Here is a 70,817-nt window from a genome sequence, read left to right as displayed (position 1 = left end):
TGCTAAGGCTAGCATATTAGGAAGTCCTTTATCCTTACTAGGTGCTTCTTCATGAAAGATGTAATATGTATGAAAAGACAATAGTTGGTTTCTAAGAATTTGAAAACCTTGTTTTTTAGTTGGTATTTCTAAATACCTTACATCTTAAGAAATTTTTCTCTTATTTTTTTGGCCATATTGAGGTTGATCTATATTTAATGAAATAAATCCTTTTGATATATTTAGATCCAAAGAAGAGTGTTAGATTTGAAGATTATTATTATAATCATAAAATAAATTAAAAGGTCTTAAAGTATTGTCTGAATTTGGATTTCTTGCTCCTTTCAATTGGTCTTGCACTTATGGTTGATAATTTTCTTATAGAAATTTTAAAGGGATCACCTTATCAAGTTACCTACATATGCTTGTAGGTTGGTTTCTCCTACAATTTCTACAAAGTATCCTATTTTTTATCCAACAACTACCTAATAGATGTCTATTCTAATAAATGTGGTGCACTTCATGTTGTTGTTGTTGTTGTTGTTATAGGTTCTTAAATCTTTGGGTGGAATTTTATCGAGGTTGGAATTAGAAATTGGAACTTGTCATACTATGATTTTTATGAGATAGAACATACAATTGTGGCCCTCTCTAGTTTTACTAGTAATTTTGTTGGTTCGAACAGAATTAACTTATATGTCGTGATTGGCCGCATTGAGTGCACCAAAGCCCTGAAGTGTGTCTATTAGATTCTATAAGAGATGGGACTTGGTTTGAATTTTGACTCTTAATTAAAAGAGACATTTTTTCTTGCATAGCCTATATTTGTTGTGCAAGTTCATTTTCAAATTCTTGTTGGCTTTGAAGAACTTCATTCCTAAAGTTTTCTTTCCATCTATTTTTATCTTCTAGATATATCAACTTAAAAAGGACGAGAGGTAGTCTAACCTCTAAGGATGCTAGATAGTGGTTTATGAAATGAAATTGAAGTTCTACAATCCTATACATATATCCTTCAAAATCATCTATATTTTAGGCATGTATAGGAATAAAATTAGGAATTCTATGGTCTTTTTTCTTCTACATTTGCTCTTACTTCTTGGTAATGTCTTCTACTATCCGAGCTATTTTCTTGGCCTCTTCTAAATTATCTAGCCTTTTTTTAAGAATCTTTCAAATTATTTTCTTATTATTAAAGCCTTGAATAAAAAAGTGGCTGAAGATATCATCTATTAGAAGAATTTGTACAAATCGGGTCACTACCAACTCAAATCATCAAATGTATTTGTGATTTCTTTCTCTTTTCTTTGTCTTAAAGAAGAAAGAGCTGTGAAGCATTACTTTTCTCTACTTTTGGTCTAAATTTTTCTAAAAATACTCTCATGAGCATGTCCCAATTCTTAAAGGTTTGAAGGGGAGTAGTTTCTATATTACTCGTAAGCCTCATTCTTTAGGGTACTTAAAAACCATACCAAACAAGAATCCGGATTAGTAATTAAATATATTGTGAGAAGTTTTATGAAATTCTCTATATGAGCAGACAAGTCATCATCTCGAGTCTCTTTAAATATTAGGAAGTTGTGGGGCATAGAAGTTGCTTGTAAATCCTTAAGAATTATAATTAGCAATTCTTTCATTGAACCAAGGAATTGATGGATATAAAAGTAGGTGAGGTTTATCTTTCATGTTCCATTAGAAAAGAAAGAAGTATTGACCGTTCTCTCTCTTGATTTACCTCTACAACTAAGTTAAGAGAAATAGGATCCAACCCTTTTCTTCCTACTTCCTTGCTCAGACTTGATTCAATTGGATTTGAAACAAGAACATCTTCTAATGTTGGAGGTAAAGATTCCTTATCTAACTATTGAATCTCTATTTGTTTAAGCTTTGGTTTATTTTTCTAGCTGATAGATTCAATAAGATAATTAGGAAATTACCTACTATAATAGTTAACAACAAAGGTCATATTACAAAAATATTTCTTTGTAAAAATTTCACACCACATTGAAAAAAAAAAAAAAAAAAAAAAAAAAAAAAAAAAAAAACTCACTTAGTTGCATATCTAGCCAACCTATCACTTGTTAACAAACTTCCAAAATACGTGACTCCTCTTCTAGCTGATCTCAAACTAAATATTCTAAGTAAGGATTTAAGGTTTAAAGATAATGGATTAAAATTTCTATCTTCTTTCTCCCATCCACATCTATAAGAGAGATTAGAAAGTTATCTTTCATGTGTCTTCTTTCTAGATTCTTCCCTCCAATTCTTAGCTCCTGCTTCTTATATTCAAGCAATTTTCTAAAATTTCAAAGAAAGAATAATTAATAAGGTTCAAGGACTTACTTGATTGTATATTCAAGCAATTTTCTAAAATTTCAAAGAAAGAATAATTAATAAGGTTCAAGGACTTACTTGATTGCAAGCTATTAATACTTTATTTCTTTCTTCTTGTGCTCTTTTGCCTCAATAACAATCTGTGTTAGCAAAATAAATTTAAATTCAATGAATTTTATTGAAAAGATATTCATTTTAGATTATGATTTGAACTTCTTGGTCTTCTCTTTTCTTCTTTTTTTCTTTTTTCATTATTTTTTCCAAATTCCTTCTAGCTAACTTTTCAATATATCTCTTCTTCTTTTGTTGATGAAGAATTCTCTTGAGGTTCTTATTAAGTTTGTTCTACACTACTTTCTATGAATTGAAGAGATACAAGAGATAAGAAGAGTGTTTAAATCTTCCTACCACTAAAGAAAAGTCTTTAACTAGAAATTCACAAGGATGAAAAGAAATGATACAAGGAGAAGAAAGAGTGATTAAATCTCCCTACCACTAGACAAAGGCCCTCAACTAGAAAAATTACAAGGAAGAGGAGTGATGAAATCTTGAAGACGAGCTCCACCCTTTATGCTTGCAAGTGACAACTATCTAAAGAGAACAACCAAACAATGCTAATACTAACATTTAATTACTCAAATTCTACTTAAGATTAGAAATAACATTATTGCAAAGAAATAAATTAATAAATAAATAAATAAAAATATATTAATTTACTTCAATACATAAAACTATCATGCATATAAAAAAAAATTAAATAAAATAAAATTAATAATAAATTAATAATAAATTAATAATATTATTAAATAAAAGTAAGAATAAGAATTAAAAAAGAAAGTAAACATAAAAAGACAATTGAAAGTCAAAATAAAAGTCAAAGTAAAATAGAATAGAAGTAAAAATAAAGTAAAAATTAAAATTAAAGGTAAATTAAAAGTAAAAAATAAAAATAAAATTAAGAGTTAAAAACAAAAGAATATTAAATTAAAAATAAATATGAAATTAAAAGTTAAAAATAAAATTAAATATTAATAGAGTTTTTTTTATTATCAAAATTATTTATTTATTTTAATATTATTATTTTAACTTTTAATTTCAATTAATTTCAATATTTTTTATTTTTAGTTTTATTTATTTTTAGTTTTATTTTTATTTTTATTATTCATTTTATTTTTATTTTTAATTTAAGATTAAAAATATATAATTTAATATAAATTAGAAAAAAAATTTAAAACACAAAGTTTACAAGTATAATATAAAATAAATAATGTAAATGAGTAAAAAAATAGAAATCACTAACCTCAATTGTATTCCGCTTAAGGTAGCAATCCCTTTCCACTCCAAAAATCGCCACAATTTTAATTTTGATTTATTAACATAAAATTTTACACCACTACAATTTCAACTCAAAGATTCTTGTACTTAGAATTTTCCAATAGTAAATTGTCACCAAGCACTAAGACATGCCTTTCTAAACATGAGGTACATGAAACTGCCAAGGTAGTGAACCCATTTCCAATTTAAAACTCACTATATATTTGTATCAATTCCAATTTGAATATACATTAGCTTTTTAGAAAGTTCACATGAAGATATACAACTTCAATAAGTTTTATTTTTAAATATACGACAAATAAAAAATGATTGATGAAAACGAGAGAGCAACTTGGAGTACACAAAATTGCCAAGGCAGTGAACCCCCTTCTAAACAAAAATCCACTAAAAATTCAATTTTATTCCAATTTAATTGTGTAATAGCTTTCTAAAAATTTCTCATCAAGATTCACAACCTAATAAATTCTGAATTTGAAACACACAATAAGTAAAAACTGATTGATGAAAACTAGAGAATAAATCAACAATCAACTCAACAATGAAATTTTTACTATCTTATAAAGTAAAAAATAGAAATGCATTGTTTCCACTAATAAAGAAGAGATGTACAATACTTAGCAATGATGAAGAGCTACTTGAATTGCTCACTCAAAAAAACCAAGCACAATCGATTACAACAAGCAACTTCACATTCACACACATCCATTAGAAGCACCATCTTTCGCCACATGCACCAAACTGTGAGTGTAAATTTTCACTCCTCAACCCAAGTTATAAGATGGCCTCAATTAAGAGTTTCTTATAATTGGCCATGTGAAGTGAAGTAAGCAAATAATAAGAACAAAAGAAGAACAACTACAAAGCAATTGAAATAGATGACATAAAGCAATTACAACACCCAAAACTAAGTGATAGTCTATTCATTGTGTTTTCATCCAATAAAAATTAGAAGTAAAAATTTAAAAGTATATTTTTACATAGATAATTTTATAATCTTTCCAATAACATAAGAAACATATAAATTTGAATTACTATGAATAAGTTATGAAGTTTTAAAAATATGAAGTAAATAATTAAAAAGTAAAGTAAAAATATTTTATATCAAAGGTACCTTGCTTATAGATCAAGGGTTCGAGCCTCACCAAGGCTTACATGTAGTGTGTATAGGTTTCTAAAAGAGGCCACAATGCCTTAGTCTTATCTTCTTAACTAACTTCAAGGTGCTACAACCCATATAGGACTTGTGCACTCTCCTTCCTACAAGGACTACACTAACTGCTGGTCTTCCTATTTTCTACTAGAAGGACCAATATTTTTGCAATTTTAATCTCACCATGGTGTTCAAAAACACCCAATTAGCTTAAGAACCTTGTATGGCCTTCAAATCTTGCTCCATTTCTTCATAAAGGCTTCCAAAGTGATGAAACTCATTTTTACTAAGATCTTAAAAATTGTTCTAAAAATTCCTAATAAATTCTAAGTAAATTCTGAAAATTTTTATAATATTTCTATAATATTCATATATATTGAAGGCTATATCTTATTACCTTGATTATTTTTGATAATAATAAAAATAAATTCAAATCCACTATAAATCCTATTTTTTATATCAATAACTAAAATGACATGAGATTCTTTTTCATGCTTCTTCTAACTACTAACATTTATAGTTTTTATAAGTATTACATATAGATAGAAGACCAATATAAATATTGGTCTTAATAAAAAATCCTTAATATTCAAAAATAAACTAAAAATACTAAATCAATGAAGATAATTGCCTCCAATGCTTATTAAGTCTCTATTTTCACCACTAACATTTTAATTTTTTATTTTTCTTAAGATTTCTACACTATTTACTATATATTATGATTTAAAGCATTTTAAATACATATTTTTATCTTAAAATAATAAGTAAGTCAATTTGATGACTAATAAAAAAATTTCCATAGAAGTAATTATTAATGGTTATAATAGCTTTGTGATATTTAACATCATTAGATCTCTCTCTAATTCAATTATTTTAGATTTATTGTAGTTAGAAAAATAAAATCCTCAAATAGATTGGATTTCTTGAATTCTTGACTTTTCTAAAATTATAACTAAGAGTATAATAAATCAAGTAGAAAATCACAAGTCTAATACAATTAAACCTATATTTGTAGTTACAAGAGCTTTCTTGTATGTTACAAAAGTAGGATCACCTTGTGTCATTTATGCCACATCTGATTCTAATGATGCAAAGACTTCAAGTAGTATTCCAAGTCAATATCAAGATTTTCAAGATGTATTTGAAAAAAAAAAATATAGATACTCTTTCAAAACTTCATCCCTATGATTGTTTAATTGACCTTCAAGAAGGAGTACAACCGCCATTTGGATCAATCTATAATTTATCACAAAATGAATTAGCCAAACTTAAGGAGTATATTGAAAAAAATCTAATCAAGAACTTTATATACCATTTCAAATCTCTGGCAGGAGCTCCAATTCTATTTGTGAAGAAAAAAGATAAATCTTTATTTATGTATGTTGATTATCGAGAAGTCAACAAGATCACCATCAACAACAAGTATCCAATACCTTTAATATCTGGACTTCTTGATTAATTGAATCAAGCTAAGATCTATACAATAATAGATCTACAAGTAACATACAATCTGGTACACACCAAAGAAGGAGATGAATGGAAGACTGCATTTCGAGCCAAGTATGGACATTTTGAATATAACGTCATGCCTTTTGGACTTACAAATGCACCAGCAGCTTTTTAACATCTTATGAATGATGTTTTTTGAGAATTCTTGGACGATTTTGTTATTTATTATTTAAATAATATCTTGACTTATTCTAAGAATATAAAAGAATATAAACTTCATATTTATTCTGTCTTACAAAAATTAAGAGATGCAAGACTCTATACCAAAATAGAAAAATGTGTATTCCATACTACTCAAGTTGACTTCTTAGATTACATCATTTTAAACGATAAACTTATGATAGATCCTAAGAAAATTTAAACTATTATGGATTGGAAGATTCGAAAAATAGTCTGAGATATCGAATGTTTTTTGGGATTTGCCAATTATTAATAGATCTTCATCAAAGACTTCTCTCAAATTGCACCTCCACTTACACATTTGACTTATAAAGACAAACTTCAATAGAATCAAGAAACAAAAGCAACATTTGAAGTTTTAAAAATAACCTTTGTTTTTGTACCAATCTTGTATCGCGTTGACTTTTCTAAGACATTTTTTATAGAAAAAAATGCATTGGACTTTGCTTTAAATGCTGTATTATTACAAATAGGAATAGATGATAAATTTCATCCAGTAGCTTTTTAGGAAATTTTTAATAGCCAAGATTAATTATGAGATCTATGACAAAGAGCTTTTTACAATTATGGATTATTTTCAAGAATGGCATCATTATCTAGAAGGTGCTTTCAGTCTAGTCATCGTATATACAAATCACAAGAATCTTAAGTATTTCATATCAGCTCGTATTTTAAATTATCGCCAAGCTTGTTGGAGCATGTCTTTATTAAGATTTAAGTTCAATATCACTTATCAACCAAGAAAACAACAAGATTTATTTGATGTCCTTTTCAAATATTCTTATCTTATATCTAAAGAAGAAAACATCTTTAAATCAATAAAAGACAATTTTATTAAAGCTAGAGTAATTTCATCTTTGAGTAGTGAAATCAACATTAACTGTTGATTCAAATTTTTTTTTAAAAATTCAATCAAGTATGTCCTCTGATCTTCTTATTCATGATATCAAAAATACTTCTTCTAAGTCTCATGATACTTTTAAGTTTGAGTTCAAGAACAACCTATTTTATTTGAAAAAATACCTATATGTGGCAAAAAAAGAAGCACGTTGTCGTATTATGTGTTGTCTTGTTCGGGAATACACTGGATATCTGGTTGTGGAAGGTATAGTTATTTTTGCAAATAACAAAGAAATCCTAATAGATTTTATCCATGTATGAAGAATATAATTGAAATATCAATTTCCAAGTATTTAAAAACACTCCTCATAGTCATTTTAACCATACAATATTCCAATTGCTTTATTTCTTTTATAATTAAGTTGTTTTTGTTTTTCTTAACAAGCCCTAATCCTAGCCAGTGAGCTTTGACAAGCTGTAACTTTTGATTCAACCGTCCACTTAGTGTGAAATTTTGCACACAAATACCAGTATAAGCCTTCTATATGCTCAAAAAATTTCAGTCCAACCTAACTTACAGATTGCAAGAAAACGCCCAAAAACCGCACTAATGACACTCGGCCGCAACCTTGAAATTTGATGTAGAAACTCCAGAAGTGATTTCTCCTTTGTCAACCGTTAACTCTAGCTCAAAATTGAATAGCTGCTTGATCTCCAAATCTTCTATTACCAAGCCAAAAATTACGCCGATCCAACTAGTAGATCTTCAGATATCACAGAAACCCTATCCAACCCTAGACTGCCAACTTCCGACAACCCTTTGTACTAAAATCTAGATATCTCTTGATTGCATCATTAGATTAATACAAATTTTTGTATACACTTAGCACACCCAACTATCCAGACAATATCAAATTTTGATCTATAGATGCTACACGACTTGCACAAACCGATTGAGAATGCAAACCATCAATGTTTTATATAAAATCTGAAACACCAAAATAAACATTGACTTTGATCAGTGATTGCTCTCCCCTCACAAATCCTAATGAAATCAAACTAGTGACCTTGAAAAGAGCTTGAAGCTAGCTTTTCGATCCAAAAACCCGATCTGAAAAAAAAAACCCCTCCCTTTACTTCTTAACCTTCCTCTCCTTTAACCCTAATTCTCCTCTCTTTCAAACCCTAGCCTCTGAATTTCTTCAATCTTCCGTCTTGGATCCGGAATTGGCTCCTTCCGTCTTGGATCTGAAATTGGCTCCGTCGTCAGAGCTTTCTCCTCCGTTTTTACCTTTAAGAGATCCTTTTACCGAAAGGACGTTCCCGGAACGCCACAAAGGACGGAACAGCCTGAAACGGAATCGGAGCCCCGTAATCGGGACAACATTGAGTTGCCCGACCAATTCAGGTCTCATATTGGATAAGAGGCTCGTAGTAAGACCTGGATATTCCCGCAATTGGACCGCATTGGGCTGCCCAACCAATTCAGGTCTCATATTGGGTAAGAGGACCCAGATTAGATGTCTTGAAATTGGATCCAATTGGCTCTTCAAACCAAGCTCACCCGTCGTTGAATTGGTCCTTTCCCTTTCTGCTGACTCCCGTTATTGGAATCGAACGGAGCATTTCAGTAAGCCCCGGCTGACTGTAATGGGGTGACTGAACCTAGCCTCTCAGTATTTGCACTGGAATTGGTCGTTGCTCCCAATATTCGAGGTAACTGAACATTAATAAAAGTCCTCTTTCTTTATATTTTCATAGTATACTCATGTTACAACACGACAATGTTTACTTGTTCTTCAAGCATATCATGACTTTTCAGCAACATGACATTTTGAATACAATAAGACTTTGAAGCTAATATCTAATGATTTTTGGTGGCCGCAAATGTCAAAGGCTATAAAAGGCTTTGTTAAATTGTGTGACATTTGTTCAAGGTCAAAAACTCCTTAGCATCAATCTTATAGACTTCTTCAACCATTACCAATTCCAGAACAACTATGGTCTTTTATTTCTATGGATTTTATTATGAATCTTCCAGTCTTAAGATTGTATGATTCTATATTTTTGATAGTAGATCGTTTTACCAAAATAGCATATTTTGTATCATGCACAAAATCTATCATAGGTGAAGAAACTATCAAGCTTTTCCTTGATAATATCTATCAATATCATTGATTGCCAAAAGATATTATATTGTATAGGAAGATTCAATTTGTATTAAGATTTTAGAGAACTCTTTTTAAGATTTTAAAGGTGGACATAAAGCTTTTTTCGACCTTTCATCATCAAATTCATAGATAGATAGATAGAGCACGTAAACTAAGATTTGGAGTAATACTTAAGGTGTATCATTAATTATCAACAAGATGATTAGAAAACCCTTCTACCATTGGCAAGGTTTGCTTATAATAATACAATACATTCTTCTATGCAACAAATACCTTTCTTTGCCAATTATAGTTATCATCTATGACTTGATACTTTTGACTTTTCAAAAGTTGATAATCTTGCGGCAGAAGGTTTGATAAATTTTTTGTCAAAGCTACATGTAATAATGAAGGTGCAATTAAAGGAAGCTCAAAAATGATAAAAGATCAATACGGATGCCTATCAAAAGAAACAACTACAATTTAATGTAGGTGACAAGATATGATTGCTTTGTTGTATCAAGACTACTCGTCCTTGTGATAAGTTGGACTATCGCAAGCTTGAACCTTTTTCCTATTTGTGGACAAATGAATCTAATTATTTATTGATTACATCTATCAAAGGCAATGAAGATCCATCATGTCTTCCACATGTCTCTTTTTGAACCATATAAGACTATGAATATAATAAAAAGAAGACAAGCTCCACCTTCTCCTATAGAAGTAGACAATGATAAAGAGTTTGAAGTAGAAGAAGTTTTAGACTGAAGGCGGTGTTGAAATAAATTAGAATATCTTATCTATTAGCACGGACATGATATTAGTGAACGCACATGGGAGCAAATAAAGAATCTTGGAAATACAGCAAAGCTGGTAGAGGCTTTTCATTGACAACATCTATATATATCAAGATGAAGAATAGTAAGTCTTTGCTATAAAAGAAACAAGATCCAATGAAGATTGCATTCTACCTTTTATCTTTTTTTATAACTTTTGTATATTTGTAAAGCTGAGGAGATGAAAAATCAACAACCACTAGATTCAACTGAAGAACTTTTATTTGTGGATTTATTAGATGAAACATTACAATTGTCACAACCTTTAAGATAACAAAATCGAGATTGTTCCTTATGGAACTTATCTCTAGAAGGAAGAATAATATCATGGACATATACATGTAAACCAATAATTACTCATATGATTTAAATATTACTAGGTAAAAGTAGGTCAATTCTATAATATCTTTTGTAGAAGCTTCATAGAAGCTTTATAGACACTGCTTTGACTTTATATGTGTCTTTAATTGACTTTTTAAGTTAGAAACGTGGTCAACAAGTTGGCCATGTGCCACACATGTTGATAGCTTGAAGAATAAACTAACTCTATGGCCCATACATAGAAAATTTGCCTTGTAAGGTAAGGCATGTTTTCTACAAAGTCAACACAAATTAGAGATCCTATAGAACATTGCCATATAGCTCCTAGTTAGATAGTATATATAGAGGCAAGAATGAAGCCCTCTTCACTCTTATCAACTCCTTCCTTATTTTTAGTGTGGATTTAAGAGTCTTTAGTTTCTTTGTCATTTGGCAATAGCCATCCCAATTTCTTTTTAATATACATACTACTTTATATCTATTTTTCTACTTTTCTTTTGATACAAATTTTTCAAGTTTATGCATTTTTTTCCAGTTCATGTCCTTGATATTTAGTCACCTCCAAGGATTTATTACATTGCCAATGATAGATCAATGCCTATGGTATTTTAAAAAGAAAACTTCTCTCATCTTTGATTAGGTTCATATACATTTAAAAAACAATGGTTTTTATAATACATTTATAGATGATCTATTATACTCTAAATTAAATCAAAATTCTAAAATCTATTTTTACCTATTTGAAAGCAATTGTGAGTACTATGGCTATGCCACTTCTATATCAATTAATTGTCTAATTTAGAATTGCATAATTTTTAAAAATTGGCTTTTTTGTTGATCAAAGAGATCAATCTTTTGTATAATAATAGCAATAATTTATATTTTTATTGAAAGATCATATTAAAGGAAGAATGTATATTTTTTAAATATATTTGGAAGTAGCAATATTTAATTGCTCCCATCTTCAAGCTAGATATGTCTTACATATTTCAAAATGTGATATTGTTTGGTAGATCAATCATAAGAAGAGCTCGGCTTTCGATATGTCTCTTGCTCAATTATCTCCTAAGTAGAAGAGAGCAACATATTGTAAGTCAGTAATTATGAGCAATAAATTTTAGACCTTCATTCTAATTTATTATGTAATTTAGAAATAAATGAAAGATATATATATATATATATATATATATATATATCATCATCATCATCATCATTGTATGATGGTCTCCAATCTTTATCATATTGTTGATTGTGAGGTGGGAGATTTTTAGTAATGAGAGATTTGTAGCATCTGGACTAGATAACCATTGTACTATCACTTCTATGAGTACAATTTTCAGTACTGAGGGTGTAAATCAGCTAGTTTTAGGAATATTTATTTATTTATATATATATATATATATATATATATATATATTAGATTCTTATCACTATTAAGAATAAAAATATATTCTATTATAAAATATAGAATTATAAATATGATCATGGTGACAATCATTGTCTCTAAAGAAGGTCGTGAAGATGTAAAGGATAAAAAATGTGAAACCTTGACTAACTAGTAATATTGTGCTTGACTTAGTTAATTGGAATGAAGGAAATTAAAGTGCATTTTTTTTTGGTCTAAGAAAAATTCTTTAATGTTATTTTTTGTAATTTCTTTGAATATTAGCTATCATTGATTCTTTACTTTTGTTTCTTTTTTTTAGTTGGTGGTCATAAGAGAGAGACTTCTCCTATGCATAGAAGTTTTAGACATGATGCTTTCATTAATATGTTGTTGATGGCTTCTCTATATTCAACAGGTTTAATGGTAACATCCCAATATGAAGCAAGCATTATCAAAGGGTATCTATCTTTAAGAGACATCTGTCATTTGGGATGAATCCACACTTTTACGTCCTCTATATTGGTCCATTGGAAATAGCATTTATCAAATGTTTGTCCATGTATTGTAATTGTTCTATCTTGCAATGTTATCTTACATGAAGTCTTGCTTGAAAATGCATCAAGTACCTAGTTGTGGAAAGTAGAAGGAAAATTACAACAAGAAGATCCTAACAACTCTAATAGAATCTTAAATAAATTCTAATTAAACCTTAATAATATTAATTAAGCTTTAATTAAATTCAAAAGAAATATTAAAGAAATTATAAAAGAAATATAAAAAATCCTAATGAAATATTAAATAAATATTAAATAAATATTAAATAAATCTTAATCAAATCCTACTTTAATCCTGATTGAAATCCTAATAGTCCTTGATTAAATCTTAGAACAAATCCTAACTCTAAATCAAATCCTAGATAAATCCTAAATCGTAAATCAAATCCTAAAAAAATCCTAAATCCTAAATCAAACCCTAGACAAACCCTAAATCCTAAATCAAATCCTAAAAGAACTCTAATTCCTAAATCAAATCTTAGATAAATCCTAATGTAGCTTAGAACTCCAATATCTATTGATTAAATTATTGATCTTATTTAAAAATTTATATACCTCTAAACCTCTTAGTTAAAAATGAGTACAACAAATTTGAAGATAATTGCACTTATCAAATGGAAGAAAAATCCTAAAATCTGCTTGGATGTTGGTCGGCCTCCTACTCCAATCTAAATGTTAAACTTCCAATGTCAATATCTTCCATTTGAACTATTTATTTTCTCCCAAACTTCACTTCAATTGTTAGAAATCAAATATAGTCTTTAAGATAAAAAAAATACTTCAATTCAATCAATAAATTGCTAAAGATCTTAAAAATACTCCTTGACATTTAAACTCCAATTTTTCACACCTCAATCCACAAAAACTTTTATGCTTTTTGATCTAATTGTTTGATTGATCTTAAACTTATAATATACATTAAGCACAACTATATCCACGAACCTATGAAATTACACCTAAAGATCTGCTATAAAACTTCCAAAATCGCTCAAAATATCAATCCTATTTTATTTCACAAAAATCAAAGTCATCTAAAACAACGTTGACTTTATAAAACTCTTAAAAAGTCATTACAAAAATAAATCATACAAAATCAATGTTTATAGAAACCTTATTAAGTTTTCTCTTACATCCCGCTCTTTGATCTTCCAAAGAATCCTAGAATCACTATAGGTGCATGGTTTTGTGCCTTAGGATTTGATTTTGACCTAAGGTGACAATTGGTCCTCTCTGGATATCAATTCTTGTCTTCTTGAGGTAATGTTTCCTAAGATCTATTCTTAATTCTCTTCTACATATGTCTATATTATTTTATATTCCAATCTACTTTGTTTTGCCTCATTTATGATCCTACATAGTAAATAGAAGCCTATTTTGTAAAAAGGCAGCAATAGTACCATTTAGTTTTACTATCTTTTCTACTATTATTTATTTTTTAAGATATTTGCTATAATATTTTAAAATAAGATCTTCTATAATATAATGTTTTTTTTTCTCTTTCATTTATTAGCTATATTAAATCATGACACCAAGTTGTCATCTATCTCAATTAGAGTATTTGGTATTATTTCTTAATAAAAAGTTATATTGTGGCCTTTGATGTCATATTAGTATTGTGGTTATTAGATTTATGATAGAGCTTCTTTCGATAGAGCATAGCTTTGTGCTCAATTTCAAGACAATGATTATATTGTTTGGATATGTCTTCATATTCAACCTTGATTTTTATTTTTTTGGTGGTAAATAGCACTGGTAGTATGATGGAGGATGGAATCACCTTGACATCCATGATGCGGATGAATAGCTTGGAAGTAGATTTTTTTAAATAGTTGTCTTGTAAATCCATCCAAATCACCTCTTTGATCTAAGAGCATACAAAATAGGGCTTGATAGAAAATATTATCAAGCTTAAGAAATCTGATCCATAATTGAATTTTGATCTCTTTTGGCTTGAGTGGATCAAACTATGGCTGCCATGGTTGTATGTAGAAGAAGTATTTGCCAAAGTAAAGGGGATTCTAGATGAGGGCCTCTTTTGCCCCAATTTTGAAACAAAGATCAGTACAAAGCAACCACATTGGAGTATTTGTATTCTTGAAACTACCATCAAAGGTTCTAAAAGATTCACATTGATCTAATTTTAGGATTTAGATCTTGAAGGATGTTTTGTTGTAGATGAAGCCAATGAGAGCCACCTTTGGCATGGCATGGGCATCTTCATCAATGAGTGCAATGGTGTCTGGTGAGAACATAGGTCAAAGCTTAGGTCCGAAAGGATATTATAAGCCTTTGACCACCTGAGCCATTTTTATCAAGGATTAGGTCATGCAAGTACAGTAGTATCGTCAAAGAGTTCTCCCCACCATCATCAAAGTAGTATCTTCAAGAGTTCCCACCACCATCATCAAAGTTAACAACCTGGCTTCTTCGACAACAAAGCTCTACCTTGGGAGAGCGTGAGAGATGCTCTCAAAGGTTCGATACCTTCCAAACGCTTGTCATTCTGCCACAAGCAGACGCCAGCCGCAGCTTGAAATAATCTTCTATGGAATCTGTCTCCGACTGCAGGAACATGTTGTGTGGGACGAGGTTCATGTAGTTGTGGGTGATTCTAATCTCCTTTTGTTGTCTGCATAGTGGCGCCAAGCGCCTACGTTTCGCAGCGTATGGTTCTTGCTAGTGCATGTGAACCCAATGTGGCCACACGATCGTTACCACATGGAACATTAAGTTAACTTACGCATTCAAGACAGAATACGAGAAGTTGAGATCGGACCAGAATCAGTAATGAAGGCGTCAGTTTTTCATTTCTCGACTGCAACCGGTCGGAAAAGGCATTACTTTACTGGTAAATTCGTTTCCATTTTCAGTCTTCGTAGTTGCGATTGGAATGAATCTCTGAGTTGCAGCTGAATGTTTAAAAAACTTCTCTGACTTTTGTACTCGTTTCAAATCAACCGCACAGGCTTCTTCTAAGATCTGATCACGCGGGTCGTGCTCTCTACGCCCACTTTGATTACCACATGACAGCTTTGTTCGCTTAAAAAAGATTTCTCTTTCACGAGTCCACGCAAAGTCCGTCCCCACGAAAAAGTGATATACTGATGGAGTGGATGCGTCGCGTGCCCCCACCTCACAAGCGTGGGAGCATTCTTAGGCAATTCGATTCAAGGTTGAGATCGCTCCATCGTATAGCAGTTCATGTGTATTGTCTGCGTGATGATTCAGAAATCCTCATGTTTGTAAAGGTTTGACTGCTAACCCTGGCCGACAGTAAACCGTCATTTCTTGTCCGGACGCTTCTGCCCCTTATGCTCCAGTTCCAAGCACTTATTTGAAGTATATACATTGTGTGTCCAGTTACCAGCAGCCTTCTGGGTTGCAAAGTCACTGACAGACACTCCACATGCGTCTTCACAGCAGTGACAATCTCTGCAATCTACGATTAAATTACATGTTACTAACCATAGAAATGTGAAGGCGTTGATTAGATATGGAACTCATGAGAGCTGGCTCCATTCTATGACATCGCTTGAATATCTTGAGCAAGCTTTCATCAAAAGATTTCCCGGAAGCAATTCGACTGTGTCGCTCTGCAGCTCACGACATTTAATCAGTTTCATGTTTAAAGTTACTGCAGTGTTTTGAATTTATGCCGGGTGTGGCAACTGTGGTGGGTGCTGAATGTTGCTCTCATCGCCCAAGTTCACTTGGACAACTTTGTTACATACAAACAGGAATCTTAAAGCAATTTCCCACCTGTAGCTAATATGACAGGGTGGTGACCGGTCTGCAATGTTTTCCGATCACCGATTGTTCTACTGATGCCTCCGACAAATTCAAACCACGAATTAGGTTGCACATGGCTGGGGGCAAATCGGCCACGTTTATTAAACACACCACAGTTTTGTACTACATTAGTACTATCAAATCCACTCTTAAAACTCTATCCTATTTTTGGTGGCTAGCAGCACCAAATGCACATTCCTTTCTATTTCTTCTTGAAATAAACTTTTAAGAATGTTGACATTTTTGTCAAACCCCTCTATTAACAGTTTTTGAAAGGATTTCAACAATATACATTCGCTATTCAAGGGAGTATTCCATATATATACCAATATGTAGTAAAACAAATTGGTCCCTGTAACCTTTCAAGTATACGTTCTGTAGGAATTCAGAGATGATCCCAAGGCACCATGCATGCCTTGGGGTCTTTGTACCAGACAGATAGTTCGGACCTACCGCAGGGGCCCATAATCCGAGCTGAATAGTGCATTTATGTCGGAGTCCCCAAAACGCGGATGCATTTGGAAAATAAGTTACCTCATGCAAAAATACAAATCCAAGAGCTTTCAGACACGTAACTAGAAATATGCATACTAAGAGCAAGCAGAAAATCCTGATTTTATAAAGAACAGAATACCTCAACAAGCGTGTCAGAAAATCGAATGTACAGGCACACATGCTTGGGTACAAGCCATGCCCATGCTTTTAAAACACAGTATTAGATCCTACAAGAACCATAGAATTATTTTTAAGACCTAACTGAACTAGAAGCTAATAGACCTCCAGGATTATTTGCATCTTAATCTAGAATGACAAACTCACCTCTTTCTGTAAATTAACTCAGAAGTTCCAATAAATAATCCATCTCGAGTGCTAATGTTTGCAGTTTTACAAATGGAGTACATAAATAACTCCTAGTAAGGCAGGCAAATAGAATTTAGTGTTCACTGTAAAGAGCTGCTTGCTCGGCTAGCGTTGCATGCCTCACGTCCTTCGGTAACTCGTTACCCTGAAGTACAGGGTCCATAGGCAGTATCTGACATTGTGCATAATGCTGCAGCAATGCATCTGCAAGCACCAAAGCAACCATGGCCTCCACCATCGGTACCGCTGCATAAATATGCGAAACAATGTGTCGATTAGCCACTGGCATCATGCCTGAAGTGCTTGTAAGAGATAAAAATATATTTCTAAGAACTGCTATAGCAGACAAGCTGAATAGATCAGCATTTCTTTCTCCAATCAACGAAGAGAACAGAATATATGGTGGGAACTCTGAATTGCTCTCACTATTATTGTAGGATCACCGTTGATACTGTTAGTGTAACTGGTTTTTTCATCTTCAAAGTCAAGCACAGTTTCCCGATCCAAGCTGAGGACAAACAAGAGCCAATTATAAGAACCAGAAAATTTACCTCGTGGGACAACACACGGATCGTGACGCCCACGCGCCCGCAGCTCTGTCTCCTGCTTGTCGCGGGTGACAGTTTTCTGCTTTTGCTGCATGAGAGTGAAGCCATACAGACATCAGCGTAGATGCTTAAATGATAAGGAACAAGACATCTTGTAGGCGTATTAGCTTTTCACAGTGCTAAACACTACCCTTAAACAACGTGTATCATCAACCTTTTCTTTTGGGCTCTTAATCGGAATAATATCTACAACAAGCTCAACCTTGCACCAATCTTACTAGTAAGTAAAATAAGCCCAAAGGCCATGCACATAAAACTTAAGATAAGTCATCGGTTAGTGCAACTACAAGTGATAGGCATTGAGATTTAATTACACAACTTACGTGCCCTAAAAACAAGGCGACAGAGTGACATACCGTGATGGTAGAAGTGGGCTTGAATGCAATCCGAAGCACTATCATCTCCCCGTTGGAGATCCCCCCTTGAACTCCTCCAGATCTGTTGGTGCGAGTTCGCACATTATTATGTTCGTCAACATAGAACTCATCGTTGTGCTCCGAACCACGCTGGAGTGATCCTACACACCACGTTCAACCATAGTTAGATTCAAGCAGTATCGTTCACTCTCTTTCAAATTGCCTAAAACTAATGTGATTTGCTGAAGAAAAGGTAATCAATTTAAGACTACGTTCCATCAAATAAATACATCAAAATCGAGTCATTTAAGAATGTCATTATCAGAGATCCGAGAAGCATAGTACCAGCAAAACCGCTTCCAATCTCGAATCCTTTGGTGGCCGGAAGAGACATGACAGCCTTGGCCAACTCAGCTTCCAGCTTATCGAACACTGGAGAGCCCAAACCCTGTTAACAGATAATGTTCAGAGTTCAGTAAGGATCTCTTAAAGTGAAACGAATCCAAGAAATCAACTCTTAATAAATTCTTAAAAACTGAAATGTGAAGTGCTTTCCAAAGCACACCTTAGGGACATTTCTGGCTATGCAGGTCACAACTCCTCCAACAGAATCTCCTTTGACGCGGACAGCGTCAATGGCGTCGATCATTTTCTGAGCGTGCTCCTCATTCGGACACCGCACGATGTTGTTCTCAATCTGTTGACAGTTCCCAAGAGTAACGAGCATTTGTAAGCAAACATTGAGAATGTACAAATGATACTTTCGTGGGGTTGAAAACTTCCTGAAAGTATTTGCACCAGATCCGTAGGTCTGTAGACATTTCACTGATTGAAAAAAAATTCTGGGGTGTTATACAAGAGTGAAGGGTATTGTTGCCTTACTTGCTCCAGAGTTAGACTGTCGTGGTCAATGAGGCCCTCAGGGACCTCAACTCCATGAACCCTTGATACATAAGCCAGAACCTCTGTACCGGCTTTCATTTTGAGCAGTTTCTTGGCGACTGCTCCAGCAGCTACTCTGCCAATTGTCTCTCTAGCCGATGACCTACCTCCACCCTGCATACAACTACCTTCTCAGAGACTAACTCCAGTGATTAAGAATATGAAAACATGAGTGGAGGAGCCCAAGCAAGATTTAACAACTTCAATGAATTTAAAAGCATAAACCAGAAATTCACCATAACGGAGCCAAATGCTCAAAACACGAAAATTATAGATTTATATGTTCAAACAAATAGTCAAAATAAGAACAGATTTCGTTTTATAGTGTATCCAATTGGCCCTGGACAAAAGCGTGTTAGAAGAAAAACAGTGAAGATTCCATCGCCATTCATGTAGAGTACCTGGATTGCGCGGACTCCGTATTTGAAGTCGTAAGTGGCGTCTGCGTGGCTAGGACGGTAAGCCACGCTAATTTCAGAGTAATCCTGTTCAAGCCAAGAACGCAATCAGATAATGTGCACTCGTGCAAGAAAACACCGAAAAACCTAAAACACCGCTGGTGAACGGATTCATAGTAAAAAGAAGCGCGCTATTTTCCAGTTTCAAGCCCTAAAATGAAACCGTACTAGCTCAGAGCACTGAAAATTAAACGCTTACCCCTCCCCGCTGGTCTGTGTTGGGAACGGTGACAGCAATGGGCGTTCCGAGTGTAAGTCCTGCAACAAAGCAAAATTACTCAAATCGAAACGTTCAGATAAATAATGCACCTACTAATAAGTCAGCTTCAAAAGGATCGACTATTCTCAGGTTGCAGTCTACAAATAACTGCACTGCAATGTGGCATGAATGGACAAAGTCACCTACCGTTTCCAACGCCTGAAAGAATTTTGCAAGTGTCTGTTTCACTCCGAGGGGTTGTAATTCTGCTCTGCCCTGGCCTCCTGTGAAAGCATATCCATGGTCACAAACGAATTAGATCTCGTCAACCTCATTTTATGTACAACTTGCACTCTGATAAGAAGAGCACTAGGCGGCAACAATTGGAATAATTCGTTGACTATCACAGCCCTGATAGTTGTAGACAAGAAGCTGAGTTTAGCCATCTGACATTCTTTTTACGCTGTTACCCAGGGCAGTAGCGTGAGCCCCTACATGAGATCCTGAACTCAACAGAACGCCAAATACAGGTCTGGAAGCAAGGTCACCTTCTGTCAAGGTCGATTTGCATATCTTCTTCCGAAAGAGGCAACCGGGGAGGGCATCCATCAATAATGCACCCGACTCCTCCGCCATGTGACTCCCCGAAAGTCGTCACACGGAATACAGTACCGTAAGTATTACCAGCTCCCGCTCGCACCTCTACATAAATTCAACAACCTAAGAACTTGAAGTGATCACAATCCAAACAAGCAAACCGTCCATTCTACACCATTGAAACCTCGCGACATTCTCGCCTGATTCGAAGTGTTTCACCCTCACAGAAGACAAGAAGAACAGGGAATGCAAAAAAACGCGAGCGCACCGAGCTTCCGATTCCGTGAAAGAGACACCGGAAGGCCAACATCTGTGAGGCGAACAGAGTTGGCCTTACAAAGACGCAACCCGCCCACGGTGTCCAAAAAGGCGGCCTTCTCGCCGTGCCTGCCTGACGCCCTCGTTCCGCCGCCCAACGATTGCAGTGACCCTGCCTGCCCTGAAGCCATTGTAGCCATTGCGTTCATCCTCGCTCACTCGTCACACTCTTCTCCACAACCGCCAACAACTCTTCTCACACTCTACCACCTCCAACTGACGACAACGAGCCCTAGCAACAAACCGCAGGGAAACAACACCACTTCCCTCGCGGCAGGAAGGAAGCTCTGAGCGGCATAAGAATGCGAAGAAGGCAGGCCAGAATTACGGGCCACGGGAGAAGAGTGTGTCAAGAAGTCGTCGAAGGAAAGGCTAGATAGATTCAGGGAAGGTAGCCAGTCCATGAAAGGAATCGAAAAGGGAAAGAGTCGAATGACGACGACGACTGCGAAACACCAACGCACACCAAATCTGACTTTCCCCCTCCCCCCCCCCCCCTACCGTGCACTTTGCCGTTGGCAGGCGCTATCTCCACCGGGACCTCACCCGCTATACAAGAGCTTCCTTCGCCTTCGGATAAGTCTCCTGGTCGAGTCTCGTGGTTGAATTTAATGGTGGAGATCTGGGTCCAGGGCGGGGGCTTAGACCTTGACCTCCTCCGTCTAAACCGGCCGGTTCGGTCCAGGACCCACACTTTTAGCGTGTTCGCAGAAATTGCTGCTTTATTTACACGGGGTTTTCTCGTTGCTCTTGATTTCCTGACAGCTGTCAGTTTCCGGTGGGGGAGCCGGTTATTTCCATGTGATCAAGCCTCTCTGACCTCGAAGCCAACTCAGTTAAACGTAAAAGGTTTGACTGAAGAGCGGTTGCGTAACTTTTCACTTTTCCCCATTCTCAGTGACATGTGAACCATGTCGGTTAGGGTTTTGCATGAGTGGCTTGCGTCGCATAAATCTGCTTTACTGTCGAACTAGAAAAAGCTTAGCACCACACACAAGGGATTGGTGCTCACAAATCTCAGGTGGTGATCCTAAATTTGTAACCTTTACTTGTTCACAAATAATTAGGGTTTCAAAAAACAACACCATGTGTTGAGGAAAGACCACAATTGAACAAATGAAATGCTTTTTTGCATTCATGGTACATGAGCATTTCTTCTTTCGTTTTCTTTTTCTTTTTCTTAATCCATACAATGAGCCTAATATTTAATTGATTGTAAAATTTTGTGCTTTCGTTATAAGATGCAGTCAAGGATCTTTGAACATAAATAATAAAATAATATCACTAATAATAACACTAAAGTTAAATAGTATAAAAACACATGTATGGTGTGTGTGTGTGTGTATATATATATATATATATATACCAATTGTCTCAAATGCAAAACTAGTTCCTGTACATATGAAGGATACTTTAATCTGGATAATTTAATCAGGGTTATGAAATATACACAACTCATTTTTATGTAATTTTGTAATATGAATATCTTATTTCTTTCATGAAAAATATTTGATGAAAACATCACACACTTTTTCAACCTCAATAGTAATGAAACCTCAACAAACATTATGTACAAAAAAGAAAGAAGAAAACATAATGTGCTCAATAGTTTAAAATATTTTATCTACAATTTTATTGAAGAAAAACTGTGTGAACACCATTAACAATAATAATAGTAATTTTAGACAATTCAAAAATACTCCTTATCTAAATGGTTTTGCAAATATAGCCATATTCCTATTATTTGAATGCAGAGCTGACTAATATAGAAAATTCTAGCATGATCTAATATAAAAAATCTAATGAACATCTTTTTTATTTTCCAATCAATACAATTTAATGACAAGTTTTTTAGAAAAAATTGTATTTTTTAAAAAATAATATTATGCTACATTTCACATTCAAAGGCTATTCATCTGATAGAAAAAAGCTATACTTTTATTCTATTATTATACAACTACTTGAAGTCCTCCATTTGAATTGTTGAACATTAATCTAAATAATTTCATCACAGAACTTTTGATAAATTTAACACAAGCAATGTACCAAACTAGTATTTTTGTTCAAGTGACAAACTTTGGGACTAAAGAACAAAGTTATGCCAGAGCATGAAACAATCAATACTTATGTTCTATCTAAATGTGATGATTTTACTTGTACAATGTTATGTTAGTGAAAAGGCACAAATAAAAACCAATTATATGTAATGAAAGTTTTATCAATCAATTTTTATTTGTAATATATATATTTTTTATGATTATGAATTTAAGCATAATAAATATAGAAAAACATTAAAGTGACCCAACTATTTATTAAATCCAACCACCCTATTATAACCATCATTAGAAAAATGGATCATCTCTAGAAACCATCATTTTAATTATGGCCTTTTATCCCCACCCTTTTCATTTCCATCCTCTTGCTCTCTTCATTCCCAACTCTTATCCCAATTCTATGTTTCTCAATTCTTAATACTTGTCCCAACTGCCTCCATTCCTAGCCATAACAATAGAATTTCTCCTTGGCATATTCCACTTTGTAGAAGAGATCGTTTACAATATACACAACAATTGTATATTGATATAGTCAACTACCAACAATTTTTGCAAGCTCACTTGTGGTCGACCTCATGTCCTCCATAATATGTAGTAAGCACATGTGCACCTCTTTACACTTTTTTTTTGTTTTTTTTCATATTTATGTGTAATCTCCATAAGTCTCTTGCACCTTCTTTTCTACAACTTCTACAAGCTACAACAATAGAAATTTAGCTATATTGGTTAAGTATATACATAACACTTTATATGTTGATTGTAAGGTTGGACATTGTAATTACAAGATTTTATTTTAGTATCCTCTAACAAACCAACATAAATTTAAAAATTAATGTTATACTCAAAGATACAACATTCTTATGAAGAAAGTAGATTAACTTTAAAAATTTGATTGATTTTGCTATTCTAATGCTACTTCTTCTTATTGTTCTCACATTGCTTAAAGATCAAGAGAATTTTCTTTTCTTTACAAAAATGCTCTCTACAATCTTAGATTTCTTTCACAATTATAGCAACATCCAAGATTGACTCCTCTATTACAGGTGAAATTTAAGGTGTTTCATTTGAAAAACAACAATAATTGTTCTTGCTCTTCAACTTGATGCAATTAAGTGGAATAAGGTGTAAATCCTTCATATTATGAATATTGCACTCTATAAGTAATCATATTCACTACACATACAACATTGGCATTCTTTGGTCATGATAATGCAACTACAACTTTAGATGCCACATCATCTAATGTCTACTCTTTTCAAGGTTTAGAGCCACTCTATGGTAGATCATTCAAATATATATATATGGCAATAACTTCTTGTAACAACCCCATCCTAATGGCAAGCTATTGATGGTTCATACTTGCAACATCTTGTGACTAGTTACAATGCTTTCTTTGCACATGCGTACTACTTGCATCCCATGGAGCAAGTTCTTGTAGCAACCATACATGCAAGTTACCAATTATGGCACCAAGATTTTTTGATGAGAGTTGCTATTATAGCAATGACATACTTGTAAGTTGTATGTCTCTATGTAACCAATCATATAATAGTGATATAAGACGAGTTGTGGATATTGTTGTATGCAAAAAATCAGTAGAGACACATTTATCCAAAGAGGTGTTAAATAGAGCCATTGACAAAGCTCTTGCTAATTTTTAGACTCATCCATCTCTAAGCTAGAAGCCACTATCTATGGAAGGTGTTATTGTGGAGCTTCAACACCAAGGGGATCAACAATATGTCCCTTTCAACTTGTTAACTTTCAAGAATGTTTTTTCTACTTCTTTCTCTTCTTCAAGGGGGTAATTTTTTTTTCTACAACTCATACTTCAATGATAGTTGATTGTTAGTGTCATTGGAGTTTATCCCATTGAACTAATTTGGTGAAAATTTGGTTAAGTTGCAATAGAGGTTTGATCTCCAAAACATTAATTTTTTCTTCTAAAGAAGTTATATAAGAGGTTCTTTATTTTGCGAAAAAACTCCATTGATGAGATTTTCCTTTATTTTTCTTCTTTTCTACTAGGACTTCTCATCTCCTCATAAATATTATTAAAAAAACTATCAAGGTTTTGGAGAAACTTTATTGTTGTGGTTGGGACGAAGGAGGTCAAGTCGTGCATAAAGAAAGGAGGAACATGAAGTTGGGGTGAGAGTTGGAAATAAAGGTAGCAAAAGGGGACTAGGAATGAGGGGGGTGGAGATGAGGGTCACAATTGTTTTGATGGTTTTTGGAGATGATATATTTTTCTAATGATGGTTATAATAGGGTGGGTTGATTTAGTAAATATATGGATTATTTTAACATTCTTCTCTCTCTCTCTCTCTCTCTCTCTCTCTATATATATATATATATATATATATTCACACAATAACACTATCTTCATTTATTTTCTTCTTAAAGCAAATAATACTTTCCAAAAATCGTGAAAGATGCTCAAGAACTTCATGGATTGCTCAAATTGATGTTTCATTGCATGTACAATTATTTGTTTGTAAATAAAATTCAAATGATAGAGGGTTAATTTGCAATTTGGTATACATTTAAAATATCACACTTATTAAATAAATATTATTTAATATATAACCCATGGTTTAATATATAAGCCAATGGTTAATTCATTGGCTTTGCCAACATCAAGTATGTTTTTGGCAGCCAATATGCATTTAAAAAAAAAAAAAAAAAAAAAAAACACACACACACACACACAATATGCATTGATAGCCAATCAATGCCTATTATTGCAATTAAATATATATATATATATATATATATATATCTCCACGTTAGCCAAGTGCAGATTGGATTCAACCAGCTTGCAACCATCACCAAACTGATCCATTCCATCCTTTGATAGTAGTAACTGGGTAATTTGGTTGGCAATAATTGGGTCAAATCTGTACTTGGATTTTACCACCCTACTGCTCCATCTAATGGAATTTTTTGATGCTCTAGCCAAATATAAGCTAATCAATTTATACACATATATGGATGGATGAGAAATCTTAAATGCCAATTGCAAAAATTGATCTACATGAGGTAAACATAGTTCTTATTATATATATATATATATATATATACATATACATATATATTTTTATATATATTTATTTCATTGTTAAAATGACCACAAAGCTGAACTTTGACATGATTTGAGTTTGTTTGGAACAAGGAATGGGTGTTGTAACTTTCAATATAAGAAAAACCTACCAAAAAAAAAAAATGTATGCACACACACATACACTGTGTGTATATATATATATATATATATATATATATATATAAAACAAATACCATAACATATATCAAAGTTACTAACCAAAGAAATGGATGGTATGGATGACATATGAATTGCATCCACATGGATGAAACTTCAACCAGTGGCTTACGAACTTTGACCAAAGTGGGAGAAGGCGAAGGAGGGTTGACGAACTGTGTCCACAGTGGTCAATAAGTGAACTTGGTTTTTTCAGAATGTGCGTGTGCAAGTCTAAGCCACTTTCAGCACAAAAGCTTTCAACCGACTGGAAGAAAAAAGAAAAAGAAAAAAGTGCCCTGCTTACCTCATGGAATACTACCTACTGTTGCTAGTTGGATGAGAAACATTCGTTATATAACGAATGTCGTCCATGTGTTCTATGGATGAACTTGTCATGTCACAATTGTATGACAATAGTCAAAACCAAGGCAACCCAGAAAAGCCTCACAATATCCTTCGCATACCCTTTCAAATTATGTTCTTTTCATAAAAATGTTGAATGAATAAGTCCCCTCTGACCATGAACTTTAATTGAATTTGATTGAAAATCATTCAGACGTTAGGTTGATTGAAAAGAACATTAAGTTTCAAAGCAAATAGCATATAAAAATAATAGAAACATTATCTAGAATTACATATAATTGTTAAATGTGTAGATAAAAATTTCATTTATTTAGGATAATCAAATGCAATGATGCAGGAATAATCTAAGATTCAATATTAGGAATTAAAATTATACTTTTTTATGTATGAAAAATATACCATCCTTATTTTTATAGTAATTAAAAACTATTTCAGAAAATTCTTTAGATATTGACTTATAAAAGCACTTGATTTTGTGTATCATATTTTTGATTAACTCTTGATTAACTAATTTTTCGATATTTTAAAACATATTAAAATATGGAGTGAAAGAATGAATTTTAAAGCATGTTTGGAATTTAAAAGGGTTTGTATGTATGCAAAAATATGTTTTACATACATCCAGAAAGAGAGAAGATAGGTAGCAAAAGTATTTCTCCCTTTATGATTTTATGAAACACAATTATAATTCAAAAAAATTGAATATATATATATATATATATATATATTTGGGTTAGGGCACAAGAGACTGAAATGAATGAATGAATGAACAGATGGATGCTTGAAATGATTGAATGAGGGGTGCGTTTGAATGAACGTGGTCTGTATCCACTGGGAGCGACGCACGATGCCAAAGGAGGAGCCACAACCAAGAGCAAGAGGAGGAAGGGAAGCTGACGCAAGCCCTAACCGAGACTCCGAGGCCATGCTCCTCCCATTGAGACGGCACCGCAGTGCAGTTACTGCCCAACTCTGTCATCGTGCTTGCTTTGCTTGTTTGCTTGCCTTTGCTCTCTCTGATCCCTGCTCTGCGCGTCTCTGCGTCGTATTCGATCACCATGGCGGGCAAAAGTGGTGCTACCCCTGTCGACAGGGAGCAGGTACCTTTGCATTCTTTGTATGGCCCGCGTCTGCTGCACTGGGAATTGGCATTGTGAGGATTTTCTTTTGAAAGGCTCGCATGTTGTGCTGGTTATATGGGTACCTGAATGATGGCTGTGTGGCTTGGGTGGGGCAGATCTTTGGCATGGCGCAGCAGGAGATGGAGTACAGAGTCGACCTGTTTAACAAGTAAGGGTGCTTGAACGGTTGGTGTTGCGAGTTGGTTTGAACTTGCGAGGGTTGTTAGCCGGCGGGAGGGTTTTGAGGCGGTGGAGAGGGTTTTTCTGTGTTAGCGTTGGAACAGTGCGTATGTGGGTCTGTGGTGCACCCAGAAGATTTTTTTTAATGTTGCTGTGAGTTTGGCTGGGGAGTGCAGGTTGACGCAAACATGCTTCGACAAGTGCGTTGAGAGGAAGTGAGTCCCTACCTTTGAAATTGAACTTTTTTTTTCTTTTTTGTTGCCACTAAGTGGGTTAATTGGTGTGATTGCCGGATCAAGCTTTTACCGAATCTGAAATCAGGATCTTGTAAAGATTTGGCCCGATATATCATTTTCCACCAGCGAGTGCGAAATGAGTGTCTCCTGAACCGTAATTCACTGTTCATTTTTTGGTACAGTGGATTTGTGGGTTTAGTTTGCTTCATGCCCAAATTTTCTGGGACTATCAATGCTAGATATAGTATATTCGATGTGGTGATTCGAGAAGCCTTCGTGACTCATCCAAGATCATTGATGTTGTATGAGACGAGTAGCTTACGTAATTGATTGCCTAAGTGGATATTAATGATAATTATTCGATGTTTATATATTAATATTAACATCCAGTATTGGGAAGTGAGTTCATGTCTGCACATTTTTATCTTAATGGATTTCATGGCATTCTGTAGGTACAAAGAGGCAGATCTCAATGTTGGAGAGAATAGCTGCATTGACCGTTGCGTCGCCAAATACTGGCAGGTGCGTGCCTGTTAGGGTCTTCATAGTTTCTGTCAGAGTCACATGCACGTAATTTTGATTTCTGGAAGAAACATTTGTAATATCCACATTCTTCTGTATCCTGAAATAAACTGAGTGTAACTTTGGTTTGATCTTCACACTATCAATCAGTTAAAACTTTAGTGGACTGGGTTTAGCTTTTGTTGCTTGTTCAAAATTCGTCAAGAAACTAACGTTTGGATCTCTCTCTGTCTAGGTGACTGGCATCGTCGGACAAATGCTTGGATCGAACAAGCCACCCATGGGTTAATGCTTGTGTGTGCATAAATTGCACTTACTCTTGATTTACGATTTCTATTTGACGATTTGCGATAATAGTGGACCACATATAGCTACGAGACTTGCTCGACATTCATGCTTCAATTGCCTTGAACAGCCTATTCCAGTAAAGTGTCAAGCCAGAACCGTGTGAAGACTACTCAATTGGGTCCATTGTGGTAAACTGCGGACAATTTTTAACGAGTTGAGGCTTAATATCGTTTACAAATATGTTCTGGAACCACTGCTTATCATTGCAATTTTCTTCGCTTGATTACTTCTTTTCTTCACAATGATTGTGTGATCGCATAACTCATACTCCATCACAGTTAATGAGCATACAATCACTTTATTTATCTCTGGTAATCATTGCATATTTTCTAAATGGATATAAACATATGCTGGTCGATCCTTAGGACAATAAGTGAAGCAGCGAAACAAGATACGTGCGGAATTCTTCGGAGTGGATGTGTCGGTATTCGAATGACATTCGCTGTATCTCCTTCTCAGCCTGGGTAAAAACAGCCCACTAACTTATCTAAGTTGCATGACAAATGGGCTCCGTCAATTGTAGCTGCAGCCACTGCAGTCCACAAAGGAGCACCAAGTACAACGTGGGATGTAGTCAGACTGCCTACAACTATATTTTTTCGAACCTACCTCGACTGAGCCGATGATGAGATGGGAACTGGCTATAATCATCTTTGCAAAACTGAAATGAGAAATGGTCCGAGGAGTTTTATTGAGAAGAAATCATCAGCAAAAGTGATCAAAATCCAGCTCCATGAATTGATTCACCCACTGTAGTTCCAACTGACGGGCCACCAGTCCGGTAAGCATTCAAATGCTCAATTGTAAGACCGCCGATTTTGTGGGATGTTACGCCAAGGTCTGCCAGACCCATTGCTGTTCGTCCAGGACAAAATGCCAAAAAGAAAAGAAGTGCAATTTTTATCATTCACCTGTGAACAAAAGACTAACCAGATATTTCTAGATAATAATCAGAATTCAAGTCGTGACCAAGCAGTCTGACATGGAACGCTGTGGGTTCAGTTTCAGTGGTTACAAAGAAGTAATGCAAACAGAAAATTAAGGAAGTAGGCAAAAAAGCAGTATTTATGCACCATCTGAAGAGACGACGAGGTCGCAAGACAATTGATCCAGGTAGTCTTTCGAGAATGTCGGTGAAAAAGGAATTGGGATTCCTCTCTTCATTGCAACCTCCCGTGGCATAGCAAGAAGCTGTGATGCATGAAGGAACTTATTGATTATTTCTCATGCACCGATTCAAGAGATCAATTCCACATGGCTACATGACAGGTGGGCAAAATCAAATAACTTGAAAACCTCACCTGGGCTAGAGCCATAGGAATATGCACAACACGCGGATGCTCTCGTATTGCTTCAAACACAAGCGTCACCTGCGGCAGTAGATACTGAACTTCAGGTCCTAGTATAAAACACACCACACGAATGTCCTTTCCAAATAATCTGACTCAAGTAAACAAATATTCAGTCCCACCCAAGTGGCGCAAATTTGTATAGATGAAACATAGATGTCTGTTGATGGTCATGGAAATATTCTCACAAGATCATTCACTGTAAAGACATCTGGTCCACCAAGCTCAAATGTTTTGCCCATGCTAAAACCTTCATCTCTGATGGCTGCGATAACTGCTGCAGCGACATCAACTACAAGAACAGGTTGCATCCTGCCATCCAAATTTGAAATCGGCATTAATTAACATTGTCCCAAAACGCTGATGACCCAATCAGGCAAAGCTAAGTGCACAAGATAGTTAACACAAGCTCAGCCAGCTGGTGCAGCGAATTACGAACTTCACAATAGATGATTAAAACTAATTCACAATCCTCGTGGATGATCAATAATGCTTTGAGGAATTTACTTGGTAAGACCATCACCCGGAATGGGCACAACAGGAAGTTTTTTTGCTTGGATAGCCCACCGATTCAGCAAACGGTCCTCAACACCGACCATAGGTCCTGTTCTCAAAATTGTGGCCTGGTTGCATATACCAACATTAGTGATTGACAATAGGTATTCAACCACAAGAACATCACGGAAGAGGTGAAAGACATACCTCAGGAAAGTTCTGCTTAACTACCTCCTCAGCAGCGTGCTTAGACCGAAGAAGTCTTGACGGAGAATCAGGGGCTGCAGCCAAACATGACATTTGTACGTACTTAAGAATACCACCATGCTCCCTAGCCAACTGCCACACGTCACTCCGCTATTATAAAAAGTTCGTCTTGGAGCCGAGTTACACAATACAGCACAGTAGTGAATCGTGCGGTCCAGCTTAAAACCGAAGATGCAACCATTGCAAACTTTCACAGAAAGCTAAACTTCATGGCTGGAAGCCCAACCACTAGGCCCTAACCACATGCAAGGACATTGCCAAGCCAACGAATGTAAGCACAAGCGGCACCTTAGATATACGATTTGAGATTCCATGATTGACATCCTCGAAGCTGAAATTTCTTGTCTCGTACTCTTTTCCTGCAGTTATACCAGTTACAGAATGAGAACCTGTTACTCAGGTGAGAAGAATCACCAATCAAGGCCTAACTCTAATTCGAAACATCTTTCAACCAGAATTCCATGTGTTGAGCATCGAATCCTCTTTGACAAAAACTAAATCACACGCATTCTTCAACCAAAGGTGTGATCTGAGAAGATTCGTACCGATGCAATTCACAATAACATTGGAGTTGGCAATAACTGGCTTAATGGAGCCCTCATCTCTTGCATCGTACTTTATCGGCACAATCTGAAAAATTCTCCTCCAATAGCAAGGCAACCCTATTTAAATTATGGCTACTTCGCAACAACATGGACTCATTGAAGTAAAGATGTGCAGTTAAAAAAGAGGCGCGAGAAACCGAAACTGAATAAGCTGAACGGTACCCATTTACTACGAGCTAATACCACAGTCTGACGATTCAAATTGTGATTTAACTCAGCTCAATGAAATCTAAGAATAAACGGATCAACACCTGTCCTAGGTCTCCCATGAGCTTCAAATGCCTCCATTCCTCATCCAAGCCTCTGTAAGGTACCATGACTTGGGACCCCATTCTTGCTGACAAACACAGCTGCATTAATGTCATCATATGACATAAAAATATAAAATAAAATAATAAACTTCCCATACATTTTCCATGGTGAATCTCGCTGCTTGTATTATACTCCGATTGTTCAGTATTGCACAATAAAATATAATATGTTCGGGCGCGGCACTTAGGACATTCATCCCAGCTTGACCAAAACATCGTCAGAATGGGCACTCACCAAGTTGCTGAATCACATAACGACCTAAAAATCCAGTAGCTCCAAATACTGTGGCAACAACACCACTGCAACAATTCCCACGACAGTATCTAAGTGCTGTCACAATTGCAACACTTCAGTTTCAATCCACAACCAGAAATTCAAGTAAGATCCGCCTCACAGAGCAACGAAATGAACAATCCTAACCGAAAACCAAAGGCCAAAGACAATCGAGCACTAAAATCACTCCCACCTCACGGACGATCTACCCCCAGTACCCCTTTTAACAGGCCGGTGACTCCCCGACACCGCCAACGACGAAGAATGACGCACGGCAGCATTTCCGAATCCCAAATTGGCCTGATCGCGAAGAAAATGACCCTCCGCCTGCAATGCGGCTACACAGGCGCGCACAGCGCGAGGGCAGGAGTGCGTGCCAACCTTCCTGACGAGCGCACCCGCCATGGCTCCTCGATTGCTCGTAACCCTGATTCGAAACAGCTTGAAGAAGAAGAAGAACTCTCACTCTCTCTGTCTCAATTGGCTTCTCATCGTTCGCTCCGCCCGGGCTTTGAAACTCCCGAGGCACGGCCTTCCACTGGGGGTATGGGTCTCAATTAGTAGGGGGCCATCTCAATCCCAGAAGTGGAGTTTTTATCTCTCTCTTTCAATATATCTATACTTTGAGGCTATTCTTGGAATTGTTAGAAATTGGGTTTTCATATTATGATTTTTTTTTTTTTTTTTTTTTTTTTTTTTCATTCAATGATGAACCATTTCTAGGTTCAAGTTTTTTATGCTTTTTTTAATTAATTGAAAATATGAAACAATATTTGGGATAGGATTTACCATTTGTCATGTCCTACTTGGCCAAGACATCATATCAATGCTTTCTCTCTCCCTATGAATATATATTAATTTTTTAAAAATATTTTTGCTAAAAATGTGCAGAGAGCTGAAAGATAAGCATAGTACAATTTTTAACATTATTTCTAATTTTAAACCCTAAACCCTAAACCTTGTCTTGTGATCTTGTTTTTGAATTGATTACAATATAATTCTAAAAAAATATCTTTATAATATTAAAAAATAGTCTTGTACACCAATTAAAATTTGAAACATGAGTATACAACTTGATTTTAATATTTTAATTATGTGTGACCAGAAAACATGATTTTTACAGTCATTGTTTGAAGCTGGCAATTTTAATAGTAATTTTTTATAAATTTTTACTAATATTGTATGTATAATTAAATGCACATATACAAATATACATAAACAACTTTGTAATAAGCTTTGGATTTCAAACACACGTTCCGACAGACACAATATTGCTATGCATATATATATATATATATATATATGTTGCTAAATGTAAAAGAATTATACACACATGGTGTTGTAGATTTGTGTTAATTACAATCTTTACTGCATGCTATTATTTAAATAGTATGTTTAACTATAGAACAATATATTATTAATACAACATATTTTTTATAAAACTTTGCAAAAAAATTTTATAGAAGAAATAATACAATAAGAAAATTAGTGTATAATCAAAAGATAATAATATTGATTCTTGGATTTTTGAATTTTTAAATTCTTCTTACTTTTAAAGCTATGTTATATGAATATGCAACAAGAAATAGATATTTATTATAGAATCTTATACATAATACAAAATATATATTACCTAATATTATGTATATTGTTTTATAAAAATAAGTGCAATTTTACTTAAAACACCACATATTTATGAATGATAATTGAATCACCACAATAAACATTAAATTGGAATAAATTACTTTAATAATAAAAAATTAGCAACTTGAATATAATAATTTGATTATATATATATATATATATATATATTATCAACTTCTAAATAAATATAAAACAATTCCTAAATACATATATAATAATTTATTATAATTATAAATAAAATATATTTAATATATATTATAAAATAGCTTGGATATAAGATAAAGAGAAAAAAATGCATTATGATTGATTGATAAGAAGGGAACTTAAAGAACACAAGAACACATGGAATGGTTGTAATTGTGAGGATTTTTAAAAACAAAGTTGTTAAAATTGTGAAGATTTCTTAATAATTATTCTTTGTTGGAAAAACTATTTGTTGCATAAGATACATTCTCTCCCTCTCTTGGATGTGCATTTGTGTCCTACTTTTGCCTTGTCATTGCTCTCTTCATCACTTTTGATGGTTGCTTAGATTGTATTGTAAATTGTTTTAAATACCTTAAAGCATAGGATCCATTGTGTAGTTAAAGTCCCATGATTTGATGCAATACAAGAGTTTTTGCAAGTAGTAGTATATTGGAGATGATTGTAGAGGTGAAAGAATTGAGGTTGTGCAACAAAATTGGCGTAAAAGACAATGTCTTTAGATTCCTTGTAGGTGGAAGTATTAGATCATAGAATTTTAAATGTTAAGAATATATTCTAGATTTAAATATCAACAATGACAACTTCCAAAACTAATATGCATTATGCAAATGTATTTAGGATAGAGAAGCCAAGTGGGACATTCTTCTCATCGCAAGTTAATGCACAAGATACAATTTATAATTTTGAAAGAATTAGTTATATCTATGCAATTGCTTTTGTCTTTCAAAAATAAACAAGATGCCTAAGATTATGCATGAGTTTCAATGTATAAAAAATCTAACTGAGTCAATTTCTTGATCATTTGGAATCTACCCTTTATCCTCAAGATGGATAAATCATAGTCAATGAGGATCCAAAATGTGATTTGACATCAGAATGTGTGGGATGTCAGAAGTCCAAAATGTATGGGATAGATATACTTGGATGTAATGTGTAGGTTTTGATGAGGTGACTAATAATTGTGTATTTGTGAGCCTCAAATAGAGCATAAAGTGGTCCTTGGAATGTACATGGAGGGAGAGAAAGAGAGAAAGAGAGAGAGTCAAGTATAAATTAGTTTGTTAGAAAGTAGAATATTGAGTTGTGAGGCAATTGTTGAGATAAATATTATGTTGCAATAGTTGTCTTAAAATGGTTTTTGACAATAGAATGTGTGTTTGTTTTGTATTGTGGATGGATTTTGCAAACAATTTTTTATTTTAGAATTTGTGATGGTTGATCTTTGTAATACATCAGTTTGTGGTTTGATGATTGACATTGCATGGTAGGTTGTATAGATGTTAGTATCATATTTGAGATTTATAATTCATATGGTAGTTGTGTGGCTAACTTAATTTCAAAGTCCTATACATATGTTGTGTGTTGGGGCAAAAAACATTAGAATTTCATGTGTGTATTGCAATGGGCAGTAGGAAGAGAGATGAAAGTATGCAAGAAATAGAATATCATGATTAGGGTGTTTGTGGAGGAGTGTAGGATTTGTAGCAGAGTAGTATATGGACAAGAATAACAATAAGAATTACATAATCTAAACATAAAATGATCTATTGATTAAGTATAACAACAATCAAATATGAGTTTTTTAGTATGGATTTGCAGAATGAAAGTGTTTAGTTATGAGGTTTGGTGAGTGGTTGCCTAAGAGGTAGCATGGATTAGAGTAACATGCAATGGAGTAAGTGAGGGAAGATCATTCAAGTGAACCTATTTCAAGACAATTTGTAGTCCCTATTTTTTTTAGAAAAGATTGACCTAACATACATAGAATTGTGGGAAGAGACCAACATATTATTCATCTAAAAATTTGATGCATACTTAGATTATCTATTCTTTGAACACCAAATGGATGTAAAGAAGGAATAAAGGGTTGAGTTGCAAGATTTGTATAGCGATTGGATGCATCAAAGAGCTTCCTAATAAGTTGTATAATACAAGAAATTGAAATTATTATTTGATAAAACTAATGAATTTATTTGTTCTACCATTTGTTTGTTTTTATTCCAACAAGAGATTTTAGGAAGAAAATCAAAGAGAACTTACTTAAAAGAAACATTATGTATGAATTTGAGAGTTGAAAACAAATAACTATATTAAAAAAAAAAATCTATATATTTTAAACTTTAAAAAAATCGTTTTTAATTTTTTTTGGATTATAATCATTGTATTTTTAAAATTTATTAACCTTAAAACATAAAAAATAACAAAAAAAAAAACATTAGTTCATCATATAATATTATTGTATGTTGTGAAAATTTGATATAATATTTTTTTTAATATCATATATTTAAAATAATAATAAAATAAACTTAATTATAAATTTTAATTTAATATTAAAAAAATAAAAACAAATTTTACTTAAAATACCCATATCATTGGTATTTACAATATCAAATTAATTTATAAAAAAAATTACCATCTTTAATAAAATTTAAAAATAAATTCTATTTGATTTTGAACAATGAACTAATAATAAGACATATTTTATAAGTCATTAATGATAAGACTGATTTTGAGCAATGAATCAATAAACATACAAATTTTAAACAATAGATTATTGATAATACATATTTTAAAAGTAGTTAGTTATATTTAACAAGAATCTAGAGAATGCATAAAAACTCATAGGAACTGAAGGAATGCGAGGTAATGCATGGCAATCTAAAGAACTCTTATGAATGCACAAGAATCCATAGAAACTCATAAGAACACACATGAATACTTTTCCATACTCAACAAGACTTTGTTAAATATTATCAAGATATTATATCCTAAAAACAATAAAGATAAAAACACCATTATAAGTGTATTTTATTCCAAAGTTCTTTTAACTTAGCTATTTAAGACATATTAAAGAGAAATCATGTGTTTTAATTACATTGTAGAAACATAAATAGTTCTATTGTTATGTATATATTATTTATTTGTTTTTGTTTTGTTTTTTTTTTTTTTTGTTCTTTTCTTGGTTAACATTTTTTTAGGAATAGTCAATTTTTTACTTAGAAATTACAAATCAAACTTTTACACTTTTTTTGTGGCCTATTTGACAATTACAATGGAATTTTAGTCATTTCTAAAATTGACAGTATCATCAATTATTTCAAATATGTATCTCTCAATGCAATGCTAGGAAATTTCTATGCACCCTAAATCTGATCAATCAATTAGAGCACGAGTTTTGGAAATTTGGGTTTAGAGTTGATTCTCATCTACCTCAAGTATATGATTCCATGCATGGGTGAGATAAAAGAATTTTTGACTTAGCAACCACAAGTTAAATTTTTACAACTTTTTTGTGGCCAACAGCACAAATTTCCACTGGTATGTATAATCATCTTTTGCAAATCACATTAGGTGAACCTAAAAAAAACACATAACACGAGAAGGCGGGGGAGGGAGAAGGAAGGAAATAAAAGAGCGCGATGGGTTTAAAAACAGAGAATGGAGGCGCGGAGGAGGTGACGACGTGGACAGCACTCTTCCCCACCGCCTAAACCTCCCCTCCCCCTCAAACCCTAGTATCGTCCTCGTCCTCGTCGAGCCCCTTTCCTTTGAGAGACAACGCTGCGGGGGTGTTGCTGTTTCTACTCCCATCGCGACGGCTGTCCGGAGGGTCTTCTCCACCGCTTCAATGTCCCCCTCCCTTCGTCTCTTCATTCTCTTCTAGGTCTGCTGTCCCGCATTGTATCTCTGTTTTTTCTCCCAGGGTTTTGTTGCTCTGGCTGTTCTTTTCTTCACTGTAGTGGATGAAGTGATCCTCGTGCTTAGGTTTTCAGGTGTTTGTATATTTTTGTTTTTGTTTGTTTTGATTTTTCAGAATATATATTTTTTTGTAGGATTATTTAGTTGGTGAGGGGTTTGAGGAGCCATGGCACATCTCGGAGGAGGCGCGGAAGCGCACGCGCGGTTCAAGCAGTATGAGTACAGGGCTAATTCGAGTTTGGTGTTGACGACGGATACTCGGCCTCGGGACACGCACGAGCCAACTGGAGAGCCGGAGAGTTTATATGGCAGGATTGATCCGAGGTCGTTTGGGGATCGAGTGTATCATGGTCGTGCTAATGATTTGGAGGAGAAGCTGACGAAGCATAGGCGGAAGAGGGAAGTGAAAGAGAAGGAGAAGGGGAGTAATGCGGAAGGACTGAAGAAGGCGAGGAAGCGGTTGCGTGGGATGCAAGAGGAGAGCGTTCTGTCCATTGTGGACGATGGGATGTATCGGCCGAAAACGAAGGAGACGAGGGCTGCGTATGAGGCTTTGTTGAGTACAATTCAGCAGCAGTTTGGGGATCAGCCGCAGGATATTTTGCGAGGGGCGGCAGATGAAGTGCTTGGGGTATTGAAGAATGATAGGTTCAGGGATCTGGATAAAAAGAAGGAAATTGAAAAGTTGTTGAACTCTATGTCGAATGAGCGGTTCGCTCAGCTGGTTGCTATCGGCAAACTTATTAGTGATTACTCGGAGGGAGGGGATGCTGGAGCGGAAGGGGCAGGAGAAGCTCTGGACGATGATATCGGAGTAGCTGTAGAATTCGAGGAGGAAGAAGAAGAGGATGAGAGCGACTATGACGAGGTGCAAGAAGAGAGTGATGGTGAAGAGGGAGATGGTCAGGATACCCGTCAAGCATCGGCTATGCAAATGGGCGGGCAGGATGACGAGGATATGGAAGAAGCGGATGAAGGGTTAAATGTGCAAGACATAGATGCTTACTGGCTGCAGAGGAAAATCTCGCAGGCACATGGGGACATCGATCCCCAGCAAAGCCAGAAACTTGCGGAGGATGTTTTGAGCAAATTGGCAGAGGGAGATGACCGCGAAGTAGAAAATCGTTTGGTTATACTTCTGGACTATGACAAATTTGATTTGATCAAGCTCTTGCTTCGAAATCGTCTCAAAGTCGTTTGGTGTACTCGACTTGCGAGAGCAGAGGATGAAGATGCAAGGAAAAAGATAGAGGAAGAGATGAGCAACGGAGGTCCCGTTTTGGCAGGTATACTTGAGCAGCTGCATGCTACCAGGGCAACTGCGAAGGAACGTCAGAAGAATTTAGAACGTAGCATCAGAGAGGAGGCCAAGAAGTTGAGGGACGATGGCGGTGAAGCTGCAGACAGAGGTCGAAGGAAGGACAGAGAAGTCGGTGTCGGTGGAGGCGAGAGTGGATGGCTCAAGGGGCAGCGGCAATTACTAGACCTAGAGCAGCTGACATTCCACCAAGGAGGGTTATTGATGGCAAACAAGAGGTACGCCTCCCGAGTACCTTGGGCCATCAAAGGGTACCAAAAGGATTGCGCTTAATACTTCTTTTGAGTGTGGCTTTGAATTCAAAGATTCTGCACATTTGTGATACTTACGAATCGGGATGGTATCAATAGTGGAAGTTGAGTTTCTTAGTTTTTTCTAGTCGGGAGTAGAGGACATTCTCACGCACTATTGTGCTATGTTACGCATTGCATTGGTAAAAATGTACAATTCCGTGCACTCGGGAAAACATCTTCTGACGCTATACACTTGTGGTTATTGACTTCAGGTGCGAGCTACCTCCCCTGTCCTATCGAACCCCTAAGAAGGGGTATGAAGAAGTGCACGTTCCTCATTTGAAACCAAAACCGTTTGCGGAGGGGGAAGAGCTCGTGAAAATCAGTGATATGCCTGATTGGGCCCAACCAGCGTTCAAAGGCATGAAGTCCTTGAATAGAGTTCAGAGCAAAGTCTACGAAACTGCCCTATTTACGTCTGAGAATCTTCTTTTGTGTGCTCCGACTGGTGCTGGGAAGACCAATGTGGCTATGCTCACCATTTTACACGAACTTGGTTTGAGAAAGCAGCTAGATGGCACTTTTGACCTCAGTTCATTCAAAATTGTGTATGTAGCACCTATGAAGGCTCTTGTCGCGGAGATGGTGGGTAATTTCTCCGAGCGCTTAGAGCCATATGGAGTTACCGTGAGGGAACTGACTGGAGATGCCACTCTCTCGCGAGGGCAAATCGAGGAAACTCAGATTATCGTCACTACACCTGAGAAGTGGGATATCATTACGAGGAAGTCCGGGGACCGGACTTATACTCAGATGGTAAAGCTTCTGATTATTGATGAGATCCATCTTCTGCATGACAATCGTGGTCCTGTGCTTGAGAGCATAGTAGCTCGAACGGTGAGGCAGATTGAAACCACCCAAGAGATGATTCGATTGGTGGGATTATCAGCCACGCTGCCAAATTACGAGGATGTGGCGTTGTTTCTGAAAGTGGACGAAAAGAAAGGATTGTTTTATTTTGACAACAGCTATCGGCCGTGTCCCCTGGCGCAACAGTACATCGGAGTCACGGTTCGGAAGCCTCTACAACGGTTCCAGCTGATGAACGATATCTGTTATGAGAAAGTAATGGAGGTAGCTGGAAAACACCAGGTTCTGATATTCGTTCATTCCAGGAAGGAAACAGCGAAGACAGCTCGTGCAATAAGAGATGCTGCTTTGGCGAACGATACGCTGGGACGATTCTTGAAGGAAGACGGTGCTAGTCGGGAAATTCTTCAGAAGGAAAATGATGTGGTAAAGAACAATGATTTGAAGAATCTACTCCCTTATGGTTTCGCTATTCATCATGCAGGTATGGGCAGGGCCGATCGGACGCTAGTGGAGGATCTATTTGGGGATGGCCACATACAGGTGTTGGTCTCTACCGCCACCCTTGCCTGGGGCGTCAATCTCCCGGCACATACCGTGATTATAAAGGGAACTCAGATTTACAATCCTGAAAAAGGTGCCTGGACCGAGCTAAGTCCGCTGGATGTAATGCAAATGTTGGGGAGAGCTGGTCGGCCACAATTTGACACTTACGGGGAGGGTATTATTATTACTGGACACAGTGAGCTTCAGTACTATCTATCATTGATGAACCAACAGCTTCCTATCGAGAGTCAGTACATATCGAAACTGGCGGACAATCTCAACGCAGAGATTGTGTTAGGCAGTGTGCAGGATGCACGTGAGGCTTGTGACTGGCTAGGATACACCTACTTATACATTCGAATGCTGAAGAATCCAACCCTTTACGGGGTGAGTCGTGAGGCTCTTGAGGCTGACCCTTCATTGGAAGAGCGACGAGCAGACCTTGTACGTGAATTCACTCCGCCCTTGATTTTATTTTACTATCAGTACTTTCAGTGCAGAATGCGTTGTGGTTTTTCTCTGCCTTATTCTTCGAGACTGGTTACGCTGTGGTTGTCTTGGCCTTACACTGGTAGCAAGTCTGTGGATCATCATGTCATCTGCATTCTCTGTTTCTAGTATCATGATATGTCTTCTGTAGCAAATATCGCCCTCCTGAACTTTTGATGTTTTTATTTGCAGGTGCACTCTGCAGCAATTGTATTGGATAGGAATAACTTAGTGAAGTACGACAGGAAGAGCGGATACTTTCAGGTCACTGATCTTGGACGTATTGCTAGTTATTACTACATCTCACATGGTTCTATGGCTACTTATAACGAGCACTTAAAGCCAACAATGGGGGACATTGAATTGTGCCGCCTATTCTCGCTTTCCGAAGAATTTAAATTCGTCACTGTTCGGGAGGAGGAAAAAATGGAGCTTGCGAAGCTGTTGGATCGGGTGCCTATTCCAGTGAAAGAGAGTTTGGAGGAGCCCAGCGCAAAGATCAATGTGCTGCTACAAGCATATATCTCACAGCTGAAATTGGAAGGCTTGTCTCTAACATCGGACATGGTTTTTATTACCCAGAGTGCCGGACGGTTGATGAGAGCTCTTTTTGAGATAGTGTTAAAGCGCGGTTGGGCACAACTAGCTGAGAAAGCTCTCACTCTCTGCAAGATGGTGAGTAGGCGAATGTGGAGCAGTCAAACTCCGCTTCGCCAATTTAAGGGAATTCCAAACGACATTCTCAGTAAGGTCGAGAAGAAGGACCTACCATGGGAGCGTTATTATGATTTATCGTCCCAGGAGATCGGAGAACTGATCCGGTATCCGAAGATGGGCAAATCAATTCACAGGTATATCCATCAGTTTCCCAAACTAGAACTGGCGGCCCATGTACAGCCTATCACTCGCTCTGTTCTGAAGGTGGATCTGACGATAACCCCTGATTTTCAGTGGGATGAAAAGTATCATGGTTACGTTGAGTCTTTTTGGGTCATCGTTGAAGATAATGACGGCGAGAATATTTTGCATCATGAGTATTTCCTACTAAAGATGCAGTACGTTGAAGAAGACCACAATTTGAGCTTCACGGTTCCCATCTACGAGCCTTTACCGCCTCAGTATTTTGTGCGAGTTGTGTCGGACCGGTGGTTGGGCTCGGAGACAGTTCTACCCGTTTCTTTCCGGCACCTCATTTTGCCGGAAAAGTACCCGCCACCCACGGAGCTTCTTGACTTGCAGCCTCTTCCAGTGTCTGCGCTGCGCAATCCTTCATACGAGGTGTTGTATCAGAAGTTTCGGCATTTCAATCCTATACAAACACAGGTGTTCCCTGTTCTTTACAACACGGATGATAATGTGCTGGTGGCAGCTCCAACTGGCAGTGGAAAGACCATTTGTGCAGAATTTGCCGTACTGCGTATGCTGCAGAAGGGGGAGGCTGGTGGGCGTTGTGTGTACATTGCACCAGTAGAAGCACTTGCTAAGGAACGACTTCGTGATTGGGAGTCTAAGTTTGGCAGAACGTTAGGAGTGAGAGTGGTGGAGCTCACTGGGGAGACAGCTACAGACATGAAGCTGTTGGAAAAAGGTCAGATTATCATAAGCACTCCGGAGAGGTGGGATGTTCTCTCTCGTCGTTGGAAGCAAAGGAAGCATGTGCAACAGGTATGATGATCTTCTTGCTATGGCCCAAATCAGGTTTCAGTTAGGAGCTCACAATTGATTGTTTTGTAATATCAATGTTCAACATGATGTGGATTTGCATGTGGAGATGTAGTGGAGATCTCTGATGCAGCTGAACTGCTAACGTGAATTCACTGATCGGGATGTTTACTCTTGGAATGCAGGTGAGTCTGTTCGTGGTCGACGAGTTGCATCTCATCGGTGGAGAAGGTGGACCTGTTCTTGAGGTGATTGTCTCTCGCATGCGTTACATTGGTAGCCAAACAGAGAATCAAATCCGTATTGTTGCTCTGTCAACGTCCCTAGCAAATGCTAAAGATCTGGGAGATTGGATTGGAGCCAGTTCTCATGGGTTGTTCAACTTCCCTCCTGGTGTTCGCCCAGTTCCTCTAGAAATACATATACAGGGTGTAGACATTGCGAATTTCGAAGCTCGTATGCAAGCTATGACAAAGCCAACTTATACTGCAATAGTTCATCACGTTAAAAAGCAAGAACCTGCTCTGATATTTGTACCTACTCGGAAGCACGCACGTTTAACAGCCCTGGATTTGGTTACTTATGCCACTGTGAACGGAAATGGGAAATCGCCTTTCTTACACTGTGCTGAGGCAGATCTTGCTCCCTTCTTGTCGAAGGTGAAGGACGAAGCCCTAATTCACGCACTGCTCCAGGGTATTGGTTATTTGCACGAAGGTTTGTCTGCCATTGAGCAAGAAGTGGTAACAAGTTTGCTCACTGCGGAGGCCATACAGGTATGCTTTTAATCTAGAAGAGTTTCCAAGTCATGATCTGTTTGAGATTTTGTCCTGGTTTAATTGAGTGAACATGGGATAGATATGCTTACTTATGTGCTCAGTTACAAACGTGGATAGCTATGCTCTAGATATGTCCTTTTGTGACCTTACTAGACCATGCATGTTTGTCTCGGTGCTTGAATGACTATGTATTGATCTAGCGTTGTTTTCTTTTTAACTTGTCAGGTTTGTGTTGCTACCAGTAGTATGTGCTGGGGTATGACTCTGTCAGCTCATCTGGTGGTTGTAATGGGAACTCAATTTTATGATGGACGTGAGAACGCTCACACAGACTACCCGATTACTGATTTATTACAAATGATGGGACGAGCCAGTCGTCCGCAAGTTGACACATCCGGGAAGTGTGTGATTCTTTGTCATGCTCCCCGGAAGGAGTATTACAAGAAGTTTCTGTATGAACCTTTCCCTGTGGAGAGCCATTTGGATCACTACCTGCATGACCATTTGAATGCAGAAGTAGTTGTGCGCACAATCGAAAATAAGCAGGATGCTGTGGACTACTTGACGTGGACATTTATGTACCGTCGGCTCACGCAGAACCCTAACTACTACAATCTGCAAGGTGTAAGCCATCGTCATTTGTCAGACCATCTCTCTGAGCTTGTGGAATCCACATTATCAGATCTGGAATCTAGCAAATGCGTTGCGATAGAAGATGATATGGACCTTTCACCTTTGAATCTTGGAATGATTGCGGCCTACTACTACATCAGCTATACTACTATTGAGCTGTTCAGTTCTTCACTGACGGCTAAGACCAAGCTGAAGGGCCTTCTTGAGATCCTCTCCAATGCTTCAGAATATACGCGTCTACCCATGAGGCCTGGAGAAGATGAGTTAATCCGGAAGTTGGTCATGCATCAACGTTTCTCAATGGACAAGCCAAAGTTCACTGATCCTCATGTAAAGGCAAATGCTCTTCTGCAAGCTCATTTTGCGAGGCATAGCGTGAGTGGTAACCTTGCACTGGATCAGAGAGATATTCTGATCGATGCAAGCCGATTGATTCAAGCTATGGTTGATGTGATTTCAAGTTCTGGATGGTTGCATCCTGCTTTGGCAGCTATGGAACTTAGTCAGATGGTAACTCAAGGTTTGTGGGAGCGTGATTCTTATCTACTTCAGTTACCATACTTCACGAAAGACCTGGCAAAGAAGTGCGCAGACAACCCAGACAAACCTATCCAGACGGTTTTCGATTTAGTCGAAATGGAGGATGATGAAAGAAGAGAGCTTCTGCAGATGAGTGATGCCCAGTTGATGGAAATTGCTAGGGTTTGCAATCGCTTCCCAAATATCGATCTTGCTCACGAGGTTCTAGATAATGATGACATTTCTCCAGGCGACACTGTCACGCTTCAGGTAACACTTGAAAGAGAGATGGAAGGAAGGCAAGAATTAAGTCCTGTGGATGCTCCCAGATTTCCGAAACCAAAGGAGGAAGGTTGGTGGCTAGTTGTGTGCGAACCCAAGAGCAATCAGTTGCTGGCAATTAAACGTGTCTCTTTACAGCGGAGATCAAAAGTGAAGCTTGATTTTACTGCACCAAATGAAGTGGGAAGGAAGACCTATACCCTTTTCTTTATGTGTGATGCTTATCTTGGTTGTGACCAAGAAAATGAGTTCACCATTGATGTTAAGGAGGGTGTTGATGCTGAGGACGATGGGAATGCGATGGAGGAGTAGAAAATGCGACGTGGCTCTTCAGATCTGGAATTCAGGCTCAGGAGTTCTGTTGTGAGCATTGGATTACTTGCTCGTGAACGAACGAGACGATAGGGGATTTTGCAGCTGTCAGGCCGTTTATTGAGCGGCAGATTTAGTCTGGGTTTCTATTCCATTGTAACAGTTTTGGCTGTCATAGTTTATGTTTCTTGGAAACCTATACAGCAAGAAAGTAGCCCACTCAAAGAGGTAGACGCAGCTGGTGTTTGATCTTCAGATTTGCTGTAATATTAGTGCACATGTATAGATCCTTCTGCCGAAAGCTTGTGTCTCATTTTGAACCTATGCAAATAGTATGAAATGAACATTCTGATTTGCAATCAACAGCAATTCCACATTCTAATTTACGAGAACACCATCAAAAACATTTTATCGTGTGTAATACTTGTGGTTTAAGGACTATGATTGAGCAGTAATACCACCAATTCATAGGAAGTGCTAGTTGCCAATTGGTGGTGATGTGAAGTGGTTGAAATGTAGTGTCAGCTTTCTACGTAGTACTGAAGTTTGTGATGTCTCGTAAGAGTTGTATATTGCTTAAGTGACTTCACTTAATGACAATGAATTAGTATAATTAGATGATTTTTGTCACTTTCTTGAATTTAAAGTGCATGCACACGTTAAGCTTTTTTTGAAATGTTCACGATATATTACAATTAGTTTTATACTTTGATACCAAATTTATCTCAAACAAATAGATGTCTAACTAAAGTTATAGCTTCAAATTATATATACCACATTATGAAAAAAACTTTTGATGAATTAAACATTTATGGACTAAACTCAATATTTCAATAATAGTTAATTGTTGTTCTTGTAGATGGTACAATCATGTTAAAACAAAATTAATCAAAACAATCATTTTTACAATAGTATTGTCTATAAATAATCTAAAATTAAATGTAAATATCTTTAAATTAATATAAATAACAGTTATAAAATTTGTATGAAATTTATTTATTATCATATTACAAACATTAATGCAAACATTCTCTTTTTAAAAACATTTTTTAAAATTCTGGAGTCAATAATAAAAAATTACAGTTATAATTATAAATATTGGAATGTTAAAAAGATTATAAAAAAAGATTATTTATTAAAACGTGATATAAAACCATATCTAATCATAAATTTTATCTTCTTGCATAAACATGTATTGAATAAATTGCACTATGTAAATATTCAAATTATGTTATCAGCATAATTGCATCAAAAATATGATTTCAAGAATGATTTGAGTTTAAAAATGTATTTTTTTTTTTTTTTTTTTTAAATCTGAATCAACTCAAACCTCTCTATCCTTCTAGATTCCCTTTCAACCTTCTCCACCCTTTTTTTCTCTTTATGTCTTTGCCCCTCTAAATATGCTTCCACCCTTTTCATATCCAACATTGTTTGTTTACCTTTCCACTTAATACTCCAATTATTTTTCTATTATTTATTTTTTCAAAAATAAATTTTAAAAAACACATTTTTTTAAAAAAAAATTACATAAAAATATATGTGAGTTTAGTTTATTAATCAATTCTTACATTATTATTTTATTATTATTATTTTTTGGGGATACATATGTAAATCATATTGTATATAACTTTCATACAAACCTCACAAATTACAACACATATGCATTATGTATATATATATATATATATATATGTTAAAGAATCAAAAAATAAAATTTGTAATTATGCTATTTTATAACTCATTTTAGTGAGCATATGTATACAGTTTTTCAGACATTTTAAATGTAATGATAATAAAACATCAAATAAAAAAAACAAAAAACAAAGTGTGAAAACGATTGTTTTAAGTGAAAAGACAAAAATGTAACCTGTAATGCACTTTATGCTTCTACACACTTATATACATACCCATACACACGCATTTAAAAAAAAACAAAATCTATGATGTATGAAAAGGAGGAACAAATTCCGTATATATTTTGTATTAATATAAATAAACTACACATACTGATACTCGTGATGTGTCAGCTCTTAACAACAGTAGAATGTGCTGGGACTGCAGCGCGCCAAAAATGAAGACGTGGCAGTGGATATAGATGGATGAAATAATCCAAACCCTGTGTGTCATCCAAACCCTAGACAGACAGACAGACAGTGCAGCTCGACTCCATCTTCACTCGGTAGTTGCCTTCGTCTCCGTGTTTCCATGGCCATGGCCATGCGCTCCACTTAGGGTTTCATCTCTTCACGATCTCCTGCTTCTCTTCGCTTGTTTCTCCGCGCCGCGGCGTTTCCCGTCTTCATGCGACCAGTATTGCAATTACTCCGTCGCGGTGCGATGTCTTTTCTCGTTTCTTCGTCTTTTCGCGAAAGCTGTGTGGCATTATCCTCTGCACTCGAATGTCTTTTTCACTGCTGTGCTCCTTCGACTTTTTCAACTTGGCTGTTGCCCTAGCGATTGCGCGAGCTCTAGCGTACCTCAGCTCTCTAAGAGAGCTTGTTGCATTTTTTTTTTTTTTTTTTTTTTTTTTTTTTATTGGTTTGGAGCTTTTTTGGGGGGAGGATCAGAGATTTCTGCTGGGTTGGTATCATTCTGTCGTTTCTGCGCGTGCCGGACCAGTGGCGGAGGTATGACAGTCTTGCATTCCAGCTGCCATCGAGATGTTGCGACGGAAGCTGGTGGATTGATCACTCTTCATGCTGGTTGATTTGTAGCCCTTGGCCGTGGCTCTCGGGCTTACTGTTCCACGTTATCGCATAGCGTTCCGAAACTTCGGGCATGGTGAGTGGAAGTTACTTGAAATTTTCTCGGAGTCTACTCCCAGATGTCTTGTGTTAGCGAGGACTTCAATGGTTTTGGATTTGTATCTGCGGTTGACTGTGTGAGATAGCAAAGCTAGTGTGGAGTGGTGACAGGTTCTGTACCAGTCTTGACGATGAAACCCGTAGACAGCGACTGTCTCTGAGCTCTCTTTTGGATTCTGCCCAGGTCTCTCCCCCCCCCCCCCCCCCCAATCTGTCGTGCTCGTCCCCCACACCTTGCACTTGCCGTCTTCGACTCGTTTGGGGAATGTCCGTGTCTGGGGGTTAGGTAGCACCGTGAGTAAACATTGTCCTCTGTTGCTTTGCTTAACCTTGTCCTGATGCCTTGCGTCTTGCTTGTGGCTGTCCGGATTAGACGTATCGTTTTACAGTACTGCAGGTTGAAAAAGTCCTATTTTCTGTCGGGCGCGCTGAGGGATGTTTTGGCGTATAGGCGCTACGTTTTAGGGTGTTGCCATTTTGACGTTGCCTAGCATCCTCCAAGCCCGAGATTTTGGATAGTTAGTTTGGAACTGCAACAAGATGATGATGAAAATCTTGCAAGCTACTGTAATGCTCGAGTTTATGCCAGAGCTCTGCTGTAACGTAAATATTAGCTGTAGCAGTGAGTAGGGATTTATGGAATTGCATGTATTTGGAGACTTAGAGAGCAGGAGGAGTAGAGGCTGGACGTTGGGTGTGTGATATACGAGTTCTCAACTTTCGCAGGGGATCTTAGTGAGAGATTGGGGCATGTATAGTTTGAGTGAAGCGATCTGGTTTGATCTTGGCTAAGTACAGTGATGATTGATGAACAACACAGTACATGTGCACGCAGATCCCTAGTTTTTTTCTTTCCTTCTTTCTGTACTGGAATCATGATACGGACTGGAAAACTCTTTGTCGGTGCGCTGGAATAATGTTTAAACAATGGTAATTTTGTCGAAATCTATGCGGAGAAGCTTAATTTTATGCACACTTGAGTTGGAGCTCTTTCTTGATCACGAAATATCGAGATTGAATGGCGGTTTGTTTGCCGAAATGAATCATTTCTCCTGGTTCTCCGTTGCTCACTGTTTCTTATTCTGTTTGTCTTGGTGATTTGACAGTTGTATTTTGAGATGAAAGGTAGAATTCGTTGGGTATTGCTTAATCCGTCTCCAGTGTGCGGTTGTGAGTGCTCTATCAAGAAATTTTAAATTGTGTAGTTGTGGCGGTTGAGTATGGCTCGAGGAATGGGACATGTAGAATTATGTAGTTACGACTTGAGTATTAACAATGATGTCGTGTGGGCTGCAACTTGGTTCTTCGCAGCTCATTTAACATTTCTTTGACTATTCCTTGTGAGATGGGATGTTAGTTTGAGGAATGGGTAGCTAGCTGGTGCTCTGTGGAGTGTTCTTACGGGTATCACTGCTTTTTACTTGCAGGTAGAGTCGGGGCGGATTTTTGCTGTTGCGCAATGTAGTGCGGAGAGAAAGTTATTCTCAGTGCCAAGATTATACCTGAGATTGCGGAGCTTAGCTGATCCCGGCCAAATGCAGCGTCCTGGTTCTTTTACTCCTTTTCCGTAGCTCTGGATTCACTTTCATTTTGGGGATGATAGTACCTTTTTTGGTTGACACTCTGATGCTCTAAGACCATGAAGGCATTGCAGCTACATCCATGGTATGATAAATTTTGCAGTGGATCCCCGCAGCATGTTGTGTAGCAGAGGGATCTTGATATGGAGATTGAGATGGACATTACAGCGTAGGAATGTGGTTGGAGGGGGGTAGAAGGCGTTCATAACAGCATAATCAGTCCAGGTTGAGGCTCAGTGTCGGGAGTGTGAGGAAAGCTGAGGGCTTGTGTAGTTTATGAGCCGTGGGAAGGGATAGGTTGTATGCAACAGAGAGAGGGAGATTGATGAGAGCAAGAGGGCCAGCGGAAGGGAGATTAGGGGTGGGTGAGAGGATTTGGAGAGCGAGGGGAACCAAAGTTTCTCCTCGCTGGCGCCAGACAAGGACACCCCTGGAGGGTGCGCTGCCGGGTCGGGTTGTTTTTGTTGTGGATTCCGGTCGAAGGAAGCCTCTGGACGGTGCAAAGAGGCTTCACACCCGCCGGCAGTGCACGGGGATGCTGCTATGGCCCCCTCTGCACCTATAACATTTGTTCCTCCATTGCCTTCACCTGGATTCGGATCCAGCGATCGACTCGTCGCCCAGTCCAACGGTTGTGCCTTAGGTTCCACCCAGAAATTACCAGGCAAGAGTAATTTGAAACATAAGACTTCGATACCTTCCAATTCTCATCCCGGCAATGGATCTTCTACCATGGATGGCAAAGATAGATTTGGAGAGTCGGAGGACATTATTGGCGAGCGTGTTCAAGGCCAAGGTGAGAGGGGGACGAAAGTGCAATGGCTTGATAACTATGGGAAGGACTTGACGGAAGTTTTTGAGTTTGAGCCCAGGTAAGACACCCCTTCTTCGCATGTGTTTTATTTTTAAAAAATTATTTATTTAATTTTTATGAGTCCTTGCAGTGGTGATGTCGATCAAACGTTGCACGACTTTGCCGTAGAGGAATGGTGAACCAGATCCAGGATAGTGGGAGTTGCATGTCGTGCTGTGCGTGGGAACCGTAAGAGAGTTTTCCGCTTTTCTTTTGCAGCCGAGCTAGGGGTGTTAGAATTCCAGTATTTACTAATTGCAGCGCATGCGCATGGGGTGTGAATGCCGTCATATTGTAGATGCTGAAGAATCGTGGATTTGTACTAGTTTTTAAGATACATTCAAGAGCCATACAATACCGTAGATGGTTTGGGTCGAACTCGGTAACGTTATTGTATAGTTCAGACAGTGTTCTTTGCATAGGATTTATAATCTGTGTATTAACGGTTGTTTCTTTGACGTGCTCTTGTTTGTATGTGGAACAGTAGCGATTCGGATGATTCTGAAGACTCTGACGACGAGGATTCTTCACAGGCCTGCACATGCGTGATTCAATGACAGCTGTAGTGTAATGGATCTAAGGTTTGGAGAAAGAAGATCTGGCTAGGTTTCATTACTTGAGTGCGTGTATTTGTATGACCCTCTGCTGGGAGTTCCCATTGGGAGGACAGCATGTACCGTAGCAGACCTTTTATGGATTGTGAGGAAAGCCGGGACGGAGTTTCAAGCGGGGTTGAACGGTCCCTCTTTGTCCATGGGGTGGACTATTGTCCATAACCATCCTTGTTTGTTAAGGACGGAGTATTTACAAGAAGCGCTGTCCAGGAGAAGCAGGCAGTCCTTTTTCAGAGGAGCCGTGGATTTTTGCAGAAAGCTGGCTGGTAAGAAGAATTGGGACAATTTCCAAGATTCCAGCTCGGAACTCGGTGTCCTTGAGCTAGTACGCTGGACGGCGACTGGGTATGATAAGCGGAGTCTGACCGTTCGACATGCATGATACCTTCTCACTGTGCCATGCTTCATGGCGAATCAGGAACCAATACAGCAGTTTTGAACGTGCACCCAATGTGGAAAGCAACGGGTATGAGAACGGAGCGGTACGTGGCAATCAACTGAGTTGCCGACTGAGACTAGATGTGCTGCAGTTTAGCCCGCTGTTTGCTGGTCGGTGACAGATAGAGAAGTGGAAGTGTGATACTTGGTTGGAAAGCTCGAGTAGTTAGGCAACGTGGGGTGCTATCCTTGAGCACCTGTGGCGCTCCACCGGTATTGGCCCGCGAAGTCTCGTCCAGGATGGGAAAGTCTAGCATGATTGTAGACATATAAATGAGTGCACGTGATTCTTCCAACTTCCTCAGTCGCTTTGTAGCTGGAGCAATCCCATGTAAATGTTGTTTTTATGTTTTTCAAAGATGAGCGTTTGTTGCTTGTTTCCTTAGCGGGGTTGGTCGGAAAGAATCCGTCGATGGTTAGGATGTGGTCATGTACGACTTTTTAGCAGATGCCTTGCCTGCGAGTCAGGGTTCACAGCTGTGTTTGTATTTGCATTCTTTAAGGAGACTTGGTCTGCTAGCCTCAGAACCCCCTCGGCATCAGGTATCACGATGAGTTGATGGGCGGTTTCACTGCATCAGCGCTGTATTCATTAATTCGAATCGCAAGGTCAGCACTCGTAATGCTAGCACAAGGGTAAAGAGTTGAGTGAAGAACCACATCTCTATAAATGGACTATCTTCAACGGCAGTGGATTTATTGACAGGGCAATCTGAACAGTTTTTGTGACAGACTCTCAAGGATGACGACTGCTACCAAAAAAACTAATTAGAATCGTAGTATCATTTTCAGTTTCTAGTTTCTTCATACCAATGCTGTCAGTGCATTTTTGCGGTATGAAATAAAGTTTTTCACCAATTTAAGAGGTATTTGCTACTCAGAATCTCTTGATTAACTACTAGACTTCCGGAAATGTGTGTATTGAATAATCCTTACCTTTGATACTGTATGGGAGTCGAAAGGTATAAAGGCTCCAGATGTTCTCTTTGCATGTCTGCCCCCAATTCTAGCTATGCAATTTTCTGTGTATTTTTTTAAGTGCAAAAGAAGGTTCGGGAAACTTTCCCACGCAGCTCTTTCTGCACTGCTCTATCATGAGTGATAACATAATGCAATGGTGTCGCTGTGGACTGTGTACAGTGGGCTCTAATAGTGATGACATATACTGCTTGTCGTACTTATTAACTCATATTGACGCCACAACTCAATATCTAATTTCGGCGTATCCATAGCATGCAGTGACAAAAGAAAACTATGTTTTGGTTTTCAAAGTATCATTTGATGTATTGCAAAATGTGAAGATCATAGTGCCTCTCTATGACATTCAAAAAGTTTACATGAATTAGGGGGTGTGGTGGCGTATACATGAATTAAGAATTACCTTCTTGGTCTTTGTTTGGTAGGTGGATATTTTGTTGATTTGGTATTTGTTGAGGACAAAAACCCCCCCAATGAATGCAAATAGGATGCTGTTATAAATCTAGAGAGACTAATAAAATACTTTGCTTTGTAGTAGCACAAATGTGTGAAAGGTTTGAACAATGAATAAATTCATGTTCCATAATACTAATTGTGAAAATTTGAACAAGCTCAAAGCAAATAAGAATTAGAGAACACAGCAGAAAAACACTAATTGAAGTTTAAACTTGAACAAGCTATCTAATTTTACATTAAGAATACAATTATTTAGAAGGTAGACACATGAAAATGATGATAATAATAATGTAATAATAATGATAAGTTTTAAATCATCAAATTTTATCAAGCTACATATTTGGATTAGAAAGAGATATGTGAACAGTAGGGGTGTACAGTGAAAATAAGGTAAAATAATTTGATGAGACAAGATTCAATATGCTGCCTTTGATCATCATTATATTTGGTGTAAATACAAGAAGGATTGACATTATGCAAAGGTACAACATAACATAAAATGTAATCAAAAAGCATAATGATTTGAAGTTGCATGGACCAAATGGAAGTTGAAATGATAAATATTTTAAAAGTCAAATGTATCAATACAATTGTTTTTAAAGGTATTAGTATTCAACATAACCATTAAAATGGTATTAGTTTTGAAGCAAAGAAAACTAATACCATTTTAATGGTTATGTTGAATACTAATAACTTAAACATATTTCCTTTAATATATGTGTAAAAATGATGGAAAAAAGAAGAAGTTAAGTGATTAATATAGTAAATGATACAAAGCATATTAAGTGTGTGTGTGAATAACCTCCAACAACCAAATAATAACAAAGTTACACTTAAGAGTGCAAAATAATAACAAAAAGACAAATGATAAACAATTCAAATTCCAATTGTGAAATTTCAAGCATGCTTAGTAAATCCACTTACTTGTGTACAATGGTTAACTATAAAACATGTAAAAAGATATAAAAGAATCATAATCACAGTTATAATTTACTTCTTTTCTCTCTCTTTCTCTAACAATAAAATTCTAAACACTAAAACATATCCTGGCTAAGTCATCATCCATGTAGATTGTGTGCCATGTTCACTTTGCTTGATAGCACTATAGTAAATCTACACACACAGTTTTAGAATCAACTCTAATGGAGCATGACAATAGAGTCAAGGCTCAAGAAAGCATTAGTCTATTCTAAGGTAGTGCCAAAGAATCCACCCATGTGCATATTGGGTGGCTCTACAACAGGAGAAAAGAATTGCATCAGGATGTTTTGTAATGTCACCATGCCCTTCACTTATCCTTCACTATCTACTATGAATCCCCTGTCATGGCAAGCTCTAAACATCTTTGGCATGACTTTCTTCATGTTATCACTGAGTCCTACATCAAAGGTGTTTGGATGTTGGACAAGCTCAATGCTGTAGTAAATATTGTAGTCATAAAATCCTCTAGGTGGAGATTTATCTAAGGATATGTACTACCATCGTCTTATAACAGATCATGAGTTGAAGAAACTGTCAAATTCTAGCATCACCAATCTTATAAAATCTAGTACATCAAACTCCAACAAAATAGCCCAAGTTGAACCTATGTACAAAATAAGGGAAAATAAATAATTATGTATAATTAACATCTATTATATATATATATATATATATATATATATACATTGAACTCTGAAATGATAATAATTGCTTGTTGTATAGCTTCTACCTTCACATTGTTGGATCCATTATCTTTTAAATTTGAGGATGGTTCAATTGTTATTTTAAATTATTTTGATAAAAGACATATTATTGAGTTCAATTGGTTGCTTGGACGCCATGACATGGACAAAAGACATTGATAACTGGGCAGTTTCATTATTTGAAGATTCTTAAATTATGTCACCAATTTGATTGTATGACAATCATGCAAGTCCTTTGTTTTTTCTACAAAAAAGAAAAGTTATTAATTTTGATAGTCGAAACTTTTTATTTATTTTTAGATTACAGTAACAAGAATAATAATAAAGTACAATTATAACTGAGACAATTCTAAAACTTAGAATTCAAAGATCATCATTCATCAATATTGTTTCATTGATCTGATAGCTTGTCAAGGAGATTGGGGGTTGCAATCTCACTCTTCATGGTCCTAATCCAGATTCAAAGTGGGTGATAGAAAATCCACCAACTAAACCGTAGAATTCTAGCTTCCAAAAGAGTATGAAATTTGTATAATGGATTTACTTTTGGTGATCCCTATCCCAAGTCACTTGTTTCTGATGCACTCTCATTCTAAGCATTTTCATTTATAACATTTTTCTACTTCAAATGAATTTCTATGCTATTAAAAGTCTCTTCCTTATCTTGCATCTTGTTGTTTTCATAAAGAGCTAGAGGTGGATTCTACTCTATCCTTGAAGATACGAAGTGACCAACTGCAATTTAGCTCAAAATTGATTATGCTCTATACTTTATTTTTTTAAATTAAAATTATTTCAACTTTGAAAATTATGAAATCAAAACTTAAAATACCCTGATCAAAGATACTTATAAGAAAAAAATATTGAACTTGAAAAAAATTAAATGCATGACTAGATTAATATCAAATCTAATTAAAAATAAAATATTTTTGATTCCATTGAATAACTTACTTGCATTAATTGTTGGGACTTCAAAAATGTCCACTTTTGTCTCTTGTTGTTGCTACTCTTGATGCTATTGTTTGTATTTTTTTAGAATTGATTGCCTTCGACATCTACTTTCTTCCTTGATCCTTTCTAGATCGTCTTCTTATTGAATAGCCAACCGCAACTCCATGTGCTCTCTTGATACTCTTTTTCATCTTCTTCTTCTTCTTTGTAAAAATTTAAATCACAAAAAGAAGTCATATAAAAAATCATCACCTATTGATAAATTGTCTTAACCCTACATGTGAATAATCACAATCTAAAACAAATCTATGTGTAATTTAAAATTTATACCTTAAAAATTGACACTTGAAGGAAATAATAATAATAATAATAATAATAAACATTATGTTTTAAAACATTTAAGCAATGTTCACAACATTCATAAACATTTAGCATGTCTAGAGAAATGAGAACCTTGTATACATCAATATAAGCATTAGGTTCAAAATGAATTAAGTCACTCCACCTTCTGGTCTATTTTCTTAGAAAGATTGGCATGCATGTGCACTTCAATTGTAGTATTGCCCTGGTTACAAACCTATACATTTTGCATACAATTGAACTAGGAAAAAAACAAAAATGCATGAAATGATTACAAAAAACTTTTGGGTTTTTTCTAAAAATAAATAAATAAAATTCAAGTTCGGATTCCTCAAGGGTGCAAGGACCAAAGAGGAGGCTTTGGCAAAGAAGGTGTTTTCAAAATCCCAACAACTCCAACAACCTCAACCACTTTGCATTTCCAAAGTTCTCAAGGTTACATCTCAATCAAATTGTATTTTTGTCTCTTTATCTTATATCTATGTTGTCTTATATAATAGATACGACACAATAGTTTTGGTATAGTAAAAAATATTGAAGAAAAGAAGTCTAAAAGCTACAAACACTTAGCATGAGCAAGGACTATAGTCTAAGAGAAGTGTGGAGAAAGATGATTCTTACTTTGAATACTCTTTACTTATAGGTGGTGGTTTGCTCACCAACGAGGCAACTTCCATTCTTTTGATATTACATCCATTTCTACCTCATCCAACTAAACCCTTGATGCCACCACAATAACTTACTTTAACTCTTAGCTGCCTTTTTACTATTAGCAACATATTATGCTTAATCTCTATGTGGTTGTAACTAAGCAAGTACTTGTTGATCTTCAACAAAAAAATATCCTATTTGGTGGGTGGATGTATGTGTGTGTAAATATATAAATAAATATATATATATATATATATATATATATAATATTATATCACGAATTTTTATAATCATGTCTTTTTGAAGCATTAAAAAATATTTTAAAAAATTAAGTAGTTGTGGCACAAGAAGCTAATAAAGTATCATATTTGGTCCTTTCTACTATATTATCTTCGAAGTGAGTGTTAAAATCAAATTTTAAAAGCTAAATATTCTTAATATCATAATGTTGTTGACAACAACCTTGATGAAAACGATGTGTCATATATGTCATTAGCATAAATTGAACATCTTGCACAAAAATGGTATTGCTATAGAGATTATTTTGAAAAAAAAGACAATAAAGTTCATGTCATACTTTGAATTTGATCATCAAAGGTAAGTCTTGTCTAAACAGTTTTGTACAGATCCAACAAGTATTGAACAGTCATAAGGAATAAAGAAATAAGGATGAATACAAAGCCAGTTAGTAAACACGGGAATAGTCATCCATCCACAAATACATCCGTCCACGCACTTATACGCGCATCCATCCAAATCTATCCATCTACGTGTACCATAGCCAAACATCCATCTTCAAGTTCATCCATCGACACGAAACTCATGCGTACATCCATACATTAATCCATCCATCCACATAAACGTTCATCCATGCACCCACCTATCAATTAATCTGCGCATTCATCCATTACGTCATCCATCCATCCTATTGGGAGATTTGCGGGGTATCGGGCAGATAGGAGCAAAGCCAGGAGGGGCAGAAACGTGCAGCGACTCGTCCCAGGAAAGGATTGCCAATCGCCGTTTCGAAGCACGGAGACGGTCCCCCATTGAATCCCATTGCATGCACACACACATTTACACTCACACACTCACTCACTCTATTCACAATCGATCCCCCTCATTGTTCACGCTTTGTGAGCTGCCTGTCGGAAAGAATCTTGGCCCTCCCTCAGCTCCGTCTCTCATTCTCTCTCTGTGTGTCGAATATAGCTTCCTCCAGTGCCCACCCCACTCACTGCCCCCTCCCATCGAAACATGGATTCGTGCTGAGATGCCGAGTCGCGTCGAAGCTGGAAGTGATGCCCTGCTCCCGACGCAAGTCCCCAATCAGTGTGCTAGACGGTCAACGTCGATAAGCACGCCTCCAACGGCAACGGCTGTAGAAAAGGAGTGGATTAGGACTTGCGTGAGAGCGTCAACTCTCCCCCAATCCAGTGCCTCCAGCGTCCCAGGTTAGCCTGTCCCCGGCTACCGGAGGTACTCGGGTTGTGGCCATATCATTCTCGGCCTGTTTCTGCGCTCCCACTACCTCAAATGCGGACTTGCACCTTCAGCGCAGTGCCAAACTGGGGACAAGGGGGATATGTCAGTGCGGTGCTGGCACCGAAGTCGCGACTGCTGTCCCAGTTCGGAAGTAGGACCTCGCCTAGTTCGCCAGACCTCGCCTAGTTCGCCATGCCAGTAGTTGTTCTCGATGCTCTTCGACTCCGATCAGATTCCCTCTTAGCTTTGCTTTGTTGGGCCAGCTGCACCGCGGTCCCACGCAGCAGAACGCCCCCGCGAGATTCCTGGCAAAACCCCGATGGATCTTTGAATATCCACTTCGTCGTGGTTTCTTATTCTTGGTGTTTGGGAGCTAGTGGCTGCGTTTTCCACCTCGGATTTAGATTACGGCATATTCATGAATCCTATCCATTGATACCGCAAACGAGTCCTACCTTTACCCTCCGCTATTCATGTGCCCGATGGCATTTTGTCCAACTAGTGTTTGTTTTCTCGACAGGATATTCCACGGTGAGTTTGAAGGACTCTGTAGGATCTGGAGTAATTATTTCCAAAAGAGTAGGTGGCATCAACATATGGGAAAGTATTAAAGAAACGACTTGTGAGAATCCTAAAGACAAGCTGTGTCTGCAATGTGTGCATTCATTTACAGGACTCAGTTTCAAGAGTAAGAAAGAAGTCAATTATATTTCCTACCCCACAATTTAACAACAATAAATTAAACAAATAAAAACGCTTGTACTTGGATGAATTTAACCCACCTCAACAATCTCTGAATCTGACCGCATGTAAGGCTTTGTAGAGCATTCAGAGAGACTATTCTAAATTCCGATTGCCCACTGGTACAAATGGACATCAGTGTCTTGTAACCATTGTGTTAGATTTGATAGATTGGGAGACTAGCTTCCCATTAAATTGACATCTTGTAGAGAAAGAAACAAGTTGAACTCAAATCATCACATTGAAATTGTCAGCAACGTACATATTAACACTTCTTAACAGTTCTGTAGAATTATACTCTATCTTAATTTTTCTTTTCTAAGTTCTTTGTTTTTAGGGTTTTGGGAGCACTGAATGCAATTACTATCTTTGATACGCCATTTAATCTCAATTTGTACTTATTGAAGAAGACAAAAACACCCTGTAATTTTTGATGGTTCTCAAAAGCAACACAACTGATCTTTTGGATATGCTCCGAAAACTCAAAAGTTTATCTTTTTTATGGTATTCATTTTTTGATGTGTCAGAAGGAGCTTGATTTTATTTTTAATATAAGTATATCACATTCCAAAATAGTTATTTGCTACAAAAACTTATCAAAAGTTGGTGATTTTTGTTTCTTTTATATGATTCCATATGATATTTTTTACAACCATATTAACATCCCAATTGGTGTTCTACATTTCAACGTCAGTTTAAGAAACATGCATTAATATCCTCTAACTTGCTGTACCAAGTCAATTTTGACAAAATCACACTTAGTAATAACATTCCTGCATATTTCAATGGTAGATGAAGTTATTATTGGAACTGAAGTGAGCAACTTATTCCCGCCAAAGGTTGGGGTGCAAGCTAGGTGAGGAATGAGCGGGGGAAAGAGCTGGGAAAGAGATCCCCAGGGGGGGGGGGGAGTGGGCCGCCCTGCCATCCGACGCCGAAGTCGAAAAATATTCGGATTTCCGCTTTGTGTGTGTGTGTCTCTGTTTGCCTCACCCGTAGCCGACCCCGCTCCGGCATTACGCCTCTCGCTTCCTTGGAATCCTGCCCCGCCCCGTCCCGCACTTGTTTGCTCTGTTCTCGTTCTTGTGCTCGTGTCTCCTTCTTTGCTTTGGCGGTCGATCCCTTCGAGGTGCAAGAGTCGCGTTGAAGGCATTGGAGGATTAAGAGGTGGAGTAGAGTGGAGAGATGAAGTATGGGAAGCTGTTGCAGATGCTGTTGGAGCAGATGCCGGTGGAGTACCGGGACAAGTTCTTGTCCTACAAGCAGCTGAAGAAGGTGATTAACACTATTTTGCAGGAGAATTCGTTACCGACGGCGGCGTTTGTGCAGTTGGAGGATGAGGCGGACGCCGAGACAGGGCAGGGAGAGCAGGGTGACGATCGGCCGTCCGTGGAGTCAATTACAGCGCGGGACGTGGAGGTGGCTTGGCCGCTGGCTGATGGAGTAGAGCGGGAGACCAAGCGGGTGAGATGGGAAGCAGGGATGGCCGTGCGGACCGAGGGAGCGGCGGGAGAGGGGGTAGGCGGGGAAGGAGGTGATGGATGTGTTGGAACCAAGAGGAAGATTGGAGGCAGGGAGGAGGTGGTCGTAGTACGCAATAGCGGGAGAGAAAATGTGTTATCACTGCCCGTCCAGAGGGAGGTTTTGGCTTCCAGGCCAGTTGATCCTCGCGCCGTTGGAGAGGAAAAGGACCTCACGAAAGATGAGGAGGATTTTTTGCACCTCTTGAATGTTGAGCTTGAGAAGTTCAACAGCTTTTTCACGGAGAAAGAAGAAGACTACGTCATCCGTGTACAAGTGAGTAGAATCATGGCTCTTGAAATTGCAGACTTTTCCGTCCTTAATTTGATATGTAGACGTAGATCTGGCTTAGCAATTGTTTACTCGACCGCTTCGTTTTTGTCGTCACAGCCTGCCTCAGTGGCTTTATTTGATTAGTTTCACGTATTGAGCTCATGCGGTCCTTGGTAGGGAAACCCTACAGAATATGCAACGCAAAAAATGCACTCCCTACGTTTACATATGTCTATGCTCGTCAAAGCGAACGATTAACTTGCACATTGGCAGGATGTAGGAACTTAACCTACTTTCTGTCCCTTGCCCTCGGATTTGAATCTTTTCAGTAGCGATAAATAATTAATGTTAGAGCATAGGATGTGATGCGACACCCACGAAGATGCATGAGTTCTATTTCAGTGACAGGGTGGAGGCTGTTGTGTATGAACCATGCAATGGTGTCTGGGAGGGCTTTTGATATCTATGTTATAGTAGGTTCTGAAAAGAAATACGACTTGATTGAATTTGTAATTCGCGAGAGTGATCATAGTCACCCATCTTCCTCTTTCTTGTCGTTCATGTTTATCTTTTCCGTGCACCAGGCTTTTGAGCTTCCGAGCAGGAAATAGTAGCGTCCATCGTTTTAAGTCAATAATAGCAATAACAATCCTAGTAATGATATCTGCGTACGAAGTTTAATTATGATCCATATTGTATCTAAACTTCTGTGATACAGGAGCTGAGACACAGACTGGAGAGGTTGCGCCAGCGAAATGATGCAGAAGTGCATCAAGGAGACTGGAATGAGGATTTTCTGACAATCCGCACGGGACTTGTCACGTTACATGGAGAAGTGGTACTTATGAAGAGTTATAGCACTCTCAATTACACAGGTTAGACTTGCTAACATTGCTTTTTCTCTGGTTGTTAATTAAAAACTTGCGAATCAAGTTCCCACTACATATCTCCGAACGCCAATTTTTCAGTGGAGCCGGATTCCTATCACCCGGATTTTCTATTTCATTCAACTTGAGAATTAGATGAAAAATCGCACAAAGTCGTGCAATCTAGAGCTGTTTGGTTGTCTTATGTAAACTTGGAGGATGTTAACTTGTTTTTTGCACATTACTCTTCCTTGACTTTCGAACGTTGCCAACGGAGAGTAGTTCAACCCGCACTTGTAATCTTTTAGGAGTTTATGGGGTTCGGGAGTGATCTTATGCTTCTGTATCAGTTTTTGCTTGAACGTCACTTTGTCTGCACTGTACAGGGCTGGTGAAGATATTGAAGAAGCATGACAAGCGCACAGGAACGGTCCTTCGTCTGCCTTTCATCAGACGAGTGCTCTTGCAGCCATTCTTCTCCACAGAGCTTCTCTCGGAACTTGTCAAAGATTGTGAGACTCTTCTATCGACTTTCCCCGCTGTTCCTATTGAAGAGAGCATCGATGTCGAACTTTTCGGTGTAACAGGGCAAGCTCAAAGTGAATCACAGGAGGGTTCATATCCGGCAGGTATCTTCGTCTTCTTGATGCTTTTGGACACATTTCAACATTATCGACGTTTTGTAATCCCTTTTGATGAGTAAGTTGGTTCTTCTTAGTGGTAGTCTGTATTCAGTTTCGCTGTGCTGACGAGGTAGTTGGAACAAGCTTCTTAACTTGAATTTGAACTTAACTATAAGACAGGTTTAACATTTGGACATTACCCCCATACTTGACTGACATTTTTGTCAATTGTAGTGCATGCTGCTGGAGGCATATTCAAGAGTACCGTGGCTGCCTTACGAACGATTCAGGAGATGCGGAAAGGGAGTTCAACTGTCAGTGCTCAGTCCTTGCCGCCCTGCAATTTATATGGAAACGATGAACGATATGGCATAGTTGACAACGAGGGATCCTGGGGCAGAAAATTGCCTGTCCACTCCAGGAAACAGGAATTCGAGAGCATGGCCTGTACCAGTTGAATGGTAAAAGCAAATAGAGATCTTGCAGAGCTTTAGAAGGGAAGTCTCTGGAATTGAGACCAGTTTTTCACATGATTTTGGAGCCTCTCAATGATGTATGGGAACACAATGATTGGTTGCTACCTGCATCTTGGCTGAGCTTATGTCCTTTGATACAGATTGAACATAGCTCTCAAGCCTCCAGGAAAACATATTTACTTAGGGGAATGTTGAGGATATGAATTACCCGCTCCTGCATCCAAGTGCAAGAACCACGCTGGGATCGAAACTCGTTGTAGGGACCTTCTCTTATGGAACAGGCCCTGCATCTGAGGTTCCTTAAAGCTCTCAACGAGATCTCATGGACGTAATTTATAGATGGTGTTGAATGAGGGATCCCTGGAATACGTGGTGCTGTCCCGAGTTGAAAATGTCGAAGATCGTCTCGGGGTACGCAACCCTGCACTACAGGGTCACAACCGTCGCATGGCTGTGAAACGGAAATACTTGGGCATATCAGAGGAGGCACTAGGTGGAAATTCGTTTGAAGGACCCTTTGTTACACTCTTTTTACGGGGATTGAACCCCAAAGAAAGTCTCGTTTTTTCCATGTCATTTTTTTTGTAAATCTACCCTGTTCTTGGAATTCAATCTATCCATCTGGACTATTTTCCTACAGTATTTTATATTTGCGTGCAGGGTGTATTTGCATCCTTCCAATCCTCATGCGTTAAAGAACATGATATTTTGTAAGCTTTAGATACCTATATTCCGGCGTCAGTGGTAAATGTCTGGTCTTACATCTGTGTAATTTACGAGTGGGTTCATAAATGTCGTACTATTCTTCGTTATTCAGTGCTATGCAATGCCCGTAAGAAACAAATTGTTAATAGTGATCACTGGGAAGGGTAATGTGTAGGTTTTAAAAAGTCACCTTTAGTGGGTCAGCTCAGGACACCTTACTAATGTCCCTCGGAAACGCTGATGATGCATACTTGAGCATACTGCTTGCAGCAGATGAGCTTGGTATCATCATTATCGTATTTATAAACACTATCACAGTCCCTAACACTCACATAATCTTATGTTTTTGGGCATCGGAACAATCAAGGAAATTCAGATCATGTCCTACGATACTTGTCTGCGCAAGATTGTCGTGCAGAGATTAACAGTCAATCGTAATTCCTTGACTGATTGGTAGTCTGCCTTTGTCTGTCTCGTTGATTTTGATCAGCAAATGCAATAGCAAGGACTTGCCACGTAAGATCGAATGTAATACATGTTTGTCTTGTTGATTTTGATTGGATAAATGCAACTTACCACTTAATATCAAGTGACCAAGTGTAATACATATTCATAAGTAGAACATAATAGTTTTTCAAAAATCTTCCTGAAAACATTGGTTAGAATATTGGCTAAATCTTGAGCATGAGAAAGCAAGGGTACAAGGTGAGCTTCATATATAGGGAGCTATTTAAAATTAGGTCATTTAAAATGGATGTTTTAAATGTTCTAAATGGTTTCAAGGGTCAACTATGTCTTTGAACAAGAAGAGGTTTGAGATATCTTCAAGATATTGTGTCTTATCAAATTTCATGCCATTGTTGTCATTGTGTACCATTATGGTATCAAGAAGTGATGATGACATATTGCATTGTCATGAAACACTTGCAATATAATGTGAAATTTTTTAGAAAATTTTCATACAAATCCAAATCTTCTTGACTTAAAATTTTTATTGGCATTGTAACACAATTGCATCACATTCGTGTTGCCAACTAATAATTAATCATGAATAAGATTTTGATGCATATTATCAAATATAAGATCCATGGTAAATAGTAACACATGTAATAGATGAATAATGTATTTAAAGCAATATACTAGCTTATCAAACACTGACTTTTGCTTTGCTAGACTTATATCCAATTGTTGATGGAAATGGACATCTTCTAGATTTATGCTTTTAGAATGAAGCTTCAAGTACACAAAGCAAGCATATATTGTAAAACATAATTGCCTTTAGTATGACCAATTGCAATGCAAATAGGCATAATGAATTTGGATAGTAAAGCTAGTTTATTGTAATACAAGTAATTAATAAAGACCTCTTGCAAAAATTGCTAAATTTTAACATTTAAATCTCTTTTAAGAACTATTGAGTTAAGCCAAATCAAAAAGATTTTAGTTTTGATTAATTGCATAACAAAATTTGTAATGTCGTCTAATGAATCTAGCTAAATAATGTTGATTCTAAGGGTTTCTTTAAAATTTTCTTCTAAATCTTTTTGAAGTAATCATAAGTCATGTAAAATTTATTTATTATGTTCACAAAAAATACCAACTTCTTCAATATATCTTTCATGACCAATTACTCAAGGAATTAAGTAAAAATTTAATAAACAAATGAGTTGGAAATCCATACATAATTATCAATACAAATTTTCTACCAAGTTTAAGATTACTATCTATGAGTAGCCGTTATCATATTCCATAAAGTTTGCTAGAAAATGTACTAAATACCTGGCCGTAGTAAGTAAATAGAATTTGCAATAACAAAGTCTTAACAACTCTAATAGAATCCTAAACAAACTCTAATTAAATCTTAACAGTGCTTATCAATCTATAATCAAATTCAAAAGAAGTCATTAAAAAATCACAAAATAAACATAAAGAAATTATAAATTAATCTTAAAATATATATATAATAAAAAAATCCTAAAAAAATATCAAAGAAATCTTTTAAAATATTGAAAATAGAAATCTTAAATGAATCCTAATCAAAACTTAATTTAATCCTAAACAAATCCTGGTGAAATCCTAAACCAACCATAACCAAAATTTAATATAATCCTAAACCAATCCTAAACAATCATAATGTAATCCTAATGTAATACTAAACAAACTCTAATAAAATCTTAAACCAACTATAAACAAAATTTAATGTAATCCTAAATCAATCCTAAACAATCATAATGTAATCCTAATATAATTTTAAATAAATCCTAAACACTTAAATACTAAAAAAATCCTAATCAAATCTTAATTAAATCCTAAAATGACCTCAAAAAAATCCTAAACAAATCCAAAAAAATTCAAAGTAAATCTTGATCAATTCCTATAGCTATTTTAAAATCTCAATAAATACTAATGAAACTATTGATTTCAATTCAAATTTCACCTACATTTAAATCTACAAGCAATTAACAAGCATAAAAAATTTGAGAAAATTTGAAATCATCAATCAAAAGCAAAAGCTCCTAAACCTCTAATATGTTGGTTGCCTTCCTTCTCCAATTTGGATGCTGACCTTTTAGTAGTAATTTCTCCTTGTTGAATTGTTCAATTGCTTCAAAAATTGGCTAATATATAGATATATAAGTCTAAATTTCTTTTACCAATTTTTACTTCAATCGAACTAGCGGATTTTTTTGAATTACGAAAACCTTTACTTATCCTAAATTTTAAATATCCAAGAGCCAAATTCAATAAAACTCTCATATTCTTCAATCTAACTATTTGATTGACATCGAATTTTTTAAATACATTGAAGACAAGTACAATAATATACTCTCAAAATTTTACTTGTAAATATGCTACAATACTTACAAAATTCTCAAATTTGTAAATCTATTTTTGTTTTTAAAAAATCAAATTTATTGTATAAATATTTTACTTTGAAAAACATTCAAAAACTCAATATGCCTAAAAATCACATAAAACCAACTCTTAAAAAACCACTCATTAGTTTGTTCTCAAATCCTACTTTTTTATCACCTAAAGAACCCTATAATCATTATAGATGCATAGTTTTGTGTCTCAAGGACTAATTTTGATCTTAGTTCACAATTGGCCCTCTCTAGGTATCAATTCTTGGTATTTTGAGATAATTTTTGCTAAAACATATTCTTAATTTCTTCTTGAAGATTTATGTATGATTTATTTTCTTAATCTATTTTGAATTGCCTTATTTATGGCCTTAGAAAGTAAATAGAATCCTCTTTTATAAGTAGGCAATATTAACTCTTATTAATTTTTACTACCTCTTTGTCTATTATTTATATTTTTAAGCTAATTTTCTAAAATATTTTTATTTAAGTTTCTTTGTAATATAATCTTTTCTTTCTTATTTCATCTAATGGCCATATTACAACATGATACCATCATATACTAGACATAATATTTGAAAAATCAAAAACTAATATCCAAATATTATAAATCACTCTAAAAATAAAATTAGTGTGCAATATCTCATTTAATTGCTTCATTAGATCTAATGCCTTGTTTCAAAAATTTATAACAATTTCATGTAATAGATCTATTGATATGCACATGTACTAATATATTATTAACCATCACATTGATAAGATTATTTTTGGTTGTATTTGTTGTTTTATTGATAGGCAATTCCAATATTATTAAACATGAAAGAAGAAATAATGTTTTTTCTAGTGACTCCTATATATCTTATTTAATAATTCTTTTAAGATTAGGAAATTTTAACTAAAATCTTGTTTTGTGCTATATTTCTTGCCATTATATATTTTTTAACACCACTACTACTTCTAATAGCAAGTCCAAAAATATAATCTAATAACAGAATTAATCTTCTATTGCAAATAAGAGAAAGTGAATACTATAGTAGTAATGCTTCTAACAATACCATTATTAATTCTATAATTAATTCTATATTAATATTAATTAGAAGCTTCTAAAGAAGTCTCATTTATTTCTTTAATTGTCTGTAATAATATCATGCTTATTACAAATACATACAAGAATGATCTTGCAAGCCTATGACTAGACTTCAAGGCATAATCAATATTGCTTTCATTATTGTATATTATCTCTATAAAAATATCCATAATATCAAGTATATATGAATTTAGTCTTAAAACTAGCTTTTGTTTTTTTGTAAGAAATCCCAATAGACTTATGTATTTTTGGCACTTATAAGATCAAGCATAAAATTATATTTTTTAAATTCATCAATTGATATTTAGGAAATAAAATAGAGGGTTACAACTTTTAAATCTTTTGATTGGTTAAAATCAAGAAGCTTCTCTTAGTTGGCTTTATATTTAAAAAATAAACCTAATAGCCTTGAAAGAAAAAAATAAAGTTGAATGTATTTTTTTCTTATATTATATAACTAATATTGTTCTTTAGAATTTCTTTTCGACCTATTTAAAAAGAAAGTTTTAAAAAAGGTTTTAAAAACTATATTAAAATTACCAAAAAATATTATAAAAAATAATAAATAAATATATGTTTTTCTTAATTTTTTAAAATTTAAATATATTTTGACATATTTAGATTTTTAATAAAAATAATAATTTGGTTTAATTTTAAAAAATATTAAATCTATCTTAATAAACCTTAAATCAATCCACTTTTATTTTTATTATTTTATATTATATCATATATATTTTCACTAATCCAATAGTCACCTTTCTCAATGATCTTTCCATTTTTATCTTTGGGGTTCTTTTCTTCATCCATAATTGCATTATGCATGCCTGATAAGTGTACAATAAATTGTTGAGGACATAAATCAAAACAAGAAGAACCTTAAAAAACTCTTGTATAATTCAAAAAGAATAAATATTTACTCCAAAAGTAATACAATATTAAGACTAGAATGGCTATTGCCAAAGACAAAAAAAAGTAAAGACTTTTGAAATTAGATTAAGAACAAGAAAAGCATTGACAAGAATAAAGAAGGTCCACTCTTGCCTCCATATATACTATGTAATTAAGAGCTATATGGCAATGTTCTATAGGACCTTTGACACATGTCCAAATTACAAGACACATGTTTTAACTTGTATGCAAGTTTTCTATATGTGCGCCACATAATTAGTTTGTTCCACAAGCTACCAAGGCATGTGACATGTAGGTAACTTGTTGACCAAGTTTCTAACCTATAAATACATACAAAGTCAAAGTTGCATTTATAAAGCTTTTGAGAAGTTTTTTAAAAGATATTAAGAAATTAATCTATTTTTACCTACTTCTATTTAATATTATAAGTAATTATTGAAATAAATACATATGTCCATGATAGCAAATTGAACACTTTGGCACTACACTTCTCCTAATACCTCAGTTTTGCCCAAAATAATTGCTGCGGTTGCTCGCCAGTGTAAGACGGTTGCCTGCACTGAGGCCCAGCCCGTCGGCAGCTTGGCTATCCGGCTAATATACTCAATCCCGCACAATTATCCCGTGCATTAACTTTGATCAACTTGTTTATTGAGCTTCTTCTAATACTCAACACTCCTCGGCACCTCTTCCTCCTCTCGACCTCTTCACTTCTAAGATGACAGGTTCTTCTCCTCGTGCTCATTCATGACTGATCTATATTAATTACGATAATGCATTACTTGCATAGCAATATTGTTGCAATATTTGTCGCCGCCCTGCATTGGAAGACTTTGGTTGATGATCTTGGCCGCCTCTTCACAGGATCGACGCTTCAGTGCATGGTTTCGCCTGAAGCACTTGCTAGCGTACCCTGTTTTATCTGCTTGGCTTAAGCCCCTTGGCCTAAATCAAGAAAGAATTTTCCACCTGCTTCTGTACGTAGCGCTTCTGTAAACGTGAATTAGCTTTCTTACCACTCTACTGTGGAGCATCGCGATGCACAAATGAACGGTTTCCAAGTGCATTTGAGACTGTCGAGGTGTTTTTGATATTCTTATGTCCTTCGGATTTTTTTTTTTTTTTTTTTTTTTTTTTTGTGTTTCAAGAAAACTCGAGTTTGCAGGGGTTGTGTTACTACGTTGCTAGGATTTGTGTGCAAATTGGATGTTTTTGTGACAGGTGTCACCGGCCAACATGGTCGTAGAGTTTTGCCAGAAAAGGAATGGAAGAGTGATTGTTGTAGATCCAGATCCTAATATTAGAGGTCATGAGGATCTGCTGCTTCGTAGAAAAGCTGGAACTTTGCTGCTTCAACTTCTACAAGCTTGTGTTTCTACTCGCAACGTTGTTACTTCTTGGCTATTTCCATATTCTTTTTGTTCTTTGTGCATACAGCAGTTATTGCAAAGCCTTATCCATCCTAGTGGCTAGAGCCATAGATGATTTTTATGACGAGTCAGAGAGATTATCTTAGAATACCTGCACTCTTTGTGGTATTTTCAAGAAAAAGAAAGAGCTACAAACACAATTAACTGGTGTACTTGGGCATCTAGGACTAGATGAGGCTCTCATGATCAGTCCCGTTTTTTCAATCAGCTCTGTCTTCGGTACATTTTAGTTACAGGTCATTGCCTTCAGTTCATTGTATCTTCTTGGTACATTGAAGCTTTGATACTATGGTGACCTCGATATAGCCCATGAATGAGGGTGCAACGAGTGAAGAGATTAGGAAGAATCTGGCCATTTTCATTTTCCAGTGAGACGTGAGCTGACTTTTCTCATGTTTGAGTTTTGAAGCATGTTGTAAACCAACAAATCCGGCTTTTGACAGTCGTTTCTTTAATGCGATTTTGAAGGCCGACACAACAATCCCTCCATCATCTCCCTCTCTATGGGGCTGAGCTCATCCGTCTCTAGCTCTTGCCAACAAGATTGCCGCAGCTCTTCGTCCTTCAGCATGACAAAGAAGTTAACATCAATCCGTCCACTCTCGTAATGGTTTCCTAGTAGCTATGATAGAGAGGAGATTTAGGGACAACGCTCTTCGATTACTCTTCAATTACGTTCCTCGCAAGATCTTCTCGATGAGCAAGTCCAACATCCCATCTCTCATCCGACCTTCAAAATTCTTCAAGCTCTTTCTCAGCGCTTTCAATTCCTTAACATGACCCTCCTTTTGCAACTCCCCAGAGAGAGCTCCAGTTATGGATCCATCAACAGAGTGATCAATTAGTTTGATCTTTCCGATAATTGCCTTCAACGCCTCTTTGATCCCAAGTATTTCGTCCGAGCGTTCATATATGCCATCGTCGGCTGTCATGTTCTTTGACATCTCTCTTGTAGGATCCTGGTAGGGTGAGTAACGAGGGGCAGCGTTCGAAACAGATTGGCCGCTAGCAACCTTGTGATGTTCTCGCAAACCATTATCGTAAACTTCCCCGACCCCGATGTCACGTAGTCCGCCAGCTCTAGCAGCATCTGCCGCTTGATTTCTTTTTCTCACATTCTTTGTCAGATCCGTGAAGTCAAACATATTGTCACCGTATCACCTAAATTGCTGGTCTATACT

General features: G+C 36.4%; 6 protein-coding genes across 11 annotated transcripts; 4 read left to right on the top strand and 2 right to left on the bottom strand.

Moving 5' to 3' along the window:
- Positions 1 to 16,948: 16,948 nt before the first annotated feature.
- LOC112289302 (chorismate synthase 2, chloroplastic) lies at positions 16,949 to 21,039 on the bottom strand. Its single transcript, XM_024534425.3, has 11 exons — positions 20,654 to 21,039; positions 20,337 to 20,490; positions 19,996 to 20,072; positions 19,789 to 19,847; positions 19,533 to 19,616; positions 19,072 to 19,245; positions 18,755 to 18,886; positions 18,535 to 18,637; positions 18,190 to 18,350; positions 17,777 to 17,861; positions 16,949 to 17,471 (listed from the first exon to the last, which is right to left on the bottom strand). The coding sequence occupies exons 1-11, from the start codon at positions 20,850 to 20,852 to the stop codon at positions 17,299 to 17,301; spliced, it is 1,401 nt and encodes a 466-aa protein (XP_024390193.1). The 5' UTR covers positions 20,853 to 21,039; the 3' UTR covers positions 16,949 to 17,298.
- A 6,175-nt stretch (positions 21,040 to 27,214) lies between these two features.
- Positions 27,215 to 29,015, top strand: LOC112289214 (mitochondrial import inner membrane translocase subunit TIM10). 2 transcript variants are annotated; one of them, XM_024534248.3, is made up of 5 exons: positions 27,363 to 27,482; positions 27,620 to 27,672; positions 27,860 to 27,898; positions 28,372 to 28,441; positions 28,677 to 29,015. In XM_024534248.3, the coding sequence occupies exons 1-5, from the start codon at positions 27,441 to 27,443 to the stop codon at positions 28,728 to 28,730; spliced, it is 258 nt and encodes an 85-aa protein (XP_024390016.1). In that variant the 5' UTR covers positions 27,363 to 27,440; the 3' UTR covers positions 28,731 to 29,015. The 2 variants fall into 2 exon arrangements, with proteins under 2 accessions (XP_073393902.2, XP_024390016.1); XM_073537801.2 differs by lacking the exons at positions 28,372 to 28,441; positions 28,677 to 29,015 and having other exon boundaries at positions 27,215 to 27,482; positions 27,860 to 27,900.
- Positions 29,016 to 29,067: 52 nt separating this feature from the next.
- LOC112289220 (NADH dehydrogenase [ubiquinone] 1 alpha subcomplex subunit 9, mitochondrial-like) lies at positions 29,068 to 32,607 on the bottom strand. The gene is made up of 11 exons (XM_073537796.2): positions 32,284 to 32,607; positions 32,052 to 32,116; positions 31,757 to 31,842; positions 31,446 to 31,530; positions 31,189 to 31,259; positions 30,841 to 30,972; positions 30,646 to 30,761; positions 30,327 to 30,450; positions 30,091 to 30,159; positions 29,863 to 29,980; positions 29,068 to 29,644 (listed from the first exon to the last, which is right to left on the bottom strand). Exons 1-11 carry the CDS (start codon positions 32,493 to 32,495, stop codon positions 29,508 to 29,510), a joined length of 1,215 nt encoding a protein of 404 aa, XP_073393897.1. The 5' UTR covers positions 32,496 to 32,607; the 3' UTR covers positions 29,068 to 29,507.
- Positions 32,608 to 37,466: 4,859 nt separating this feature from the next.
- On the top strand, positions 37,467 to 45,646 carry LOC112286819 (DExH-box ATP-dependent RNA helicase DExH12). Of its 2 annotated transcripts, none has more exons than XM_024529137.2 (6): positions 37,467 to 37,605; positions 37,775 to 39,176; positions 39,464 to 41,051; positions 41,289 to 42,761; positions 42,944 to 43,534; positions 43,763 to 45,646. In XM_024529137.2, the coding sequence occupies exons 2-6, from the start codon at positions 37,807 to 37,809 to the stop codon at positions 45,281 to 45,283; spliced, it is 6,543 nt and encodes a 2,180-aa protein (XP_024384905.1). In that variant the 5' UTR covers positions 37,467 to 37,605; positions 37,775 to 37,806; the 3' UTR covers positions 45,284 to 45,646. The 2 variants fall into 2 exon arrangements, with proteins under 2 accessions (XP_024384905.1, XP_024384912.1); XM_024529144.3 differs by having other exon boundaries at positions 37,480 to 37,605; positions 37,785 to 39,176.
- A 1,819-nt stretch (positions 45,647 to 47,465) lies between these two features.
- Positions 47,466 to 52,444, top strand: LOC112286406 (uncharacterized). 4 transcript variants are annotated; one of them, XM_090254584.1, is made up of 4 exons: positions 47,474 to 47,618; positions 47,854 to 48,067; positions 49,518 to 50,542; positions 51,008 to 52,444. In XM_090254584.1, exons 3-4 carry the CDS (start codon positions 50,214 to 50,216, stop codon positions 51,078 to 51,080), a joined length of 402 nt encoding a protein of 133 aa, XP_090110710.1. In that variant the 5' UTR covers positions 47,474 to 47,618; positions 47,854 to 48,067; positions 49,518 to 50,213; the 3' UTR covers positions 51,081 to 52,444. The 4 variants fall into 4 exon arrangements, with proteins under 4 accessions (XP_024384039.1, XP_090110713.1, XP_090110710.1 ...); XM_024528271.3 differs by having other exon boundaries at positions 47,466 to 48,067; XM_090254587.1 differs by lacking the exon at positions 47,854 to 48,067 and having other exon boundaries at positions 47,468 to 47,618.
- A 7,411-nt stretch (positions 52,445 to 59,855) lies between these two features.
- LOC112291131 (SPX domain-containing protein 2) lies at positions 59,856 to 63,217 on the top strand. Its single transcript, XM_024538179.3, has 4 exons — positions 59,856 to 60,679; positions 61,395 to 61,551; positions 61,929 to 62,171; positions 62,400 to 63,217. Exons 1-4 carry the CDS (start codon positions 60,068 to 60,070, stop codon positions 62,621 to 62,623), a joined length of 1,236 nt encoding a protein of 411 aa, XP_024393947.1. The 5' UTR covers positions 59,856 to 60,067; the 3' UTR covers positions 62,624 to 63,217.
- The last annotated feature ends 7,600 nt before the right edge of the window (positions 63,218 to 70,817 follow it).

This window comes from Physcomitrium patens, chromosome 1 (assembly GCF_059467195.1).
Source record: "Physcomitrium patens ecotype Gransden chromosome 1, ASM5946719v1, whole genome shotgun sequence".
In the NCBI taxonomy this organism is placed as follows: Eukaryota; Viridiplantae; Streptophyta; class Bryopsida; order Funariales; family Funariaceae; genus Physcomitrium; species Physcomitrium patens.
This window is presented reverse-complemented; position numbering and strand designations above follow the sequence as displayed.

Excerpts from the sequence above, each read along its gene's own strand:
- LOC112289302 (XM_024534425.3), bottom strand. The coding sequence starts at position 20,852 with ATGAACGCAATGGCTACAATGGCTTCAGGGCAGGCAGGGTCACTGCAA. Across the intron at positions 19,617-19,788 it reads ACACAGACCAGCGGGGAGGG|GATTACTCTGAAATTAGCGT; the intron begins GTAAGCGTTTAA and ends TGGCTTGAACAG. Across the intron at positions 17,862-18,189 it reads AGCCCACTTCTACCATCACG|CAAAAGCAGAAAACTGTCAC; the intron begins GTATGTCACTCT and ends ACTCTCATGCAG.
- LOC112289214 (XM_073537801.2), top strand. The coding sequence starts at position 27,230 with ATGCCAAAGGAGGAGCCACAACCAAGAGCAAGAGGAGGAAGGGAAGCT. Across the intron at positions 27,483-27,619 it reads CCCCTGTCGACAGGGAGCAG|ATCTTTGGCATGGCGCAGCA; the intron begins GTACCTTTGCAT and ends TGGGTGGGGCAG.
- LOC112289220 (XM_073537796.2), bottom strand. The coding sequence starts at position 32,495 with ATGGCGGGTGCGCTCGTCAGGAAGGTTGGCACGCACTCCTGCCCTCGC. Across the intron at positions 32,117-32,283 it reads GGGGGTAGATCGTCCGTGAG|TGGTGTTGTTGCCACAGTAT; the intron begins GTGGGAGTGATT and ends GAATTGTTGCAG. Across the intron at positions 30,973-31,188 it reads TCTCAAATCGTATATCTAAG|TTGGCTAGGGAGCATGGTGG; the intron begins GTGCCGCTTGTG and ends GACGTGTGGCAG.
- LOC112286819 (XM_024529137.2), top strand. The coding sequence starts at position 37,807 with ATGGCACATCTCGGAGGAGGCGCGGAAGCGCACGCGCGGTTCAAGCAG. Across the intron at positions 39,177-39,463 it reads TTATTGATGGCAAACAAGAG|GTGCGAGCTACCTCCCCTGT; the intron begins GTACGCCTCCCG and ends TATTGACTTCAG. Across the intron at positions 43,535-43,762 it reads TCACTGCGGAGGCCATACAG|GTTTGTGTTGCTACCAGTAG; the intron begins GTATGCTTTTAA and ends TTAACTTGTCAG.
- LOC112286406 (XM_024528271.3), top strand. The coding sequence starts at position 50,214 with ATGGCCCCCTCTGCACCTATAACATTTGTTCCTCCATTGCCTTCACCT. Across the intron at positions 50,543-51,007 it reads GTTTTTGAGTTTGAGCCCAG|TAGCGATTCGGATGATTCTG; the intron begins GTAAGACACCCC and ends TATGTGGAACAG.
- LOC112291131 (XM_024538179.3), top strand. The coding sequence starts at position 60,068 with ATGAAGTATGGGAAGCTGTTGCAGATGCTGTTGGAGCAGATGCCGGTG. Across the intron at positions 60,680-61,394 it reads ACTACGTCATCCGTGTACAA|GAGCTGAGACACAGACTGGA; the intron begins GTGAGTAGAATC and ends TCTGTGATACAG. Across the intron at positions 61,552-61,928 it reads TAGCACTCTCAATTACACAG|GGCTGGTGAAGATATTGAAG; the intron begins GTTAGACTTGCT and ends TGCACTGTACAG.